The 72,089-nt window shown below is 29.6% G+C and overlaps 6 protein-coding genes across 7 annotated transcripts; 4 read left to right on the top strand and 2 right to left on the bottom strand.

Annotated features, from left to right (window-relative positions):
• Nucleotides 1-11,645: 11,645 nt before the first annotated feature.
• On the top strand, nt 11,646-16,411 carry LOC125809364 (metal transporter Nramp5-like). Its single transcript, XM_049489019.1, has 13 exons — nt 11,646-11,798; nt 11,914-11,992; nt 12,247-12,287; nt 12,383-12,461; nt 12,694-12,798; nt 13,169-13,278; nt 14,471-14,652; nt 14,737-14,806; nt 15,106-15,279; nt 15,378-15,482; nt 15,638-15,769; nt 15,858-15,953; nt 16,053-16,411. The coding sequence occupies exons 1-13, from the start codon at nt 11,694-11,696 to the stop codon at nt 16,365-16,367; spliced, it is 1,593 nt and encodes a 530-aa protein (XP_049344976.1). The 5' UTR covers nt 11,646-11,693; the 3' UTR covers nt 16,368-16,411.
• Nucleotides 16,412-17,311: 900 nt separating this feature from the next.
• On the top strand, nt 17,312-21,741 carry LOC125809299 (N-glycosylase/DNA lyase OGG1). Its single transcript, XM_049488959.1, has 3 exons — nt 17,312-18,050; nt 19,074-19,284; nt 21,238-21,741. Exons 1-3 carry the CDS (start codon nt 17,341-17,343, stop codon nt 21,472-21,474), a joined length of 1,158 nt encoding a protein of 385 aa, XP_049344916.1. The 5' UTR covers nt 17,312-17,340; the 3' UTR covers nt 21,475-21,741.
• Nucleotides 21,742-22,481: 740 nt separating this feature from the next.
• On the bottom strand, nt 22,482-30,985 carry LOC125809298 (beta-galactosidase 16-like). 2 transcript variants are annotated; one of them, XM_049488958.1, is made up of 19 exons: nt 30,792-30,985; nt 29,213-29,308; nt 29,020-29,132; nt 28,825-28,891; nt 28,268-28,360; nt 27,992-28,135; nt 27,815-27,909; nt 27,616-27,724; nt 27,349-27,433; nt 27,160-27,278; nt 26,886-27,050; nt 26,515-26,696; nt 26,239-26,330; nt 25,527-25,636; nt 25,031-25,135; nt 24,662-24,763; nt 24,321-24,466; nt 23,889-24,014; nt 22,482-22,732 (listed from the first exon to the last, which is right to left on the bottom strand). In XM_049488958.1, the coding sequence occupies exons 1-19, from the start codon at nt 30,954-30,956 to the stop codon at nt 22,723-22,725; spliced, it is 2,124 nt and encodes a 707-aa protein (XP_049344915.1). In that variant the 5' UTR covers nt 30,957-30,985; the 3' UTR covers nt 22,482-22,722. The 2 variants fall into 2 exon arrangements, 1 of the variants encoding a protein (XP_049344915.1); XR_007441790.1 differs by lacking the exon at nt 22,482-22,732 and having other exon boundaries at nt 24,321-24,462; nt 30,792-30,956.
• Nucleotides 30,986-32,771: 1,786 nt separating this feature from the next.
• LOC125809297 (beta-galactosidase 16-like) lies at nt 32,772-43,494 on the bottom strand. Its single transcript, XM_049488957.1, has 19 exons — nt 43,321-43,494; nt 38,386-38,481; nt 38,171-38,283; nt 37,727-37,793; nt 36,634-36,726; nt 36,416-36,559; nt 36,120-36,214; nt 35,650-35,758; nt 35,441-35,525; nt 35,177-35,295; nt 34,918-35,088; nt 34,644-34,825; nt 34,399-34,490; nt 34,200-34,309; nt 33,996-34,103; nt 33,703-33,807; nt 33,474-33,619; nt 32,973-33,291; nt 32,772-32,882 (listed from the first exon to the last, which is right to left on the bottom strand). Exons 1-19 carry the CDS (start codon nt 43,492-43,494, stop codon nt 32,772-32,774), a joined length of 2,439 nt encoding a protein of 812 aa, XP_049344914.1.
• Nucleotides 43,495-50,268: 6,774 nt separating this feature from the next.
• Nucleotides 50,269-51,880, top strand: LOC125809469 (uncharacterized). Its single transcript, XM_049489098.1, has 3 exons — nt 50,269-50,391; nt 50,489-50,589; nt 51,381-51,880. The coding sequence occupies exons 1-3, from the start codon at nt 50,294-50,296 to the stop codon at nt 51,878-51,880; spliced, it is 699 nt and encodes a 232-aa protein (XP_049345055.1). The 5' UTR covers nt 50,269-50,293.
• A 17,699-nt stretch (nt 51,881-69,579) lies between these two features.
• Nucleotides 69,580-71,001, top strand: LOC125809482 (NAC domain-containing protein 2-like). Its single transcript, XM_049489110.1, has 3 exons — nt 69,580-69,842; nt 69,921-70,198; nt 70,294-71,001. The coding sequence occupies exons 1-3, from the start codon at nt 69,686-69,688 to the stop codon at nt 70,732-70,734; spliced, it is 876 nt and encodes a 291-aa protein (XP_049345067.1). The 5' UTR covers nt 69,580-69,685; the 3' UTR covers nt 70,735-71,001.
• Nucleotides 71,002-72,089: the final 1,088 nt, after the last annotated feature.

The raw sequence follows: 72,089 nt of genomic DNA, 5'->3' as shown, positions 1-72,089 counted from the left end.
AAGTCACAGTTTTTCATAAAAGGCACAACTCTTCATAAAAGTCGCAACTCTTCATAAAAGTCACAACTTTTCATAAATGTCACAACTTTTCATGAAAGGGAAAGGCTAGTTTTGGAAATAAATAAATTAAAAGTGAATTCTGGTTTGTGGTGAGGCGGACCTAAGGTTCTCTTTTATATATATACTAGATAATGTTGCCCGTGCTATGCACGGGCCCAATAATATAAATGGTATGTTTTGGGGCTAATAACCGAGTTTTTGAAGCGATTGTTTGCGTGGATAAAAGAATAAGTTTTTTTATCACAAACCTGTACTTTCTTTGACGCTATTTAAGGCATAATAAGACTACCCACATACAACATTTTGTAAATATTTTATGTTGTCAATTATCATGATTTATAGTATTTTTATGATAGATTCACTTCAAGAATCAGTGAAATTTTTTGTATTTTTTTCAAAACATATTTTATGTTGTCAATTATCATGATTTATAGTATTTTTACGCAATTTTTAAGTATAAAAAAAATATAAAATAAATAAATTAAAATGGACCCAATATATGTTATTTTTGTTGTCTCAATTTATGTGACACAAATGAAATTTGGAGAGTCATCCAAATTTTCATATTTATTTTTAAAATGTCTTAAGTTATAAATTATTGTGATTTATAATGTTTTTATGTAACTTTGAAATAACATACATTACTGGTCACTTTGTCCTAATTTATGTGATATGGATAAAATTACAAAATTAACCCTTTTAAAATGTCTTTCATATATTTTAAGTTGTTAATTATTATTATTTATAATACTTTTTTGGTAATTTTAAAATGATATGTGTTATTTTTTCTGTCTCAATATATGTGAGCCTGATAGAATTCTGAGAGTCAACCTATTTTATTATATAGCTTTTAAATATTTTAAATTGGTAATTATTGTAATTTTTAATGATTTTTAAGTCATTAGTAAATGATATATGTTGCTTCCTTGATTGGGACTTTTCCAATATATATATATATATATATATATATATATATATATATATATATAATTATTTTAAAAGAGAGTTTATGCCCAAGTTCTACTATACAATAAATATAATTTATAATATTCAACAAAGTTCTAATTTTGAATATTATATATTATACTTGGGCATAAACTCCCTTTTAAAAGTCCCACAAGTATAATATATAATATTCAAGATTAGGAAAAGTCCCAATCTTGAATATTATCTATTATACTTGGGCGTAATAACCGAGTTTTTGAAACGATTGTTTGCGTAAATAAAGGAATAAGTTTTTTTATCAGAAACCTGTACTTTCTTTGACGCTATTTAAGGCATAATAAGACTACCACATACAACATTTTGTATATATTTTATATTGTCAATTATCATGATTTATAGTATTTTTACGATAGATTCACTTCAAAAATCAGTGGAATTTTTTGTATTTTTTTCAAAACATATATTATGTTGTCAATTATCATGATTTATAGTATTTTTACGCAATTTTTAAATATAAAACAAATATAAAACAAATAAATTAAAATTGACCCAATATATGTTATTTTTGTTGTCTCAATTTATGTGACACAAATGAAATTTGGAGAGTCATCCAAATTTTCATATTTTTTAAAAAAATATTTTAAGTTATTAATTATTGTGATTATAATGTTTTTATGTAACTTTGAAATAACGTACATTGCTGGTCACTTTGTCCTAATTTATGTGATATGAATAAAATTACAAAATTAACCCTTTTAAAATGTCTTTTAGATATTTTAAGTTGTTAATTATTATTATTTATAATACTTTTTTGGTAATTTTAAAATGATATGTATTATTTTATGTGTCTCAATATATGTGAGCCTGATAGAATTCTGAGAGTCAACCTATTTTATTATATAACTTTTAAATATTTTAAATTGGTAATTATTGTAATTTTTAATGATTTTTAAGTCATTAGTAAATGATATATGTTGCTTCCTTGATTGGGACTTTTCTATTTGTGACATATATATATATATATATTTCTAATTATTTTAAAAGGGAGTTTATGCCTAAGTTCTACTATATAATAAATATAATATATAATATTCAAGAAAGTCCCAATTTTGAATATTATATATTATACTTGGGCATAAACTCCCTTTAAAAGTCCCACAAGTATAATATTTAATATTCAAGATAAGGAAAAGTCCCAATCTTGAATATTATCTATTATACTTGGGCGTAATAACCAAGTTTTTGAAGCGACTGTTTGCGTGGATAAAGGAATAAGTTTTTTTTATCACAAACATGTACTTTCTTTGACGCTATTTAAGGCATAATAAGACTACCCACATACAACATTTTGTAAATATTTTATGTTGTCAATTATCATGATTTATAGTATTTTTACGATAGATTTACTTCAAGAATCAGTGAAATTTATATTATTTTTTTCAAAACATATTTTATGTTGTCAATTATCATGATTTATAGTATTTTTACGCAATTTTTAAATATATAAAAAAATATAAGACAAATAAATTAAAATGGACCCAATATATGTTATTTTTGTTGTCTCAATTTATGTGACACAAATGAAATTTGGAGAGTCATCCAAATTTTCATATTTTTTTTAAAAATATTTTAAGTTATTAATTATTGTGATTTATAATGTTTTTATGTAACTTTGAAATAACGTATATTACTGGTCACTTTATCCTAATTTATGTGATATGAATAAAATTACAAAATTAACCCTTTTAAAATGTCTTTCAGATATTTTAAGTTGTTAATTATTATTATTTATAATACTTTTTTGGTAATATTAAAATGATATGTGTTATTTTTTCTGTCTCAATATATGTGAACCTGATAGAATTCTGAGAGTGAACCTATTTTATTATATAACTTTTAAATATTTTAAATTGGTAATTATTGTAATTTTTAATGCTTTTTAAGTCATTTGTAAATGATATATGTTGCTTCCTTGATTGAGACTTTTCCATTTGTGACATATGATCGAAATAGATCAAGAATGTGCAGGTATTGCAAGAATAGTTGAAGCAGAAGTTCAACAAGCACATATTCCAGACGAATATGAAATATATATTATTTTAAAAGGGAGTTTATGCCCAAGTTCTACTATAAAATAAATATAATATATAATATTCAAGAAAGTCTCAATCTTGAATATTATATATTATACTTGCACATAAACTCCCTTTTAAAAGTCCCACAAGTATAATATATAATATTGAAGATTGGGAAGAGTCTCAATCTTGAATATTATATATTATACTTGGGCCTAAACTCCCTTTTATAATATATACTAGGTAATGTTGCCCGTGCTATGCACGGGCACGGGCCCAATAATATAAATGATATGTTTTGGGGCTAATAACGGAGATTTTGAAGCGATTGTTTGCGTGGATAAAGGAATAAGTTTTTTTATCACAAACTTGTACTTTATTTGACGCTATTCAAGGCACAATAAGACTATCCACATACAACATTTTTGAAATATTTTATGTTGTCAATTATCATGATTTATAGTTTTTTTACAATAGATTCACTTAAAGAATGAGTGGAATTTTCTGTATTTTTTTTCAAAACATATTTTATGTTGTCAATTATCATGATTTATAATATTTTTACGCATTTTTTAAATATAAAAAACCCAAAAAAAAATAAGACAAATAAATTAAAATGGACCCAATATATGTTATTTTTGTTGTCTCAATTTATGTGACACAAATGAAATTTGGAGAGTCATCCAAATTCTCATATTATTTTTTAAAATGTTTGAAGTTATTAATTATTGTGATTTATAATATTTTTTTGTAACTTTGAAATAATCTACATTACTGATCACTTTGTCCTAATTTATGTGATATGGATAAAATTACAAAATTAACCCTTTTAAAATATCTTTCAGATATTTTAAGTTGTTAATTATTATTATTTATAATACTTTTTTGGTAATATTAAAATGATATGTGTTATTTTTTATGTCCCAATATATGTGAGCCTGATAGAATTTTGAGGGTCAACCTATTTTATTATATAGCTTTTAAATATTTTAAAGCTTTTTAAGTCATTTGTAAATGATATATGTTGTTTCCTTGATTGGGACTTTTCCATTTGTGAGATATATATATATATATATTATTTTAAAAGGGAGTTTATGCCCAAGTTCTACTATATAATAAATATAATATATAATATTCAAGAAAGTCCCAATCTTGAATATTATATATTATACTTGGGTATAAAATCAAATTTTAAAAGTCCCACAAATATAATATATAATATTCAAGATTGGGAAAAGTCCCAATCTTGAATATTATATATTATAGTTGGGTCTAAACTCTCTTTTATATATAGTAGAATAGAATAGAATAGAAAAATAAATAAATAAATATATATATATATTATACTTGGGCATAAACTCCCTTTTAAAAGTCCCACAAGTATAATATATAATATTGAAGATTGGAAAAAGTCTCAATCTTGAATATTATATATTATACTTGGGCCTAAACTCCCTTTTATAATATAGTAGAATAGAATGTGAGATATATATATATATATATATATATATATAATTTTAAAAGGGAGTTTATGCCCAAGTTCTACTATATAATAAATATAATATATAATATTCAAGAAAGTCTCAATCTTGAATATTATATATTATACTTGGGCATAAACTCCTTTTTAAAAGTCCCACAAGTATAATATATAATATTGAAGATTGAGAAAAGTCTCAATCTTGAATATTATATATTATATTTGGGCCTAAACTCCCTTTTATAATATATATATATATACTAGATAATGTTGCCCGTGCTATGCATGGACCCAATAATATAAATTGTATTTTTTGGGGCTAATAACCGAGTTTTTGAAGCGATTGTTTGCGTGGATAAAGGAATAAGTTTTTTTTATCACAAACTTGTACTTTCTTTGACGCTATTTAAGGCATAATAAGACTACCCACATACAACATTTTTGAAATATTTTATGTTGTCAATTATCATTATTTATATTATTTTTACGGTAGATTCACTTCAAGAACCAGTGGAATTTTTTGTATTTTTTTTCAAAACATATTTTATTTTGTCAATTATCATGATTTATAGTATTTTTACGCAATTTTTAAATATAAAAAAAAATATTAGACAAATAAATTAAAATGAACCCAATATATGTTATTTTTGTTGTCTCAATGTATGTGACACAAATGAAATTTGGAGGATCATCCAAATTTTCATATATTTTTTAAAAATGTTTGAAGTTATTAACTATTGTGATTTATAATATTTTTATGTAACTTTGAAATAATCTACATTACTGGTCACTTTGTCCTAATTTATGTGATATGGATAAAATTACAAAATTAACCCTTTTATAATGTCTTTAAGATATTTTAAGTTGTTAATTATTATTATTTATAATACTTTTTTGGTAATATTAAAATTATATATGTTATTTTTTCTGTCCCAATATATGTGAGCCTGATAGAATTCTGAGAGTCAACCTATGTTATTATATAGCTTTTAAATAATTTAAATTGCTAATTATTGTAATTTTTAATGCTTTTTAAGTCATTTGTAAATGATATATGTTGCTTCCTTGATTGGGACTTTTCCATTTGTGAGATATATATATATATATATATACACATATCGTGCTATGCACGGGCCCAATAATATTGTAACATCCAACAATTTGAAATAACTTTGAAAAAAGCTTGAAATTGGAAATAGTCATTTTTGGAAAAAAATGTGAAATTTCAAAATCTGAAAATTTGGCTAAGTATGGAAAATAATGAATTTTTGGCCAACTTTGAACAGTTATAGCTCCTAGCTCAGGATGATCTAGGTGTGGTTCCAGTCATGTTTGCAAAGTCCGTGGAATGATCTTTCCAACGCCATAGAGTTTGCTCGTTTCCGAGTTCGTATGAGCGAGTTATGCCCTTTGAAAGTTGGGCAATTGGCAGGAAATCTGTCCGGAAATTTGTAAGGGTATTATGGTCTTTTCCCTAGCCTTGTCTTTGGATATATATTAAGGTGTAAGACTTAATTGTGATCAGTTTTTCCTTTTTTAAAAAGAGTAAGGTTTAGGGTTCTTGAGAGAAAGGAGAGAAAGGAGAAGAAGAAGCAAGATTTCGTCAAAAGATCGTCGTGGATATCGTCGGGGGTGATCCCTTTTAGGTATGTGAGTTCATAGTGTTAGGTTTGTTCTTTCCCCCACACGCCAAGCTCGTTTAATTTCGAGAAAAGATTGTTTATGTTTGATTGAAGTTGTTGGTTGGAATTATTGAAGTTGTAGTTGTGTTGTGTTGTAGTTCTTGTTAGTTTGGTGTATGTTTCCGGGGGTGTTTTTGAGTTGAAACTAGTGTATGTTAAGGGTTTTGATGATCCTAAGTGCTTGGGGGTTGAAGCTTTGAATATTGGAAGGTTTAGAGTTGGAGAAAAGAAGGAGAAAAGTCAAGTTTTCGGGGAAAAGGGCTGAGGTGTCGCTCCAGCCAGCGCGCCCCAAGAGGGACTCTGAGGTCCAGCCCCTAGGGCGGCGCCCCTACCAAAGCCCCAACCAGACCTCTCTGAAGTTTGAGGTCTGGCGCTCCGCGCCTCTCAGAGCGCCAAGAGTGCCAAGCTTTCTCATTCCTTCCCCACTTTCTCATACATGTTCGTAGGTGTTGTACCTATGTTCCCTAGTTGTTTCCCATACCCCAAGGTACGTTTAAACGTCAAGAACTCGTCCATAACACGTGATCAAATACCTTGAATCCATGATTCCAATTCAAGGAGAGTAAGTTTCCAAGTCAAGGGAAGTTAAGAGTTGAGTCTAGAAGTTCAAGAAGGGAGTCAAAGCAAGTCTTTAAAGCTTTCTATGAGTCTTTGTTGAATGTTTTAACTTCATTTTAAGGCTCAAGTTTCAAGTTAAGTCAAGTTTCAAGTTAAGTCAAGTTGCAAGTTAAGTCAAGAGTTTAAAGTTGAGTTCATTTCTCAAAAGTTATTAGGGAACTATGTATTCCCAAAGAAGTTTCCAAATGTTTTTACATTTGAGTAAGAAAGGAACTATGATTCCAAAAGCGCCTTTGGGCTAGTTTTTAAGAAAAAGGAACATTGTTTCCAAGTGAGCCTTCGGGCAAAATTTTGAGTAATTATCTCAAATAAAGAAAGATGTGTTTAAAATACTTATGAGCTAAGTATTTTTGGGAGTAGTCTTAAGCACCGAATTGGGGACATGAGTTCATATAAACTCAACTCTCCATAAGAACCATGTGCCAACATGGGAGTTAACGGGTCATACTTTTTAGATGAACCCGTAAGATTAAGCTAGTGGATCCACTTAGTAAAGTTAGCTTCCTATATCACGGCAAGGTATAGGATGGTCCTTGGGCAACGTGAGGTAAAACGTTGTATCACCACTAGGGCTCATAGTGGTGATTGTCGGTTGAAAGAGTCTCCCACTAAAGTTATATTACTTTTATATAAGTAAAGTTGAGTTGTTATTGTTTTACCTTTAACAAGCTAAGTTATTTACACTATTTTACAAGCTTTATATATTGCATGTGTCGTATTGCTATATATATTAAGTTTAGTTATTCATGAGTTGAACAGAGCTAAGGTAAGAGTTCCTTTGTACTCTTTTCAAGCTTAAGTTGTGGTTTAGCTTTCCAGCTCGCATACTCGTACATTCAATGTACTGATGCCAGTTGGCCTGCATCTTATTGTGATGCAGACACAGGTACCCAGGGCCAGCATCCGGTTCGCCGTTGATCCAGTTGAGTACTTTCGAGTCAGTGGTGAGCCTCTTTGCATTCCGGAGGACTCGATCATTTTGTTCTCTTAGTTTTGTTTTAATATGATGTTTTAGGGTCTGTCCCAACATCCATCTCAGTATTATAGAGGCTTCATAGACAGTCAGTCAGTTGGTTTGGAGTCTCTCATCTATGTATATATGTAAATATTCTATTTTGAGACTCGAGTTGCCTTTTTGGCCAGATTTTATTTCAGTCAGGTGGTTTTAAAACCTTGCATTGCATTGAGTTATTCCGCTGAGTTAAGAAAGTCAGACCAAGGGTTCGCTTGGGGGCCAGCAATGGTCTTCGAGTGCCAGCCACGTCTAGGGTGTAGGCTCGGGGCATGACAAATATAAATGGTATGTTTTGGGGCTAATAACCGAGTTTTTGAAGCGATTGTTTGCGTGGATAAAAGAATAAGTTTTTTTTTATCACAAACTTGTACTTTCTTTGACGCTATTTAAGGCATAATAAGACTACCCACATGCAACATTTTTGAAATATTTTATGTTATCAATTATCATGATTTATAGTATTTTTACGATAGATTCACTTCAAGAATCAGTGAAATTTTTTGTATTTTTTTTCAAAACATATTTTATGTTGTCAATTATCATGATTTATAGTACGCAATTTTTAAAAATAAAAAAAATAAGACAAATAAATTAAAATGGATCCAATATATGTTATTTTTGTTGTCTCAATTTATGTGACACAAATGAAATTTGGAGAGTCATCCAAATTTTCATATTTTTTTTAAAAAATGTTTGAAGTTATTAATTATTGTGATTTATAATATTTTTATGTAACTTTGAAATAATGTACATTACTGGTCACTTTGTCCTAATTTATGTGATATAGATAAAATTACAAAATTAACCCTTTTAAAATGTCTTTTAGATATTTTAAGTTGTTAATTATTATTATTTATAATACTTTTTTGGTAATATTAAAATGATGTGTGTTATTTTTTTTGTCCCAATATATGTGAGTCTAATAGAATTCTGAGAGTGAACCTATTTTATTATATAGCTTTTAAATATTTTAAAGCTTTTTAAGTCATTTGTAAATGATATATGTTGCTTCCTTGATTGAGACTTTTCCATTTGTGAGATATATATATATATATTATTTTAAAAGAGAGTTTATGCCAAAGGTGTACTATATAATAAATATAATATATAATATTCAAGAAAGTCTCAATCTTGAATATTATATATTATAGTTGGGTATAAACTTCCTTTTAAAAGTCCCACAAGTATAATATATAATATTCAAGATTGGGAAAAGTCCCAATTTTGAATATTATATATTATACTTGGACCTAAACTCTAGTAGAAAAATATAGTAGAAATATACATATTCTATATTATTTTAAAAGGGAGTTTATGCCCAAGTTGTACTATATAATAAATATAATATATAATATTCAAGAAAGTCCCAATTTTGAATATTATATATTATAGTTGGGTATAAACTTCCTTTTAAAAGTCCCAATTTTGAATATTATATTATACTTTGGCCTAAACTCTCTTTTATAATATAGTAGAATATATAATATTCAAGAAAGTGCCAATCTTGAATATTATATATTATAGTTATAAACTTCCTTTTAAAAGTCCAACAAGTATAATATATAATATTCAAGATTGGGAAAAGTCCCAATTTTGAATATTATATATTATACTTTGGCCTAAACTCTCTTTTATAATATAGTAGAATATATAATATTCAAGAAAGTGTCAATCTTGAATATTATATATTATAGTTATAAACTTCCTTTTAAAAGTCCAACAAGTATAATATATAATATTCAAGATTGGGAAAAGTCCTAATTTTGAATATTATATATTATACTTTGGCCTAAACTCTCTTTTATAATATAGTAGAATATATAATATTCAAGAAAGTGCCAATCTTGAATATTATATATTATAGTTATAAACTTCCTTTTAAAAGTCCAACAAGTATAATATATAATATTTAAGATTGGGAAAAGTCCCAATTTTGAATATTATATATTATACTTTGGCCTAAACTCTCTTTTATAATATAGTAGAATATATATATATATATATATTCTACTATATTATAAAAGAGAGTTTAGGCCAAAGTATAATATATAATATTGAAGATTGGAAAAAGTCTCAATCTTGAATATTATATATTATACTTGGGCCTAAACTCCCTTTTATAATATAGTAGAAAAAACATGATATATGATATGATAGTCTCATATGCTCAATGAATTGTTTTAAGAAACAATTGTTCCAAGTTTAAGCAATGTCTACTACTCTCAAGTTTAATCACGTCTGTCGAAAATCGAAATAGGATCATCTTCGTATATTATTTATCATTACATTAAAAAAATTCCAGAATATTGTCGCTAAAGATTTTCACTGATTTTTAGTATTAGAATATACGAATGATTTTGTGTTTTTCTTCATAACATGGATATTGTTTTTGAAAAATCACAAATGATGTCGATAAAGGTTTTATTTTTATGTCATATATAAATGCATAAAATGTACAATAATGTGCATGACAGAGTGATCTTTCCCTCTTATAAAAGTCGGTATCTCACTTTCAAATGAGAGTCATTGTGTAGTAGGAGATTCGAGTTGAGAAGTAATTTTGATGTTTTTTTGTAATAATATTGGATGTTTTTAATATTGATAGTACATGTATATTGATTTTAGAAAATTAGGATGTAATTGAAAATTAATTATCATATTTTTGTTGAAAAAATGGGCTTTAGTGGCGACTTTTAGTTGCCTCTAAGTGAATCCTAGCTAATTGACAACACTTAGGTGGAAGGCTTAGTCCCACTAACATTTTGAGTTTTTAACTCTTGAAAGTACTTGTGTTCTCTTGGGATAACAACAGAGGCACTTTTTATCCTAAATGGAGGATAATAACAATCTATTTCAGCTCTTGCAAAGATAATTTTGACCCTTTTTCGTTAAAATAATTTAAATTAGAATAAATTGATCTGGTTGTTTCATTAGTAACTTTGACATTAATATTTTAGGGAGGAAAGGAAGTTCAATATGTTCCTTCTCAACCAGAGGGCAGCATTTTACATGTTATTACACTTTCCATATCCAAAACTATGATAGCTTACTTGATAAAATACATACTATTGAGTCAAATTTTTTTAAAGAATAAAAGGGAATATAATCATATAAAAATAAAAACAACAAGATGCATTCCCTATTCTATTGGAGATTCAACCAAATACAGTTACAGCAAATTAGTTGATAGCAATTGGCTGGATTGGATTTTTTTATATTAGTAGTAATACCTAATTAGCACTAGAATGACTTTTTTATTTTTTTTAAAAAAATACCTAGTACACTTGATCATTTATCCTAATCAATGTCTAAAAGTTGTTAAGAATTGAAGGTATTATGGCATGTCCCATGACTTACCTTGGTGTTATATGGCTGGCCAGGTATTATATATGTTGTTAATTATTAATCAATATAATTCAAAGGAGTTGCTCGGCACCTGATATTTATATCAAATTAATAAATATCAGAAACACACGTGTACTCTTTCATACATATATTTATCACTTATATATACAATATATATATTTTCACTTTAATTAGTTGATCATAACTACGACTAAAGTTAAAAAACACTAGATGTAGAGTAATTTTTATCGTAATAATATACACCACCTCCCCACTCCCCCCCCCCACCCCCCCACCCCCCAAATAAATATTTTAAAAAAAATTCCACACTTTTCCTTGCCTTCTCAATTACCTGACATCAGAACAAGAATGTGTTCAAACTTGTACACTATAAATAAGGAGAAACATCCAAGTCTTATCTAAGTAAACACAAAGAGTTTAACAGTCAAAGTGAGTAAAAAAGAGAAAAAAGAATGGAGAATCAACAGCAAAACGAAGTGATTGGAGGAAGCAAGAGAATTGTAGCAGTAGCTGAGAGTCCATTACCTTCTAATAATGATCATCATATTGAGCATCAGGTTAGTAAATATCTTTAATCAAACAATCAGAGGTCTCGAGTTCAAACTCATGTATACACAACAAAATCTTGAAAATATTTATCATGAAAAATTAAAGAGTTGTCTAATTATGTAGAAACACGGCTGGAAAAACTTCTTTGCATATGTGGGACCAGGTTTTCTTGTTTCCTTGGCATATCTTGATCCTGGGAACTGTAAGTTACTTATTATATTTTCTTTTTTCGTGCCTGAAATTTTAGGCACGAACTCACATAAATAATTCATATCGACTTTTTGTTTTTAGTCTTTTTTTTTCACCCTTTACTAGAGCTCGCTCCTTCTTTGCTTTATTGATGACTCAATTTACAATTTTAAAATTGAAGGTGAATGGTGTTTACCATCTGAGTAATCCTTCGTGTCAATTTTTTGGTTTTAGTTGTTCTAAATTAACTTTTTATTAATATTACAGTGGAAACTGATTTGCAAGCAGGAGCAAACCATAGATATGAGGTAAGCAAAAATAAGAAACTTTTGTATGCCCAAAAAATTTAATTAGCTAATAGAGATATGTATGTCAAATAATTATTTGTTTCTTAAATTGTCAGCTTCTTTGGGTGATCCTCATTGGATTGATATTTGCTCTTATTATTCAATCACTTGCTGCTAATCTTGGAGTAAGCACTGGTAAGTTATAAATCAAAATATTAAGATCAACCTGTGTTATGGTGCAGTGGTAGGACTGCTTCATTCTTAACCAGAGATCTCGGATTCGAGCCATGGGTATGGAGAAAATATTGTTGGAAGCGCCACCCACGAATGAGCCCTGCAATGCGTTATTCGAATTTAGTTGAAGTTCCAACGTGGATTCTGAACACCAAATTTTAAAAAAAATGATTTTTAAAAATATTTTTTGCAGGGAAACATTTATCAGAATTATGCAGGGCTGAATATCCAGTATTTGTTAAGTACTGTCTATGGTTGCTAGCTGAAGTTGCTGTCATAGCTGCAGATATTCCTGAAGGTAAAACACTTGTTAACCCTTTTTAATTATTTAATTAAACATGTATAATACCTTTTAATTAAATTAAAAATGGTAATGGATACAGATTAATTAATGATATAATTATTTTAACTCACTATAATTTTTGAGTTATTATAGTGAAATTCATCAATAATGTTCTGTAAAATAGAAATGATAAAAGTTCAGTTTACTTATCACAATAATGTTGTATACTAAACTTTTGTCTTATATAATATAGAATTATTTTTTTTTTGAGTTTTTGAATTATTACATGAATATATATACATATTCCTATATTAATAATATATATAAGGTCATTATTTTATCTAACTCTTTTTTTAATAATTAATTTATGTGTTTCTGCCGGCAGTAATTGGGACAGCATTTGCTCTTAATATATTGTTCCATATTCCTGTTTGGGCTGGAGTTCTTTGCACTGGTGCTAGTACTCTTCTATTCATTGGCCTGCAGAGATATGGGGTAAGTTTTGCTATATTTCTTTTAAACCCCTTCGGAGTTGTTTGGTGGGAGGTATAAGCAGGTGTGTATCTAGGACTTCGAGATGATATAGGTGCAGTATTATGAAAAGAAAAATAAAATAAGATAGATATAAGATTTCAATTTCTAACTTTACTCAGAGAGGTGCACTCAATCATCACTGCATTATATGATCCTTCAAATGTTGGTTCATCCATCTATATTTAAATATTTTTTGAAAAATATAACACTATTATAAATGATTTTGGAAGGATATTCCCCTGGGTATAAGGTATAATAATTCAGAGATCCTGCATTTGGTTGGAGATATTAGACAGTCCTGAGATTATTTGTCTCACCTTTTATATCTTAGTGATGAAATTAGTTATCTCATATATATATATAATGGAATAACTTATCGCATGATAACTTATCTTGAGATTAATAATCTCAGAATAATTTGTTCCTAACCAAACGATGTTTTACTTTTTAACATACCCCTTACAAAAATACTACTAACTTCTAGTTTATTATTATTTCAGATATTTTGACCAAACTACTTTAATTAATGATATCATAGAGTGTTGGTGTAATTTAAAAGCCTTATTAGGGATATGTAAATAAGGATAATTTTGAAAAATAAAGCCAACTCTTTTTTTTAATTATGTAAACAAACATTTATTTTAGTATATAAATAAATATTCAAGTCAATTACCTAAACCACTCAATAAGGTATCTAAATAATTGAATATTGTAGTAATTATATATGTTCAAGCAAACTTATTAAATATTTTATTTATAATATTTAAAAATTAAAACAATACAACGTGTACGTAATCCCATTAGCTAGTTATATAATTGTTCTTTATCATTTGCATTATCTCCTTGGTTGTATTCTGATCTAGTCATTTTGTAAATATATTTTTAATAAAATAGTGAAAAATATATCATTAGTAATTAAAAAATGGAGGGGTCAATATATGTTATTGTTCATATCGATTAGAAAGTACTAAAATTAAATACAAAAAGTATGGGAAAAACATTTTGTCTAGTGTTGTTATTTATATAATTGTCTCTAAGAATCTTACTTTTGAAAAAATGAATTTAAACTAGCTGACTTAATAACAAACCATATTCTTATTGTCTTGTTAGACTAAAGTTTTTACTAATTAATTAATCAATTTTGTATATGCAGGTTAGGAAGTTAGAATTGTTAATAGCAATTCTAGTGTTTGTAATGGCAGCTTGTTTCTTTGGAGAAATGAGTTATGTAAAACCTCCTGCTAATGAATTATTTAAAGGAATGTTTATTCCTAAGCTCAACGGTGACGGAGCCACCGCTGATGCTATCGCCTTGTTGGGCGCCCTCGTCATGCCGTACGTTTTCATAACTAATTTTACGTTGTTTGATTGGATATCAAATATCAAATTTAGTTACTCATGTTTATCATTTTTTTGCAGACATAATCTCTTCCTTCACTCTGCGCTTGTACTATCTAGAAAGATACCTAACTCTGTTCGTGGCGTTAATGTAAGTCCGAAATCCCTTTTGATAAATGGGAAAATTGTGTTTTTAGTCCTTGTACTATTACGTAATTCATTTTTTAGTCCGTCTGTTATTAAATATAGCACATGTAACCCTTAAAAATAATATGGATGTGTTTAGGTCCAATTACTAATAGGGCTCAACTAATTCAAGACTTTTGATTACTCTGATATCATATTAAATTTTGTGATCATCTTATCTAAAAGTTAAAATGTTAAAATAAAAATGTAGGTTTATTTATTTAAAACAAAATATGAAAAATTAATTAATGTTGAACTTTGCAGGAGGCATGTAAATTCTTCTTGATAGAGAGCGGTTTCGCGCTGTTTGTGTCCTTCCTAATCAATGTGGCAGTTGTGTCTGTGTCTGGTACTGTTTGTGGAGCTGACAATCTCTCATATCAAAATAAAGAAAGTTGTAGTGACATTACATTGAACTCTGCTTCTTTTCTTCTCAAGGTTTTAACAACAATCCCTTAATTTAATTATTTTTTCTCTCTAAAATAATCATTTAATTAGAACAAACTAATTATTAAAGTTTTAATTTTAATTAACAGAATGTACTTGGAAAATCAAGTTCTACTGTTTATGCCATTGCATTATTAGCCTCAGGACAAAGCTCTACCATTACTGGTACTTATGCTGGCCAATTTATCATGCAAGTAAGTCTCGAAATTTTAATCCATCCTATTTAGCAAAAAGAAATGGAGCGATATAAGTTCTTTTTTTGAGAGTTCAAGTGACTTTTTTCATTGCTGTTTTTAATTAGATTACTGAATAATGTCTAAGTATCATATTTTTTTTGTGAATTATATAGGGATTCTTGGATCTTAAAATGAAGACATGGTTAAGGAACTTATTTACTAGGCTTATCGCCATTACTCCAAGCCTTGTTGTTTCAATTATTGGAGGACCATCAGGGGCCGGAAGGCTAATCATCATTGCTTCTGTATATTTTACGACCCTTAATTTTTTTTTAAAAACTTTTTTTTTACCTTTGTGTATCGAAAAAATTAATTTTTTTGGACATTTTTCAGATGATACTTTCCTTTGAACTTCCATTTGCTCTCATTCCACTACTCAAATTTAGCAGCGGTTCCACTAAGTTGGGACCACACAAGAACTCAATTTATGTAAGTTATACCACATGTTATTTTTCAAAATAAGCAAATTTTGAAAGTTTAGTCAAACTAACTGACATATCTTTTTTTTTTTTTTTTTGGAATATCTAGATTATCGTGATCTCGTGGGTTCTTGGACTAGGCATCATTGGGATCAACATCTACTACCTTAGCACAGCTTTTGTGGGTTGGCTTATAAGCAACAATTTGCCTAAAGTTGGAAATGTGTTGATTGGGATCGTAGTATTTCCATTGATGGCTATATATATTCTAGCTGTGATTTACCTTATGTTTCGAAAAGATACAGTCGTGACCTACGTTGATCCAATCAAGGATGATCATATGGAAAATGGAACAAACAATATGGAATTAGTAGATCGTGTGCCTTATAGAGAGGATCTTGCTGATATTCCATTGCCACAATAAGTTTTTTCATTTGTTGTAATACACTTCAATTTTCACTCTTAATTTTGTGTTTGGTCTAATAATGAAATTATAATGTGGCTTGTGTCATGGTGCAACATGAAATTCCTCAAATTTTGGTTGCGCAAATCTTGAATATGTTAAACCTTCGACTTCGACTAAGCAATCAATCTCTTACATCCAATTTCATTCTGCGTCATAACAATTTTTATTAGAATAACTTGTTTTTATGGTTATTTTTCGTTGTATCGTTACCACCAAGCACACATATTTTTTTCTCTTAAGTTTTTTGCTATTTATGTGCTTAAATATTTTTTTATTTGCCACATCAGTTATTTAGGTAATATTAATAAATTTAGAGGATAAAAAATTAACAAAATAATTTGAGAAATCCCTATATTTTACTCCATCAATTCATTACTTTGCCAATTGAATCAAATGAAGTCAATTACGAAGGTTTGTTATTTTGCTTAAAAAATTACCGTAAAGTTAAAATGTTAAAATAGATTTGAAATTTTATGTATTTATATATAAAAAAAAAAAGGAAAAAAGAAGAAGAGACCAAGGAGCAAATTACCCAATCGTTCCTTAGTACCTCCATTTTGAGGGCATTGCGGTGCGGGGTGGGGTGAGTTTAAGGTTATGCGGGGCGGGTAGATTTAAGATTGCGTCGAGCGGATGGAAGTAAACTTTTTTATTTTTAAAACAAATGTGAATTCCTATTATATTAAATTAATACAACTTAATAAAAATGAATTTATTTTATGAATTCTATTTATATATCAAACTTAACAAAAAAAAATATATTAAAAAAATTATACGAGGCAAGTTAATGCGAGATGAATCTATGCGGAGCAGGATGGAAGCGAAAAATGAAAAAAATTGTCATGCGGAACGGAGTTAAGCTCAACCCACCCCACCCTGTCCAGCCACATTGCCATCCCCAGTGCGAGTCTCGTTCTCTGCGTTTCCATAGATGCTAGCAGTAAGAACTCTCTCAATCATGAAGAGACCAATAACCATGGCTTCAACCCCATCAACTCCACCATCTCCACAATCTCTCCCTTCCAAAACTACATCTTTGAGAACCCTTTCTTCCAAAAAACCAAGAAATATTCTAACAAATCCAATCCCAGAAGAAGATCCCAAATGGGTACCCCTCAACTTATCAAGATCAGAACTTTACTTGCCCCTCACCTTCCCAACAGGCCAAACCTTCAGGTGGAAACAGACAGGACCCATTCAGTATACTGGTGTTGTTGGTAGGTCCCACTTGGTTTCACTGAAGCAGCTTGAAAATGGTGATGTTGGGTACTATTTCCATTACACTACCTCTGACTCTGAATCATCTGCTGCTAAGGTAGCGCTTCTTGATTTTCTCAATGTGGAAATTTCTTTAACTGAGGTTTGGGAGGGTTTTAAGGCTTCTGATAAAAGATTTGCTGAATTGGCTATTCATTTGGGGGGTGCTAGAGTACTGAGGCAAGACCCTATTGAGTGTCTTATTCAGTTTATTTGCTCATCTAATAATAATATCAAGAGAATTACTATGATGGTTGATTTTATTTCATCATTGGGGAATTATTTGGGAGCTGTTGGAGGTTTCAAGTTTTATGAGTTTCCTTCACTGGAAAGGTTGGCAATGGTTTCTGAACAAGAGCTAAGAGCTGCTGGATTTGGTTACAGGTATGCTTTTTCTCAATCATGGTGGTTTCAGAGTTTTGTTTTTTCTTTAAATCATGTGTCCTATGATATCAATAGGCCCTTTATATCTTCTTTCTTTTATATAACTGTGGTGTCCGGGCCAGTCCCATCAGGTACCGCATAACTTTGTCCAACAAGTCTAAGACATAATGAAAAGAGAGAACTTATTGAGCGGTTAGGCATAAAAAATGTGAAATTTGGAAAAAAGTTGAAATTGGTGTTTGGAAACTGAAGTTGTTTTTGAATTTTTGCAAGTGATTTGGAGTGAAAATTGTGAAAAATAGAGCTTTATGGAGTTTTTTGAATTCCGGAAAAATTAACAATTCTATTTCCAAACAGTTTCGGGAAAAAAGCGAAAAATATCCTCGGCCAAATGGGCACTTAGTATTTTTGTCTTTGGTGGGAGTTGAATTTGAAACCTCATGGTTCTTAATCCACTTCATTGACAACTAGCCACACCTGGGGGTACGAATAGGTTCTTATGTCTTTATTGGGAATGTACAAAATTATACATATAGAAGGGGCGTTACTGGTGTATGGAACTGCAGTGAAATTGATGAGCTTTATCTCAAACGAATTGATGTGACAGTCTTTACGAAATCTATCAAATTCCATTAAGTTTCCTTTTCCCTCTATTTTAGTTTCAAACTCTCACTAAAGAAGTGCATGTATTTTCAGATACTAAGATTTCTAGTGGCTTTGAAACACTATTTGGCATTACCTAAATCGGCTTGGTTAACAATATGGTGATGAATGATCTCCAAAGCCTTTTAAAATGGTATCAAATGACAGATGATGTGATACATCTTATATCTTCAACTTTTGGGTTGTTTCATCTTTCCAATTCCATTGCATTTTCACTTCGGGCAATTTTGACAGGAACTTGAGTATTTTGTGTAGATGAGAACACTTTCAACTTTCTAGTTATTGTTGAACTGATGTCAAGTTATAGTTATATTTAATAACTCACTCCATAACGCTCCTGATCTTGTATTGAATGATTAGGGCTAAATATATAGTAGGTACTGTGGAAGAACTGCAATCAAAGCCTGGTGGAGGTATGGAGTGGCTTGCTGCACTTCGCAAAGTAGATCTTCCTGAGGCCATTGTTTTGCTGTGCTCTCTACCTGGTGTTGGTCCTAAGGTCGCAGCATGTATTGCTCTCTTCTCTCTAGATCAGCACCATGCTATTCCAGTTGATACTCATGTGTGGAAGGTTAGCTTTCAAAAGCTTTATATTTTCTTGTTATATAAGAGATCACAAACATCTTCTGACATATGCATTTTCCTTTGATTCCATACAAGTCACAAGATATAAGATATGCTTTCTTATAAATATTTCAAATTAAGATAAACCTAAAGAAGATTATTATTATTATTATTGTAGTAGTAGTTGTTGTTCCTTTCTTGCTTGATATGTTCCCAAGACCTCTATTTTGCTACGAAAAGAGTATATAGATGGGACTAATGAGTTCTTTCTTAACAAATAAAGGGGGGAGGGGAGAGGACTGAAAAAATAATGAGGAGAGTTGAAATCTATTAAATTTTGTAGCAGATTGTTGGTGTGAATGATTATTTATGGATGAAGGTTGTGCAGTTTTTGAACTTATTCACTTCATTGTGGAGATCCTTTTTCCTAGATGTTTTTATGCTCATCTGTTCATTTATATTTATTTCATGCCTACTCTGTGTGCTTCTCTTTACCACTATATTAAGTAATTAAATGTGTGTTTTCTCTACCAACTTAAGTTTTTAGACGAGATGATCAAACGATTTTAACATGGTATCAATGGCACAACCAAGTGACCAATGATCCTCATTTGTTGTGTTCTCAATAGTGGATCCCCCATATTCCATGCTTTAGTTGTCTAGTACTAATGTATTGGGAGAGAGGGGTTAAGTCCCACGTTGGTTGAGCAAATGGGTTGTCTTATGGTCTCTATGATCTTGGAAAATCCTTCCTTTATGAGCTAGCTTTTGAGATTGAACTAGGTCCACTGTCCATCTATTCACATGGTATCAAAGCAGACAGAGATCCTGAGTTCAAATTTCACTGCCACTTGGAAAGCAAAAAATATTTCATGTGTTCGGCCAATGAAGAAGAATTAGGGCCACACATGAGTGGGTGTATTACAATATAATTAAGTAATTAAAACTTGCTCTCTCTAACAATTTAGGCTTTTAGATGAGATGATCACACACTTCAACAATTATCTATTGTTTATGTTTCTCCAGAAGAAACTTTTTCCTATACCAATCAAACAAAGCAAAAATATGCTTCACAGTAATCACAGTTTAGCAGTTGGTTAACTATCCGTAATTTGGTTTTGTAGCTAACATAGTCTTACCGAGTATGAAGTTCCCTTCATGTAAGGAAAATAGGAGCCTGCATATTGACAGTTTCTAGCCTATGTTTTCTTCTTAAATGAGCACCAACTTTTGGTTTATGTCCTTAAAAAAGTTCACTTATTCCGGGAAAAGAGTTAAGATGTAAACAGCTTGGAGCTTTACTGTCTGTCATAGTGCCAGATTCTTGAGGAAGCAAATGGTTTTGGGGATGCTTTTTTCCTGAAAGGAGTAGCTTGTTTGGTTACCAATGAAGTGAAAATATGAGTTTATAAATGATGCAAAATTCGTTTAAATTTTTTTTAAAATGATGCAAAACCCATACTTATAAATGATGTAAGGATTCATCCCAACAGGTTATGCATACTTTCTTTTCTTTTTGGTGTAAGGAGGATTTTATAAATGATGTGAAATCCATACTTAATCTCTTAGAATCCCTATAAGATTGGACTGGGTTTTTTCTTCTGCTTTCTGATCACCTGTAATTACTTCAGCATTCCCTTAGTGCTGCTTTTACGACACAATTACCCTTCTCAAAAAAAAAGAGAGGAAGAAAACACTGGATGCAGGAAAAAGTGATAATTGAACCAATTAGGGTAGCGGGAGTACTATGAGTAGCACATCACAGTTCTCCGTGATGTATGTTGGCCCGGATTCTGCTATTACCTAATTTGATCAACTGTTCCCTGCTACATGTATTGAGATATTGACATGCAAACATGCTTCTCTCTTTGCTCTTTGAAGTTACTTAAATTTCAGAAAATGTACTTCTGTTCATATCTGTTATTATCATTTTCAACATTTCTTCTTGATCTTTGGCTAGATTGCGACCAGGTACCTCCTCCCTGAACTGGCAGGAACCAGTCTTACGCCTAAACTTTGCAATCGTGTGGCTGATGCTTTTGTGAGGACATATGGGAAATATGCTGGTTGGGCTCAAACTCTGCTTTTCATTGCGGAACTACCTTCACAGAAAGCACTGTTGAATTCTACGGAAGAGAAGTCTCCTAATTCTAAAAAGAGAAAACTGGGTGGGATCACAAAGGTCCCCAAAGAATGATATGTCATGCTTGTGTTTTCATGCTCGAAATTAGATTTAATCTACGTGCAGAGCTGATGAAAACTGTTCTTTCTAGTTCTCACCATCCGAGGTATCAAAAACATCTCAGAAGATTTTTCATCTAGAATTGCTAAGATTTTCAGTTATATGGATGTTAAAGTTGAAAAGAATGTATGTTGCTTAGAGAGTGATTCTACATGAAATGTTTGCAATTACCCTTCTGGTTTGCTGCATTTTATCGTATTTTACTTTTTGTTAGTTTATATTAATGATACATATATATTTGGCGATTTCTACTTGAAGAACTGTTAGGTTAACTAGCACTTTTAGATTCTTAAACATCTAATAGAAGATGCTGCTCTTCCTCCTAGGCTGGAAGGAAAAATACATTGGTTATTGGGGATGGAGAAATTCTAATTATCTGCATTCCTGGCACCTGTTGCTTCTTGAGATTTTTTGGCAATTGATAGTGTCCATACTAATTAATTGATATTCCTTTGCAGGCATGGGAAAACTCATCTAGCTGGTGAGCATTTTGCATGAAGTCACTGTTCCATAATTATTTAATCGGTGGCGACTTACAGCCTAATTTTGTAAGTAGGGTATTTGTTATTCTGTTTTGGTAGTTCCAATTTGAACGTTCAGGCTGCTAAAGTTTCACATAATGAAATGTGTAGGACTTCCTTCTGTAAGAATGTATTAATTTGCATTAACTATATGTTGTGTGTTAAATTGGTTAAAGGCTTCAATTTGCATTTGCTATCTGTCTGACTACGTCCATTTTCCCCCACCTTCGTCGTAATTGTTCTCTTGGAAATTAATAGGACATTAGGACATAAAGATCGTCAATAAAATGCCTGATTGATTTCGAAACCATTTCCTTCACTTGTTCTGTTTTTGTTCATTAAAAAAATTCAGGAACATAGACAGTGAAAGACATGAAAATAAGAAGCTGAACATTTCAATTGGGACCTTTTCATCTATGCAATTGAACTTCAAATAGATGATAATATCAATGTGCCTGCATTTGATTGAATCAATAACCTGTGTAAAGATATAGTTCTGTATTTCTACATTCCTATGATTTGAACATTTATATGGAAATCACGTCTGAGCTTCACCCAAACAAAGAATGGTCAACATTGTTCTTTTATCCTCACGGAGCATCAATTGCCAGTCTTATGGACACCTTATTATGTGGATCTCCCAAAGTTTTTTATGAGTGAGGGATGGTAAATCTCTTCATCCCTAGACACGCCTGGAAAAGTCATATTAGAAAAATGTAAATAAAGCGAAATGATAGGACAACGGCTAACTTGAAATGACACTTAATACAATGATAGTCTTGACTTTTGATTGACATGCTTTTGTTTGGTTGGCATATAGTTGAATTTGGAACAAGTACACATATTGGGTCGTAGTTCTTGACCTATCACAGTGAAAAGTGCTTGTAAATTTGTGGGGAGGAAATGCAAATCCTACTAGACATGCATTTAGTGCCCGTTTGGGTTGACTTATTTTAGATGCTTTTAAGCCAAAATAGCTTTTAAGCAGTTATGAAGTGTTTGAGTAAAGTTAAAAAGTGCTTATAAGCACTTATTTTAAAGCCAAAATAACAAAAATAAGCCAAAAGCCATAAGTTAGAAATCCTAACTTATGGCTTTTGGCTTATAAGTCTTAAGCCAAAAGCCAATCCAAACAGGCCCTTAATTTAGTCTTTCAGTTATTTAATGTGTATACTTTCAATAATTAACTTTCTTTCTAAGGGTATTTCAGTCTGAAGATGTTAAGCAAATGTTGATTAAGCTAAAACTAGTACTAGTCAATCTGTATATGTATTAACAGTTGATAGACACACACTACAACATCGACATCAAATATTAGTTCTTTTAAGAGAACCTCTGAGAAGAAAAAAGCAAATCTGGAAAAGATTAGTTTTTGTTTAATAAAAGTGGTGCAAACAGTGTTGATAGATTCTTGTGTTTTAGTTAGCAGAAGTATGTAAAAGACATAATGTCCATCTTCCTGTGGTATTAGTTTCGGCCAATTTATAATCTTGAAATTGTGGCTCTGTACCACAATCTTCTTGATAGAATCCAGTCTAGGAAGAGTGATTAAAATTATAAGAAGGGAATATTGGTCAACAATGAGAAATGAATGCCTCATGTAGAAATCACACTTCCTAAGTGTTAAATATTGATATATTGGATTATTGATCTGTGACTAATCATGGAATTTGTTTTTTGAAGAAATTCTACATATGGTGTTCGTTGACTTCTTTCATCAATTATCATAATTTGGATTGTCTGTTTTTGGTCAGCATGTTATTCCTTCATATCTTGAAAATGTCTTTGTTAAGAAGATATAGTTCGTAGAGGTAATAACTTGGTAACAAAAAAGGAATAGAAGTTTACTTTCTCAACGATGGCTTTGTGACTGAAATAGTATCTACGGTGATGTCAAGAGGATTGCCAGTTTCCTCTTCGAATAAGACTAATAAATTGTCCCCTGGTTGGAGAAATGATCTTGGAACATTGTACCTGGAAATGAACAATTTTAGTTGCTGGGGGTTTAGTCATTAATTACTAATGTATAAACTTTCGTGGATAAACAAGAGTGCATGAGATCTTTAAGTGAAGAGGTTTATTAAGTAGATAAGAGATAAGATCGACTGGTTTTGAGATGACCTGCTAATACTACAAATAACATATGGTGAAAATAGATGGATTCTAATGTGGCCTTATTATTCTATGAATAACGTATACTGAAGATCTATATTAATCATAGTTATTCAGTACAAAAAAGTTTGTACAAGTATCAATCTGAATTAGTGTCACCTTACATACCAAGTTTGTGATGGAATGCCTGCAAGCGTTCGAAATGAGACCCAATATCGGCCGATGCTTTGTCCATTAACCCAAGCCTCACCTTTTCCCATGGAGCCAAGGTTTAATGCAACAGGATCATCACCCTTGGGTGCATCAAAAACTGACTGACGAATTGCAATCAATCAATATATCATAGCTTGAGTAAAATAACAAATATATTGGAATATGTAAGAGCTGTTTGTAGCATTGCAAACCGAAACATAAGCACATATATAATTGCTAAGGATCTCTTGGTCTCTTAAACAAGTAGCACTACATGATATAGAAAAAAGTTATCCGGAAAGGATCCATAGACTTACCTTGTACCATGTGAGCGGTTGAGAAGAGCCTAAGCTGCTCCAATTAACACTCTTTGATTCTTCTAATGAGTAAATCTGTAACTTCTCCCCCAATAATCCAACCTTCAGAAAATGTTTTATACTGATGTAAGCTTAATTAGAAATTGCACTCACTTGTCAAAGAATTATGGTTGTTAGGTTTGTTGTTCTCAGCCTTAAAAGTGCTCTACTAAAGAATGATCTTGATAGATTAATGTGGCAGAAAACGTTAAATGCCTTGCAAAGTTTTTGGTTAAGTTATCATTAGCGGTGTATACATTTTATGGCATGAGCAGAGTATTAATGACTAAACAAACAACAAATTTGGGTTATCTTTTACCTGACAATTACCTGATAACCCCATGATAAACTGGTGATATTATTGGCCTCTTTGCTGTCTTCAATAATTACTGACTTTACACCAAGAGCCCTGCGTTCAAGAAATGATCCTGAATCCTGCACGATGAGGATAAAAATCATTTTATCTTTATAATCTCTTGCTGCTAAATACTTCTTTCTTAAAACTAGAAATCACAAATCTAAAGAAGGTGGTGCTTAAGCAAGTCATGTGAATACATGAACTTGGCAAGTGCAATGAAATGCTGTCCCTTGACGCTTCTATGATTGAGAGGGAAAGAGAGCTCATATATGCAATTCATAATGTACTGTTCTACCTTATGAGTAGTAATTCTCTTTTCACCAAAAAGAAAAAAATGCAACTTCCAAATATGAATATGCACTTCCTCTATTGCTAATATCATGATGAAATTGACAATGTATTCAATAATGGGTGATGTATTATTAGTTGCAACCCAGGAAAACCAACAGAGGAAATGAAAGTACGTACTGGTAAGCCAACAGTTGCACTTAGTAATGAGATGTTATTTGTCCCTTCATTCAGAGAAACAGCGCCCTCTAATGTAAATGCTGTATTTCTGAACCGTCCATGTAAAGAACCTACAAAACTCAACAGTTAGAAGTTTAAGAGGTTTTGTAAATTGATGGTTTGAGCTGCATAAAGTGTTGATTTGTGCTTCACATAGAAGCATCACTGGTATGCAACCTTCTTTCTGGAGACCTTTCTTTCGGTCTGTAGCTTGGGATTAGGAACTCTAAGAAACAAAAATTATGAGTTCTTATTGGAAATGGAAGCATTTTTTTCTTCACTGGTCAAGCCAGTTCCTACACTCAGAAGTTCCATTTCCATAAACAAAGTGTAGAATCTGGAAATCTTATCACTCTTGTAACAATGGTACAGCTGAAATATCCAGAAGTTCCAAATTTGCATTAGGAAATATGGTGTTTGTGTCTGTCTGCATGTGTATCTCTTTTTCTCATTATCGTTTAATAAAGAGTAGTTCGTAACAGTTAATTGTTCACTGCCGTTCTTTTTTCGCTTTTGTTTCCTGATTTTCTATGAGAGGAGTGTGTATCGGGGCCAGGGTGCATAATGAAATCTTTGCTCATGTGTAGGACAAATATTTGCCCCTTGTTTCATTATTTTTGAAACTGCACGACACAATTTTCATTTGTATATTGTATTCACGTGAAATGCTTACCTACATGTTCTCCATTCACAAAAGCATGTAAAACATGGCCTAAGGACTTCACACTTAGTGTAGACTGCTGTTCCATCGAATCCTGCTGGATACTGTCATGTGGATTTCACACATTAGTATAAGGCAGTTCCTAGAATGCATTACTATTTTAATTATATTATACTGTGCGAGTAAATATAGCTGAAAGATGTCCTTCAATCCTGGTTTAATTTATCTGAATATATTATTACTTTATTTCTCTGAGTTGAGTGGTGTATGGAGGATTTTTAAGTTTACCTGGAAGTATACCAAAGATAATCAGATACATCCTTTGTAGTATTCATATGCTCCAGTAATACGTCTGATCTCAGTGTAGTAGCATCAAATTGTGGAATAACCTCTTCAAATTGTTCCCATTTCTCAGCCGTGTCAAACTTAATGGCTGGTATTGTTATTCTTGTATTGAATTGTGTGCTTACCTATTACAGATGAACATGCGGCCAGTTAGTGTCTTCTATGGTTATAAACCAAATCTTAGCTCTTCTCTAAATTAGGAATAAGGAGATGATTTGGCATCTCTACATATCCTTAGGATTGCAGTGAGTAGATCTGGAAAGGTTAACTATTCGTAGAATTGAAAGAAACTTTTTAAGTATGTCAGTATTTACCTTTGCCGTATTGAAGGCTACAGTCTTGCAGTCAGGTAAGATGCTTATAGATTTCCGAGGTAATTCATATGACGAATTCTGAAATTGCACTACTACACTTTTTGTGTTATCCATGTTGACTAGAAATGCTGCACAAGCTCCAGAATCTCCACTGAATACATAAGCCTGGTTTGTATAGTGCTTGTAAGCTTTGAGATTGAGATTATCTTTGTAAGAAAGAGAGAAAAGTCGGGCCTTGAAATGAGGGTTACTCGTGAACTCGGTGGATATTTACCTCTTGTTGTTCACCTAAGGACTGCATGGAAGGGAATACAGAAAGTATGGTCTCTGAACATAACTTCACCGCTTCATGTAACTCTTTCAGATGTCCCCATTTTGGTTGTCTAATTAAACCTGTCGTAGAATTCTCAATCAAAGCTAGTGAAACCACTGGAAGCACGAGTAAAACTTGTGTATTCCTTACCATACTCATCTAATGGAGCTTGGTCATAGTAACTTGTTATCATATATTCCGCAGCAGTCCTTCCAAAATTGGTTCCTCCATGATACTGATAATGCAGCCATCCAGAGAACCTTGTTAGATGATGGATGATAAAGCAGCTAAAATTTGATACACTGGACTTGGTAGTGAAGTATGTTGACTCTATTCGGTATGAGGTAAGTTTTTTTCCTTCTTCTTATATTTGACGATACTTTCTTCTTTTTTCGAGTTAGTAGGTGTGAAATTTACCATATAATAGTTGATGAAGGTTCCATTCTTCCTTGCAATGAATAAAGCAACATGATATGCCATGTCTTCTGCTGATCTTAGTGTTGCATTCTGACCATACACTTGATAGCTTTTAACACAAAAAAAATGAAAATTCTATTGAGTCTGACTCTGGTTATCAAACGATTGAACAACGTAGAATATATATATAATAGCTTACAAGCTTGTCCAGTTCTCAGTCCAGATAGATGGCTTGTTTGGTGAATTAGGCCCTGTAAATGTTTCTCCACATTTCAACCCATTGCATGCATTGATCTGTAGCATGTCTAGGAAAATGCCTTTTAGAAAATGACATAGTTTAATTAGTCTTCAGAGTGAAGAAAGTTAAGTAACTTACAACAGGATCTGGAGCATCATCTTGCTTGCACATACACCATGGAACACCAGTTTGAAGTCCAACAGCCATCTCCGCCGCCCACGAGACGTAAGGAGGACCATCTTCTCCAAATGCTTTTTCTACATTTTGATATTCATTCTCTATCTGCATGTATACAAAAAAATAAACTTCTATACACTGACAATATATGTTTTTTTTTTTTTACATTAATCATATCATCTAAACGATAACTAGACAGGAAATCAGAAATAATGTATGTTACATGTTAAATTTCACCTGCGATAGTATAATTGGACCTCCTTGTGAAGCATATAGTCCTTCTGATTTCATTAGGTTCACTATTTTTGTAGTGAAATTTTGCATGTAAAACTGTTAACAAACAATTTACACTTAGTCATTATTGATGAACTATTTATCATTTTTGAAAGGGAAAAGGGGCAAATATACCTCGGAACTATAGTAAATGATATGCAGATATCCCCCATCGTACTTTTGGGACATTGGTGCCCCTACCGTCCAAAAACTAGAGTATATTTACCCTTTATACCAATGGGCATACATGTGTCATAATCTTATTCATCGATTCGACATTTATTAAATATCGGATTGATCGATAAAATTGTGCCACATATCCCTATTTAATCTTTTGTTAGAGTGAAGGGCATATATGTTCTAGTTTTTTTATGGCAGAAGCACCAATGTCCCAAAAGTATGACGGAAGGTATATGCATACCATTTACGATAGTTCGAAAGTATGTTTGTCCTTTTTCCCTTTTTGAAATCGTAAAATGATTTGATACGATATGATACATGGAATGGGAGGAAGATATTACCTTAAAGGGTTCATTATTTGAGCGGAAAACAACGCCAGGGACATCATGTAACCAAAAAGGAAAACCTCTATAAACATCAAAAATCACAATATAGTTTAGTTAATTTGCCCAAAATAGAGGGGTCAAAAGTTAAATATAGATAATATTTTGGACCAAGGATGCAAAATATCTTAAAGTTGAAGCATGTAAAATTACCCATAAGTCCATTCACCCTCAATATAGGGCCCAATTCGAAGGCAAGCATAGAGACCTTGTGCTTGAATTTGCTTCATAAATGCTACTATGTCACGTCTTCCACTAAAATCATACTGATTCGATGCGTAAAGTATTTAGCGTTCACATAAAATTCGGAAAAAAAAAATATTGATGACAACATTTTATCCAATACCTGTCCAGGTTGGGGTTCATGAAGGTTCCAAAATACATAAGTTTCAATCACATCTATTCCACCTTCTTTAGCTTTTGATATTAGAGATGGCCACATCTATAAGAAATAAAATAATGGTTGGAAAAGAGAGCCAAAAAAAAAAGTGAGGAAAAAAACTCTTTTTTCAAGCCAAAAACAATATAGTAATGCAAGTTGTCAAATATACATTATTCAAACAAATGTAAGGATGGTCTTTTGAAAACAATATTTCTACCTTTTCGAGGTAGAGATAAAATTTGCGTACACTTTACTCTTTCCATATCTCATTTGTGGGTTTACGATGGCATGTTGTTATTGTTAACAAATGAATAATAATGTAAGGGAAGCAAAAGTAGTGTTAGTGAAGGTGAAATTCAGTTTAGTACTGTTTATAATTTGAATTAACACTCACATTTTAAGGGAGAGGTGATGAACATTACATAGATCAACAAGGGTTGTGGTGGAGTGGTAAATCTTTCATCCTTAATCAGAGTACGGAGTCATCTTTGTTAGAGAGCACTTTACCCAGTGTGGGACTTCATGGCGCGAATCTAAATTTAGTCGGACTCTATTGTGATTTTATTTTTTTGATGACAAGGGAAAGTCGGACTCTATTGTGGTTACTGGACAGCGTGTGGAATTTTTTTTTTTGATTTAGATGCAATTTCCAATCAAAGTCTAAATCCTAACAAACCTTATCGACTAGTTAATTTGCTCACCTATATTTTCATATATTAATCCCTACGCACATGGCTACAAATTACAAATTGTCAACTACTAATTAATATCTTGTTAAAAAAAAGAATGATCTGTCAATTCATTTTTGGTTTTTATCCTCTTAGATTTAAAAAAAATATTTTTTAGATTCCCGTGAAAATGCATCTGCTATTTTTTGGGTGTGCACTAGATAAACTCACATCAATGTAATATTTTACAAATCACCTAGAAAATATAAATTACACCAAGCAAGTTTGCTACGACGAGTTCAATTAAGAAACTTTGACAAGAGAGAATCGATCCCTAAACTCTCTCGTAAAATATCATATGTTATACCAACTCAATCATCCTTAATTCTCAGTAACTAATTAAGTGTTAATTTAACTTAAGAGACCTTCCTTAGATGCTGTCAGAAAATCCACCTATATATGTCAAATTAAGTACACCTATATATGTTACTATATTATAGGTAGAGTTTAAATATTATACAGAGGTAAAATATTTTATATTATTAGATCATTTTTATTTTTTTTGTAATAGATATTATATTTTATTTTAGAATTTCAAATCTCACATTTTAGGAAGATTTATCTATAATTATTCTTCGAATGATTTAATAATATATAGAACGTAAATTATTTAAAATAACTATGCATTTAAACATGCGATTTAAGTAACTACTAAAAGACGTGAAACTCCAACTGGCTAAAGTGACGAAAACTTGGAATTTCATATCCTTTAATAGTAATACTTTTTACATTTAGATCATATTTTTTGATAAATAAGTTGATCGAACTATATAACTCGATAGAGTAACAAAGAAAGAGGGGGAAAAAATACATACATCAGGAGTGCTTCTAGGATAATGAATAGATCCAGAAAATAGCATCTTCCTTTCTCCATCTATCATCAATGATCTTCCATCATAACTCACATTTGCTCCGCCGGTAGACACCACCATCACCATCACCATCAATAATGCCACGGCTACTGACCACGATATGTCCATCGTCTCGTAGCCGTGTACGTAACACGACACTAGCTGATTTTTATTGTATGGACAATGTATATATACATATAATTGAAGCTTAGAACCAAAATGAGGAGTGAAATTAAAGTTTAGAAAAACAAATATGAGTATGAAGAGAGAGCGGAAGAGGCAAGTTAGAAGTGGGGGCTATTACATGTGAAGTACACTCAATGAAATTATTGTGTCCCTTTCTCATCTTTTATACTTCATATTAAAAATTCCTCTCTTAAAACTTACTTTTAATTTAAAAAAAGAAAGAGAGGTTGTACAAATAAAACCATAATGATATTTCCGTGGAACATGTGTGGGCAAATTTCATGACCCAACTACTAGTCCTAGAGTCAACAAATTGATGATTAAGTGTTTTTATCACTTTAACTTATAATACGGAGACTTTGGACAAATCTCTCCTAATGAGCTAGTTTTTAGGGTATGGTATTAAAGTCAGTGTCATTCCAATTGTTGTTCATCATTGGACCCTCATATATAAGTGTTGACGTACGAACCGTTGGACCGTCATTTATAAGTATTCACGTTCGAGTTGAAGTCTGAATATGCGGAGGAGGATTAAAAAGTCCTACATCATGGGGATGAGAAATTGGTATAGAGATTAGTAAGAAAAAAAATTGTTTTTAAAATTTGAATCCAATTTCTTTTATTATATATGAGAAAAAATCTCAGTAGTCACTGTCCCCCACCTCCCCTTGACAGTGTGAGTCCACTAACATACATGTAGACAGAAGATAAAGTGACAAAACTTGTCACATGAAGACATTACATTTTTATTTTTGTGGTAAAGCCTGACATTTGAAAAGTAACCTTAGTAGTTATATAGTAGTATTTTTGATGGAATATTTTTTTAAAATGTTCTCGAGTCCATATTGAAACTCCGATTAAATTTGAATAACACACTGCATGATTTATTTGGAGGTGACACTGTCAATAAGATTTTTTCCATTTCTAGATTCAAGCTCGAGACTTCTGATTAAGGATTTCTGATTAAGGATGAAGTAATCTCATCACTACACAATAACTCATGTGCTTCCAACAAAAAAAAAATTCATCTCTAGATTCAAACTCGAGACTTCTGATTAAGGGTGAAGCAATCTTATTACTACACAACAACTCATGTGCTATCAACAAAATTTTCTCCATCTCCAGATTCGAACTCGAAATTTCTTATTAAGGGTGAAATAATCTCATCACTATACAACAACTTATGTTGATGTTTTTGATGGATCTTTTGGTCAACCAATTAACAGTATAAAGGACTCTCATCACTACCGCCAACACAATTTCAAATTTTTTTTGTCTGGACTCAATTTTCTTCTTTTTAGTTGTAAATTGTTTGAATTTTTTATTGTTAAGTATTTGTCATATAAAAGACATTCAAAAAGTTTATCACATAATTTACTTTTGTCACATAAAAGTCATTAAACTTTAAATTTTATCAAATAAAAATCACTTTTTATACTAATTTTTATCACATAAAAGTAGTTATTCAAAGTTCCTAGAGAGTAAATCTTACTTGAATTTTTATATTCTGTACTAAAAACATTACACAACACTTCACAATAGCTAGTTAATTACTTAATATAATAACATATTGAAATATAATGAATTAATTTCAAAAATCATTCTCCAAATTTGACATTTTCTTCTAGAGAACAAATTCAATTTGTAATTATATAAAATGTACACATACATAACAATGAATGTACTCTATACCTTACTTTAATTCATTTTTTTAAATATTCCATTGTTAATGAACAAAGCATATATATCATGATGGTTTCATTTACATTGAACATCAACCAACAAAGACTTAGAAATTCCAGGACATGGATCACCACCAAACTTCTTACTTGAATGAGCAATGGTACATTTGCTCTTCCCTAAACAAGCCTACACAATTCAAATTAAAACGAGTTAACCAGTCATATTTTCATGAGCTAATTTTACAACCCTTAAAAACGGGTAAAGAATATAATGTACCTTTTCCACAATGGCTTTAGAGTTAGAGGAGTGACATAGTCCAATATCATAATCATCACAATCACCAATTGGATTTCCAAAGCTTGCAAACAAAATCTTGGAAATTTTTCTTCTTGGTGGACAACCAAGTTGCAATTTAGGTCTTCTACCATGTTTCCTCCAAGAGTTTACTAGTGGTGGATTCGAATTTGTGACATGCGCGCATACTTTGGTGATTGAAATTGTGTCAATGGTGATGCCAAGAGGATTGCCTATTTCCTCCTCAAATAACACCAATACATTGTCTTTAGGTTTGAGAAATGACCTTGGAACATTGTACCTATAAATACATACACATTTGGAACATTATTGACACTTCTTTAATTGAGTTTTAAGTTCGATGTACTAATAATTAATATGTATAATATTGTACATAGTAAGTGTTACATAGTAACAATAGATTGATAACATGTTATAACCAGTTAAATTGTACTGATGACGTGTATATATATTAGTACATACCAAGTTTGTGAAGGAACGCCTTGAGGTGTGTGAAAGGAGAGCCAAAATCTTCCAATACTTTGGCCATTAACCCAAGCTTCACCTTTCCCCATGGATCCAAGATTTAGGGTAACCGGATCATCGCCTTTTGGTGCATCGAAAATGGACTGAATAATTTCAATGTCGAGTTAAACAACAAATATAAAGTTTATAGAAATACATAATTATATGTATATGTACATTTACTTACCTTGTACCATGTAAGTTGTTGTTTAGAAGAGCCTAATTTGCTCCAATTAACACTCTTTGTACGTTCTGATGAGTAAATTTGTAACTTTTCCCCCAACAATCCAACCTTAAAACATCATGTAATTAAAATAAAATCTTAACTCTCTCAATATAGGTTAAGAAATTAGTTACTAATTAGGATTCACTTGAAAATTAAAATCAGAGATCCTCTGTTTTAAGTCACAAGTCATGGATGTTTATTTATATTTACACTATAAGTTAGTGTATATAAGTTAAATTCAGCGTGGTTATTACCTGATAACCCCATGAAAAATCAGTGAAGTTTTTGAGGCCTCGATTGTCGTTTTGAATCATAACTGAATGTACACCTAGAGACCTACGCTCAAGAAATGCCCCTGAATTCTGCATATATAGTAAAAGAAGAGTAAATTTGTTATCTATTTTTTGCTTGGTGAATATTTTCTTGAGAAAAATAAAATTAAAGATTAAAGTACAAACCGGTAAACCAACTGTTGCACTAAGAAATGAGATTTCGTTTTTCCCTTTATTTAGAGAAACCGTGCTTTCTACTAAAAATGATGTTTTTCTAAATTGTCCATGACCATAACCTAAAAAAAAAACATGACAATTAACAAGTCGATAACCATAACAACAACATACCCAGTGAAATTAATATTTATTATCGAAAAGTGCTCACCCACAAGATGTCCATTGACAAAAGCATGTAAAACATGTCCTAATGACTTCACACTTAGTTTAACTTGCTGCTCCTCTGATTCCTGCTCCAAACTATATATCACATCAATTTTGGCTTAAATTAGAAGAATTTATTGACATTTTAAATAATATATGAAGAGATTTTCGTTAATTTGATACGAAAAATCAATCATATTGAAGCAAGTTAACTAACATATATACTATAGTTATTTGAATTTTGATTACCTAGCAGTGTACCAAAGATAATCAGAGACATCTTTTGTAGTATTTGTTTGCTCCAACAATGTTTGTGATCTAACTGTTGTTGCATCAAATCGCGGAATTATCTCATGGAATTGTTCCCATTTCTCAGCTCTATCAAACTTGAATACTGTAGTCGGAGTTCTCGTGTTGAATTGTGTACTCACCTAACATTATCACACATGAAAACCATTCTGTTACTTTACTGTTATAGTAGATAAAGTTCATACGTGAAAGTTGATTTTCAAAATGAATCTACCTTAGCTGTATTGAAGACTACAGTTTTGCAGTCAGGCAATATGCTTATAGATTTTGGAGGTAATTGATATGTCAAATTCCGGAATTGTACTGTTACATTTCTATTACTATGATCTGTGTTCACCAGCAATGCTGAGCATTTAGTTCCTGAATCTTCGCCGTATACATAAGCCTAATGTATAATTTATGTATACGATTAGGAAAAAAAAAGTAAACAGTAAATCTGACCAACTCATAACAGGGCTTGTGTAATGTATTACCTCTTGTAGTGGACCTAACGAATGCATTGTGGGAAAAGTAGAAAGTATGTTCTCAGAGCATAGCTTTACTGCTGCATGTAATTCCTTAAAATGACCCCATTTTGGTTGACTGATTAGACCTGCATAACAAATGAGTTTACGTTCTATGCACGGACAATTCACACAATATTAGTAATATGTAATACGATACATGAAATGGTAAGTAATTTGATATCACAAGGTAAAATTCACCTAGCGTGAAGAGTGTTGGTGTATGTAGCTTACCGTACTCGTCAAGTGGGGCCTGATCATAATAACCTGTAATCATAAATTCTGCAGCACTTCTGCCAAAATTTGTGCCTCCATGATACTGCTCATGAAAAAACGCACCACGAAAACAATGCCTCAATCTTAAATAAGTTGATATTGATTTTTTAGGACTAACAAGTAATGTAAAATTAATAAGATCAAAATATTTTATCATGAAAATTTACCATGTAATAGTTTATGTAGGTCCCATTCTTCCTGGCAATAAATAGAGCAACCTGATAGGCCATTTCTTCTGCTGATCTGTTTATTGCATTTTCCCCATACACTTGATAGCTAAAAAAAAAAAAAAAAAAAACTTTCAGCAAAGTTTTAGTTATGAATAATAAGTGTATTTAGTCAAAACTTTTGAAATCCGCTTATTTTGAAAAAAATGTTTTTTTGAAAAAATACTTGTGAAGAGTAGTTGTTTGTGTCTGACTAATTAATTTGAAAAATAGTTTTTACAATATTGGATTAGGTATTCGTGCTTGACCAAGGCTTCAAAAGTGAAATTTTTTAAAGCTTTTTTAGACGTCTATTACTATTCAAAACTACTTATTCTCCCTCAAAAAGTACGTCAAACACCTCAACTCGATAAAATACTTGTGTAATTTTGGCTTGAAGTGGTTAAATTATAGAGTTTAAAAATACTTACAAGCTAGTCCAATTTTCTGTCCAAATTGAAGGCTTATTTGGTGAATTAGGCCCTTTAAATGTTTCTCCACAAGTCCTTCCATTGCATGTGTTAATCTACACAAACATATTTTAAATTAGTGGTGCATACACTTGACATCATGAATAAATAACGAGTTTAATTTCCATACACTAAGATCTCAATCATGTAACTATTTTACCTTATGAGGTCACTAAAACGTTACGTGAGACTAGGATCTTAAAAAATAAAACAGTTTACTTGTTACGATAAAAATAAGAATCGAAAATGGAACATACAATAGGATCAGGAGCATCATCTTGTTTACACATGATCCAAGGTACACCAGTCTCAAGTTCCACAGCCATTTTTGCTGCCCAAAGAACATAAGGGGGTCCTTTTTCTCCGAATGATTTCTCTTTATTTTGATATTCGTTCTCTATCTGTATAAGTTAAAGATTATTCAAATTAGCTCTCGTGAAGCAAGACGTGCTAAGTAATTAACATGTTATTTAACCTGTGAGAGTATAATTGGACCTCCTTGTGACGCATATAACCCTTCTGACTTCATCAAGTTCACTATCTTTGTTGTGAAGTTTTGCATATAAAACTATCGCAAAAAAAAGAGAGAAAAAAAGTTAATCCTACAAATTCAAACCAACAAAACCAGAGGCGTATCCAGGATTTCGGCTAGATGGGTGCACGATTACAAAAAAATATATTTTAAATATAAATCTGATCAATTTGACTTTTCGTTCGTCTTTGAACCATTAAATTTTAAAAATTATAGGTTCAAAATGTATAATACTACTAGTTTTAAATTTTAATATACACATTTGATTTAATTATACAAAAAAATTACAATGTTAAATTTTTAGGAATTTTCAATGTAACACACTTGAAAATTTTGAAAGATTAAAGGAAAAAAACAAAAGCAAAATTAGCTGAAACGTCTAAAGTGTAACCGATAACCACTTGGAAAGGTGTTACTCACAGAGACAAGATAGATATAAGATTTAAATTTATATCCTCACTTAGAGAGGTGCACCCAATCATCATCGCAGTATTATATGATATACTTTCAACATAGGTTCACATATCTATATTTAAATATTTTAAAAAAAATATAACACTACTATACATGATCTATAGAGGAGAGCATGGGTTCACGTGAACCCACGGCACCCCCTCTAGATACGCCTTTGAACAAAACTAAAAATAAAAAAGTGGTCGAATCGCAAATTTAACAGTAAGGCTATTAGGATCAAGAGCTTACCATCACGTCAAAACTTTATTTCTTAATTAAATTCATGAAACAAACAATCCCGCTCCCTACACCTGCCTCATGCAGAATGTTGCTCTTGCAACAAGAACCCACAACCTTAGCTTTGATACCACTTGTTAAGATCAAACACTTAGCATCGTGCCAAAAGTTATAACTCATAGCAAAGACGCAACTTTATTTCTTAACTAAATCCAAGCAAACATCATGTTTGATCATGACTCCAATCCGAGATACGCAACCCCTCATGGAATTTGCTATAGGCAGAATATTGACATTACCCAACAAAAAAACTCAAAGATAAAGGTATTATTACGTATTTACGTACCTTAAATGGTTCGTTATCAGATCGATAAACAATGCCAGGGACATCATGTAACCAAAATGGGAAGCCCCTAAAAATTCAACAAAAAATTAGCCAAATACAAAGAAAATATATCAAAATATAATACTGAATTGTTTTTTTGGATTAAAACAAAAATAGGAAAAAGGTCTGAAATATATCCGGACTTTGATCGAAATTTGCTGTAACAATCTCAAACTTTGGGCAGGACCTATTACCGGCACTATTTAATATTGTATTTTAAATATATATACAAGTTACTATTTATAGTTATGCAATATTTTTTATGTCCACGTGACCACCTATATATCTCTAAAATACACTAATATTAAATAGTGCAGGAGTAATAGGTCCTCCCTAAAGTTCGAATATATTTCGAATCCTTTTCCCGAAAAAAATTAATACTTGTAGTGTTTTTTTTTTAATTACCCATAAGTCCATTCAGCCTCAATATAGGGTCCAATACGAAGACAAGCATAGAGACCTTGTGCTTGAATTTGCTTTATAAATGCTACTATGTCACGTCTTCCACTAAAATCATACTTGACATCACATGAAAATAATAATAATAATTCAGTGCACAAAGTATTTAGCGTAAACGTATAATTCGAAATTTTTTTTGATAATAACATATCATCTAATACCTGTCCAGGTTGGGGTTCATGAAGGTTCCAAAATACATAAGTCTCAATCACATCTATTCCACCTTGTTTAGCTTTCGATATTAAAGATGGCCACATCTTTAATAAATAAGAAAAAACAAATTCGAAAAGAAAAGGTTAGTTATCACATTACACGTCTTGTTACATATGATATTTTGTCTTTATGGAATGTCACAAAAATTGAAAATGATAGGCAAACAATGTGAAATTAAAAATAAGAGAGAAGTATAAAAAATATCCTTAAACTTGGCGGAAATTATTAGTTCATTTCTAAATTATTGACAACCTTAAAAACACACGAGTACTTGATAACTAAACTTAGATACACCCCCGATATACTTTCAATATGCAACATGACATAGCAAGTGGTCTCAAACTCTTGTAGGAGTATGGAGTTCTTAATAAAAAATGAGAGAAGTGTTGAAAACACCCCTAAACTTGACGAGAATTTAGGGGTGTATTTAACTTATGTTGCACGATCTGGGGTGGATTTAGCTTCAATTAGTCAAGTAAAGGGGTGTTTTTAAGGCTGTCAATAGTTTGAGGATGAAACTAATAATTTGCGCCAAATTTAGAAGTATTTTTGATACTTCTCTCTAAAAATAATGATAGTTGAAGTTTAATATAAATATTACACCTAAGTACCTACTTAATTTTTTTTGTTTATACCTGCATAGTCAATTATTTCATCCAACTATTTATACATTGAGTATACAATGATTCTATACAATATTATATATATACTTGCAAGACATAAAGATTTCGTTTTTTACGAATTTAAAATATTCATCAAATAACTTCAAAGTATTAACCACAACTTCAAATATGAAGTACCAAAAAGGTCTGAAATATATTTAAATTTTGACCGAAATTGCTGTAACAATCTCAAACTTTGGGCAGGACCTATTACCCTCTGCACTATTTAATAGTGTATTTTAAAGATATATAAGTGTCGAGCTAGACAAATTACTATTTATAATGATGAAATATTTATGATGTCCACGTGAGCACCTATATATCTTTAAATACACTATTAAATGGTGTAGGGGTTATAGGTCCTGCCCAAAGTTTGAAATTGTTACAACAATTTCGGTCAAAGTTCGAAAATAGGGTAAGATAAATATGATTCATTTTAATTAGTATAAACTTGAGAGAAATGATTATAGGTGGTTAAAGAAATAATCATTCAATAACTAAACATAAAAAAAGAAAATATCTCGTGCAAAATATTTTGTTAAAATGTATGTTCTTTTATGTCAAGTGTATATTTTTAATAAGTTCGCTTTCAATATTGCATGACTTAATAAGAAAAATAATCCAAAAATGATTCAAACAAGTTAAATACGGACTAAATTAAAGGATTTAAAATGTTTGATCAATCGGTCAAAATAATTATAATTGTTAATTAAATATATAAAAAATTATATGTTAATTATATATATTAAATATATAACATAAATATTATTTTTTCTAGTTCTTATAATTAAGTTGGAAAGACGTACAAGTTTTCTAAGCAATCAAACAAAAGAAAAAAAAAAGTAACTATAATAGCGGCGATCATGACGAAATGAAAATCTTGTTGGAAAATTTTTGTTTTGTTATTCTTGTTAATTGGGAGAATCAAGGAATGATCTCAATTTTAACTTTTTGCATTCACATATTTATTTTTTATAATGAAAATGTTCAGAATAAATTGCGGACATTTTTGTTGAATTAATATGATTAAAGTATGTGAATTTATCGAATTTGTTGTATGTGGTGAAGGTGTCTTAGTAAAATTAGGTTCGATGATAAAGATGTTGTTTCTAGATCTGAACACTAAATGATAAGATGATTTGTTTTAATATTTGAACAAATATAATATAAACATACAAAATTTCAATAGACTCTTCTCTTATTTCTGGGATTGTTTCAAAGATAACTCAAAGCATATTTAAATTATAACTCAAACCATTTAAAATCTCGTAAAAAGAAACTGCAAAACCAAATTCAACAAACCCATTTCGGAACGTTTGTTTAAATCCGTAAAGGAACTAATTCAGACCGCAAATTGAATTCTCCGTTTCTATAATTTTGCAACTCAAAGATAACTCTTGATGCTAGAATATCTACCACCAAACTTTTCTCTCTTATCTTTTTTCTACAAAAATCTTAATGCTTTATTTTCTTTTTGTTTGACTTGAGTTATAAAATACTGTTGGTGTCTCTAAATTTTAGTTTCATAACTGAAAATAGGTATTAAAAATACAGAATAAAGATGGATAATTGACTTCGAAAATATCTCAACAAGATTTAATAATTTTCTGATTTAAGAAAAAAAATATAAAATATTGGATTGAATAATTAATAAATACTAGTTGCTTTCAGAAAGAAAAAGAAGATACGGGTTTGAGAGAGAGAAAAAATAAAAACATGAATTTTAAAGTCTCAACGGTGTTAAGTTTTTTTCACTAATCTAACATATATTTCTTTTTAAAAAAAAACAAATGTACTTAATGTGATTAGGTTGGAATTATCTCATTGTGCAAATAAATGAGACCAAATAAGGCTTTAATAACCTGATAAAATTAAAATTTTAATAAAAAGTATTAAGTATATTTATACACACAGTTGTCTTAACAAGAAGATAGTTTCCAATTTTTATTTTTTTTACATGTTATTTTTAATGTTGAGGATCAATTATTATTAATGAGATGTTATTTCTCGGATGATATTATAAAATTTTTATTAATTAATATAGAGATTTGAATAATTTAATTTAAAGTTCTAAAATACATTTTGTAAAAGATAGATTAAAGTTCTAAAATACATTTTATAAAAGGTAGATAATATCTTTTTAAATGAATTTGGAACTTTTTAATTTGTTGACGCCTCAATATTTTGAGACCTAAACTAAACACTTTACTAGCTTCATTATTAAGTCACCCTAAACAAATAAAAGAAATTACCTACATATATTTTACACATATTGGGACTGAGGTAGTTCACCTTTTATATAATTAGTTTTTAAAGTTGTTTGCATTAAAACAATGGTACTTTTAAATTTTATACTCAATTAAATAATATCACACAAAATTTAAAAATGATGAGGATATTTATTTTGTAATTCTACAATAATGAAAAATGAAGAAATTGGAAAAATATGGTGATGAAAGTTTGTGTTTTGTGATTGATTAGAAACTTTAAAAAAAAAACTCAATTTTTTAGATGTTAAATATAAGATAACTAGTATTGTCTTTGTTGTTTTCCTTGTAATTATCATTAGAGACTTTGAATATCAAACGGCAATATATTAGATATAAATTCCTTAATTATTTGAGACTCTTTCAAAAAACTATTAAATTATTTTGTTTGTTTGTTACATTTACAAATGGACTCTTCCAAGTTCCAACAATGTAACTTTAAGATAGTTGTTCAAATATATTCAATACTATTTTCATCCACTTTTAATTATCATAGTTTTCTTTTTTAGAGTCAAACAATAATAATTTTAACAAACATTTTATGATGTGTTTTTTCATCATATTGATATGCAAAAAAAATTGAAATTTATAATACTTTTCGAATAGGTTTTGAATATCTAATTTTTTTATTTAAAATATCGAATTAATGTAATCTAATTTAACTTTGAAAATTAATCAAATGGACTTTTGAAAGATGACAATTAAAAATGAACGGAGGGATAATTCAGAAAAACAAGAAATTATTTTGATGTTAAATAAGATAACTAGTAGAATCTTTATTTTTTCTTTGTAATTATCACCAGAGACTTTGAATATCAAACGGCAGAACCAAATATAAATTCCTTATTATTAAGTCTCTTTAAAAAAAAACTACTATTAGTTAATTTTGTTTGTTTGTTACATTTACAAATGAATTCTTCCAACGATGTAACTAAAATATACTTATTCAAATATATTCAATAATTTAGAAAAGCAAGAAATTGTTTATTATAATATTTCTACTAGTTATTTTTTAAAATTAAATGTTGATACACAAAATACCAAATAAGCGACCGAGTCAATTATATTAATTGACTCAGTCCAATAATAGTTATCCATTATACTAAAAATAATTATCCAACAATACCTATCTAATTTTTAAAAAATCAAGAGATAATTTACCTTTTGTGTCGTCTATTATTCTTGATATTAAATATTATTTATCATCTAACATATTTCTCAAAACATTAAATTTAATAAAATCAAAGGATAATATAGTAATATTACTCATATTATTTATTATTTCTTAAAGATTGTGTCAAGTCAATACTCAATAGTAGACAATTATTGTAGGACAAACGGAGTACTACACTAAGTATAATTTCAACAAACTTAAATGCAGTAGATGAGAGTTACAGTTTTTGTCATTAAGAGTCAATTAAATTAGATAACTAATTACCGTTTTTGTTTCATATTAACTGAATTACTGAAATTTTTTTCATAGTTCTAAATTATTTTAAGTTCAAAAAAATTGTTGGGATTTGTTTTAATTTATGTCCTTAATTTTTTTCTTAAATGGTGGGTTCAATTAATACGGATTAGAGGGAGTATATTACATGTAATTTTTTATATGGTAAATTACCTATTACTATAAACATATTTAAAAAAATTGATAAAGATCTCATATAAACAGAATTATTCGAAGGAACAGATCCACCCTAGTACTAATTTTGTGTTTGGCAGAACTCACTAATTTTAGTTGAAAAGAACTCAATTTTGAATCGAATAAAAATTCTGAACTCATTTCTGAGTAAATATAAAGTCTTAAATAACGAATACTACTTCTATATAGCTAAAAACAAAACTCATTATTCATTTTAGCAATGAATTATCAAAATATTTTAATAAATAAAAAGTAATTTAACGACGAAATTCATAGCGTATAGCAAGTAAAAGATAGAGAGAAAATACATACATCAGGAGTGCTTCTTGGATAATGAATAGAACCAGAAAATAACATTTTCCTTTGGCCATCTATTATCAACGACCTTCCATCATACGTAACGTTTTCCGCGATCACCACCACCATCACCATCATCATCACCACCACTAATACCGCCGTGTTCCGCCACATCAACTGTATTTTCATTTTCCTTAATAATTATTTCTCTTAAATCCAAAGAAACAAAAAAAATTATAATTTATTTAGCAAAGAGTAATGAGAGATTTTATTTTTTTTATAAGGCAAAGTTTATATAGGAGGAAGTTTACGTGTATTTATTCAGTGTTATAAAAGGAAATTACTTTTGTGACCTAAACTCATGACATCATATGTTTGTTAGGTTTATATGTAATTTTCTTAAATCATATTTGAAATTTTGATATTCAAATAAGTTTATCTTGATCATAATTTTTTCATATATCTTTTAAATATTTTGAATTGTAAACTATCATGTTTTACAGTATTAAAACATAAAAGAATTATTTTTAAAAACTTAAATATTTCATGTTTAAATTTACTATCAAATTTAAACTGTTTGAATTTCGAAATTTGAACTGTATCACGTAAAAGAGGAAAATGACAATTAGGAGACATACACTCATATTTTGCTTTTATATTGAATAATGAAAGTTTTTCCCTCTAAAATTACTTTTACTAATTTATAGTATTAAGTTGTCTATACTTTTAATGTTCTCTAATCTCAAATTTATATATTGAAAATATTTTGAAAAACTTATGGTATTCATTAAAAAAAATTGCCGGCTTATGAATCCCCCGTTACTTGCCGTAGTTGACTATTTTCTCGATTTTTAATGATCAAGTTATATTTTATTTTTTTTACAAATTTCAAAACTTGTGACCTAAGAAAATTTAGATAATTTCACTTTTAATTTGCTCATCTATATATCGTACACGTTAATTTTGTTAAGAAATCTGTAAAGTTTTCCATTGTATAGGAAAAAATTATATAATATAAATATCTCCTCTTTTTTTTTGTGATTCTTATAATTAGGTTGGAAAGGCATACAAATTTTCTTGAAATCAAAACAAAAGAAAATAAAATAAAATAACTATAGTAGCGGTGATCATGACTATGTGAAAATCTTGTTGGAGAAATTTTGTTTTGTTACTCTTGTTAGTTGGGAGGAATCGAGGAACGATCTTAATTAGTTTTAACATTTTGCACTCACATATTTGTTTTCTATAATGAAAATATTGTTTAGAATAATTTGCGGACATTTATGTTGAATTAATACGATTTAAAGTTTGTTAAGACGGTCGAATTTGTAGGTAATCAAGGGCGTCTTGATAAAATTAATGACTTAATAAAATCAAAAATTTTAAAAAAAATCATAGTAACTGCATTTTCACTCCACCTTAATAATTATTTCTTAATTCCAAGAAACAAAAAAATATAATTTATTTAGCAAAAAATAATGAGAGACATTTTTCTTTTATAAGGCAGGTTTATATAGGAATAACTAAACATAGCATGCATCGCATAAAAAGTTATATTTAAGGGGTAATTGGATCTTTAACCATAGTAAATTCGTAAGCATGCATTAAAAGTTAAAACCATTTATTAGTAATACACACCTTAATACACAATAAAGCGTATAACTAAGAGAAAATTAATGATAAAAAATACCCCTCAACTTTTATTTATTAGTTGACATTACCCGTACCGTTAACACCTTATAGTTTCTTAACGGTAGGAGTATGAATAACTTGATACTAAAGGTAAGGGTACGATCAACTAAAAAATGAAAGTTAGAGGGTATTTTTAATTCTTTTTCCTATAATTAATTATTTGCATTAGTTATATATAGGATGGAAAAAGTACCAAATAAGGTATTAGTATTTAAGGCATGCATTAATTTTTCTAACACACTACCAAACAACCCCTAACTGTTAAACCCATTTCTTTTAATTAAACCAAAACAAGTCTTTCTTTGAGTTAGTAAAGTAAAGTAATGATATGAGTAATAAAAATTTAAAAAATATAAAGAAGGAAAGAAGTAAAAGACTATAAACAACCATAACAAGAGCAGAATATAATATTGAGTCGTGCTATTTATAGAAGGAAAGTTAAAAATTTAACTTTCGTACTTATAAGTAAGTTTGAGTGTTTGACCAAAAACATCCTCAAATTATATTTCAAATTTAAATTACATCGTTAAAATATCTTTTTTGGCAAAAAACATCCTATAAGTATTTGAAAGTTAACAATATCCATCTTCTGTAAGATATCGTCAAAGCTAAGGGATCCTACAAAAATATGACCAGTTCACGTGACTATCAACAAAAGTTTTCTTGCGTAATTTCATTACCGAAGTTCCTTAAAAAAATATTAGAAATCTTAGACACCATTTCTTACTGAAACAAAAAATGTTTGGAAGGTGTGAGGATACACGATATGCTCTTTTTCTCATTTAGTAACGGAAAGAAGCTGGAGCTTAATTATCGTTACCTTTTTCAAAGTCATACAGTATTTAGATCAATAAATTTTTGGACAATCTGATATTGAAGTGATCAAAATATTGATTATGTCTCGCATTTGAGTGTCATTCTACATTATTAGAAGTGGAAGTCTCCAACAAACGCCTATTCTAGCATATTCAATTGAGAAGAAACATATTTCAACTAATAATATTTTTAATATCAAATTACATGAAAAATAAATGAAAAAAAGTCAAATTAAAAGATTTTGCATAATGCTAAACTCAATTACCAAAAAAGTTCATGATAGTATTTTTGGCATATCTAAGAATAATAATTACGAAGGGATCAGTTGATTTCTGTGGGATCTATTAGTTTTCTGATAAATTCAAGTAGAAGGATGAAAATTGTTCACTTTTAAATCGTTGAAGGATGTTTTCTACTAAGAATGATACTTTAAGGATGTAGCTTAAGTTTGGGGTATAGTTTAAGAATAATTTTGGCCAAAAACTCAATTAAGTTACATGACTCATTGGTTTAGATTAGTTTTTATCTAGAAGAGGTTTGAGTTCAAAAATTTCTTCATGTGAAAGAAGAAAGAAGGCAAAACAAAAATTGTTTAAATCCTTACCGTAACAATTGTTAACATATACCAACAAGTATTGTGGTGAAATGGTAAGTACCAGACACCGATAGAAAACTTAAAAAAGAAAAGCACTTGTCAACACAGGATTCATCGATGTCAGCCCATAAATGTATGCACAACGGACATATATTACGATCACAAACTAATATACCTAAATGTCTTGCAAATTAGGCATGATGCTTCTTAACAATTCGATTATCTCAAACTGTTTCAAGTAGTTATATTAATTCCATTGGTTAATATTTATATTAACGATTTACTGTCTTTAGTTGACAAAAATGAAAAAGATATAAACGTAAGACCCTACTATCTAGACTATTAACTTATGTAGACTTAGTTTGAAAAATTAAAATTCATAATAGTGAATAGAGGTTTGGATAATAAAAAATAAGGGTAATGCTAAATGGCGAGAATTTGGTCAGAATTTGGGCAGAAATTTAAAAAAATTATAATATCTTTTTTATTTTAAAATAAACTGATCTTTTTTTCAATTTTTAGTTAAAAAGTATTAAAGTTAAAAGGGTAAAAATGTTTTAAAAGGTAAAATAGCATAGGTAAAATACTATTATGGCCAAATTTTCTGGCCAAAAGTTTAGAGATGTTTGATTTTTCACATGTTTCATGTTTAATTAGGACTTGTTTCGAAAGTCACTCTGTTATGGTGTAATTACGTGTAATTACATTGTCTGACATGTTTGATAGACCATGTAATTAATTAGTTAGCAGATAATTGAGTTTAACTGTTAGAATGTAATTACATTTTGTTGTGTGTATTCCAACAACAACAATAACTACGAAACTCAAGTCAAGATCGGTTATATGAATTCTCAATTCTTTATTTAATTATTTTCGCATCACTGCCATATTCATCCAATACAACTAATTTATCCATATCTATATTAATACTAATATTAAGACCGATAATTTAATCGTAAGTTGGTTTTGTTCACACAAAAACTTGAGCAAACAAAAAACACTTCATTATGTATTTATAACCTCCTCATCGGATTCCTCTCTAAAAACACTTGAGAAACAAAGATTTATAATTAATATACTAGAGATTCGATCTTCTTATTTTTTGGATAATTATATACTAAAATTTATAATTTGAATGTGCTCCCACAAACCTTTCGGCCCTGAATCCCGATACTAATTTACCAGAAGAAACTCGAATTCCGATACTAAAGATGTCGTAGTTTCCTCATCGATCCATTTCTCAAACCCAATCCCTGTCAACATCATGGAGGATTCTTGCTCCATTTCAGAGGAAAATAGCCTCTCCAAAAAGGTCAAAATGTAAATTTAATGGAAAAAACTACGGCATAAATCTTTTTTTCTATTTAGGGTTAATTAATTTATTACAATTGAATATTATTATTTTTAATGACTGAATTTTAACTCTTTCTTAACGGTGAATTAAAAAATAAATCATGACGATCGATAGAACAATTAATCATTATAAATATGCATATAATGAACGAATTCATATTTTGACCTAAAAAAATGAAGTTTAAAATTCACTTTTCTTATAGTGTGATAAATTCACTTGATTTCTTATGATAAAATTAGCAGATAATTTATATATAGAGTAAATATCTTGAAAGGTTGCTCAACTATCGAAAATTACATATCAAAATCGAACTTTGTTGTGTATTAAAAAAATCACTCAACTTAGGATTTTTCTCTTATAAAATCACTCAATTAAATTTATCATAAAAAAATTACTTTACGCCCTTTACATTTTAGATTTGAAAAATAATACACTTTTTGCATTTTAAACTAGATAATATATACTTTTAATGTTAAATCAATGGCTAGAAATAAGCCATATATTTTAAAGATATGTCAATAACAATCCTCAACAATACAAATTTTCTATTTCTCAAAATTTTTAGGATTACTATTAAACTTACTCACACATATATAATATTGTAGAATATTTATATTCAAAGAAAGTATTAAAGCCTATCATATATTAAAAGATTATTTTTTGAATCTATTAGACAATTATACAGGTGTAATGGAATCACTATAAAAAGTGACTAACTTATAAGTTATAGTAGGGAAAAGGGTTTGAAAAATATTTTAATTTTGGTCGAAATTGTTGTTACGGTATCAAATTTTATGGAGGACCTTTTACCCCCTGCACTATTTAATAGTGTATTTTAAAGGTATATATGTGCCCACGTGGACACGTTACTATTTATAATAATGCAATATTTATGATGTTCACGTGGGCATATATATACCTTTAAAATACACTATTAAATAGTGCATGCGGGTAAAACGTCCTTTCCAAAGTTCGGTATCGTAACAACAATTTCAGTCAAAGTTCGAATATATTTCAGATCTTTTCCCCAACTGTTAAACCCATTTCTTTTGATTAAATCACAACAAAGTTTTTTCTTTCGGTTAATCTTTTGTTGCTATTTTTCTCGATTCTATGAAATAAATTTTCCAATATTAGTAGATACAACATGGATCAAGTTAATTTGAAACTCTAGAAAATGAAAATTCATGCAAAAAAAGAAAAGAGAGCTTAAATGTCAAAAGAAAGAAATTAAAGGGAAAAAAGTATGAAATTTAATACTTTTATGGTTTTATTACTTTTTTTATATTATTACTACTATACGTGTTAGTTGATAAATATAATTGTGAGTACTAATTTATTGACAATTTTAAAATTTAACTTATTATTAAATAATATTATTCATTAAATAAATGCTATACATTAAATATGTGTAGATAATAACTTTAATAATATACTAAAATCAAAAATCAAAATAAAGATTCAAATCCATCGAATTAAACACCAATCGTCCTGCAAAGAAAACGAAAAACTTAAAATCATTAAAAATTATAAACAAAGAAGGAAAAAAAATCAACAAAAACTAACGGTTTACAATTATTGATAAGAGATTTTAATGCTTAAAAAGTTAATATATATCTATATAATGCATACACAAATCTCACTGATAGTGTTAATTCTAAATATGAAGTTGATTATAGTGACTTTTGTCTCAACAACTACAAAATCACATCCAAAGAAAAAGGAAAAAAGTTATTTCGTCAAAAAAAATTATGCATAGTTATAAAAAATAAATGTTTTACACTTTTCTTATTGTTTTTTGAAGTTACACAAATAAAATTTGCCGAAGTGTTTGATGAATATTTGATTTATGCATGTATTCATATTATACATTTTTAATTCATATTAATTAAACACCAATTTTTACATTATAAAAATATATAATAAATCAACTTATTTCTAATAATTGATTTAACATCAAGGTCTATTATTACATTTAATTTAAAATGTGAGAGGTATAGTTTCTCAAATTCAAAACGTTAAGGGTGTAAATTAAAGTGGGGTTTTTTAATGACAAGTTTGATTGAGTAATTTTATAAGAGAAAAACTTAATGACTTTACTATATAATTTCTCGTTTATAAGATAAGAATTGAAAGAAATTTCCCACTATTGAAAGCAGTTATTTACTGTTTTTTTTTCTTTTGGCAGAAGAATGACTATTTAATTATATTTTCTTGTCATTATTTATTCAGTGGAGAATATATGGGAATCTGACGGGTAGGTATGTAAAATTTTAGGGTAAAAAGTATGAAATTTAATTTTTTTATGAAATTGCTTAATTTTTTTAAAAATTATTTATATTACACACTTTTAACTCATTAATTTTCGATGCCTAATCAAATTCCTGTAAGTTTTCCTTTTTCCTTTTCAGTTTTAATTAATTAGTATAGTAAGATTATCCTTTGTTGAAATTTATTAATAATTTGTTATTTAGTGAATGAGAATTGTATTTAATTGCAGGAAATTATGAGTTTGTTATAATTAGTGAAGAATGGGGAATGTGATGGGTGCATTATTATCAGGTTTTGGTGATATTGTTGGCAAATTGTTTGGTCATCCACTTGATTTTTTGTCTGGAAAAGCTTGTAGGTATGTTAAGTTTTTTATCTTAATTTTTAGGGTAAAATTTCTCCATTTGATTTTTTTTAAATTATGTTTTGATATAGTTAATTGATTAACATTTCAGTACAGCATGTGCCCCAACATGGGATTTTCTTTGTTACATAGAAAATTTTTGCATCCCTCAACTCTTGAAATCAGCCATGGTTTCAATCCTATTATACTTTGGTTAGTTTCTTAATTCCTTACAATATTCTATATATATGCAATATAGACTGATTGTTAGTTCTGATTTTTGATATCTATCTTCATTTGGTTCTTGTGTTTCGCGTTATTATATTATCCTGTTGTTGTTTATTTTCTTTTCTAGTAGCCTTTGTACTTTTTCTCTTTTTAGTTGTTATGTTTTTTTTTTCCACCTAAAATTGCTGCAATTGAGTCGAGGATCTTTCTCAAGGTGATAGCAAGGCCTGCGTATACTCTATCCTGTTCAGATCCTATTTGTGAAATTTCATTGTGTTTGTTATTGGAAAATAGACTGATTGAATGTGACTTCTTATGTAGAAGATTTTTAATGTTTAATAAATGATATCAAGGAATTTGTGCAAAATACACCAGATATCAAGGTTTTCCACAAATTGTTATTCAACTATAATTTGATTGTCTTGTTTTAGGAAAAATGGTAATTCTACTCCTCTATCTACTGTAGAAAAATATCTTAATTTCGTTCTCCGTTAGAGTTTTGAGTCATTTTATATCGTTGTTGTTAACAAGTTGTCTCGTATTTGCCCTTCATATTTGACTGTAACATAGTTCTAACATGATTATATCATTGTACTCTCTCTGTTTTAATTTGTTTGTCTTAGTTACATTTTGGATAGCCAAAGAATATTTACATTTTATTTCAAAAAGTTGAAGATTCTATGTTTGTATTTAGTTTGACTCTCGTACTCTGAATCAAGTCAAACAAATTGAAACAGAAGTAGTAACTAACTTGATTTTCCTATGTTTATTTGCAGTTTTCTTGTTCCTTTACTTGCTTTACAAGTTGGGAATTTGTCAGTGCATTTGTCACATACTTTGTAGAACTACTTGGGCTTGTTTCTCCACTTGCTTTTCAGCCTTAGATTGTTGTTGCACTTGCATTTGTTTCAACATTCAGAAACTTCTTCTTACACCTAGGCATAATAGAAGAAGAAGAAGACATCAAAAAGATATTGAAGAAGCACTTGTTGATATTTCTAGTAATTCTAGTGAATCACAAGACTCTATTAAATTTGATGACATAAAAAGAAGAAAATCAATGAGGGAACATAGAAAAGAACATATGAGGAAGTCTTTGAGGCCAAAGAGTCATCATATGCAAGTCCAAATTGTTAATGATTCAATCCACCACCACAAGAAGAAGAAGTTCAAAAATGGTCCTATCGATGATCACATCCGAGTGAGTAGAAGAACAAAATTTACACAAAAGGGAATGTTCATTAAGGGTTCAACACGTTCACGAAGGAGAGCATGAAAAGCGGGGGTTCTCAGACTCTTCAAAAATCTCACGGGTGTGTGTTTGATCACAATATATACTTTTGGAGAGTCGGAAAAACATAGGTTCTCAATTCTATGGTCTTCTAAATCTTGTAAATTCTGAAGTTTTCGCCTAATATATTGTATAACTTGTATACTCTGATAGTATAAAGAATTGTAGTAATACATTTTATCTTGTTTTAACAAAGAATTTGGCTTGTATTTTATGATAAAAGTCCACTTATTTTGTTGATAGTTATCTGTGCTAAACTCTCCTCTGTTTCCTTTTACATGTTATTTATGCCTTAAAATACATGTTAGAATTAAGAGTCTTATCATTTTTTATTTCTTAAGCTTTGATCACCACTTCTTGGTTAGCTTGCTCAACGCGGAGGGTAAACACACATGTTGTGCCTTCCTTAGGCGTTCAACGAGTAAGTCTTCGAGTTGTTCCTTTGTTCTAACATGAAGAGTCTTTTTAATCAGCCCTTGTTGCAATTTCTATGACACCAATGAATAACCAAACTTAATAATGTTTCTGGTCATCGATATCCTGGTTTGTGGATATGAAAAATAACATAAAATCTGGTGATCCTATTGTGTGATGACATGAGCAGGCCTAAACAAGTACACTTTTGATGAATTTGAGAGGAATATTACTCATGTGAGACACTTTTAAGTTCCACCCTAGGGGTGCCTATAGCTCCACCCATGGTGGGAAGTGTGTTGGATGTGAATTAAGGTCATGAAGAACCTCTAGCTCAAAGTCAAGTTGCTAGCTTATCTACCGATTAAGTTTTAATGTGAACTCATATACAAGACAAGGTCAACTTTAAACGAGCATGCCACTGTACAAGGTTAACTTCAAACGACCATATCTCCTACAATTTCTTCATGTTCATTTTCATAACTGTCTTCATCACTCTAGTTGCTTAGAGCTTATCTACAATTTTTTCTTTGTTACATAGAAAATTTTTGCATCCCTCAACTCTTGAAATCAGCCATGGTGTCAATCCTATTATAATTTGTCAGTTTCTTAATTCCTTACATTATTTTATATATATATAAACTGATGGTTAGTTATGGTTTTTGATATCTATCTTCATTTGGTTCTAGTGTTTCGCGCTATTGTATTATTCTGTTGTTGTTTATTTTCTTTTCCGGTATGATTTGCATCGTTTCTCTTATTAGTTGTTATGTTTTCTTTTTTTTGTTAATATCTAAAATTGTTGCAATTGAGTCGAGATAGAAAGGCCTGTGTATACTATCATGTCCTCTCCAGACCCCGTTTGTAAAATTTCACTCCGTTTTGTTGTTGGAGAATAGACTGATTAAAATGGCGAAAATATGAATGAGCCCAAACTATAACAGAGAATGAAATTAAGATATTTTGCATTATTTACCCTTTTGATTGTCTCAGTTGAATTGTAATATTTTCCAAACGAACTCATATATACTCTCTCTATTTCAATTTATGTCTTGCTTTAGTTACCTTTGTTCTAACATGACGAGTCTTAATCGGCCCTTGTTGCACTTTCTTCCTACTGTTTGAGGTTTGAACCGAAACTTTTGAGTTTGAATGGACACCATGGTGTGTGGTTGCTTGAGGTTTAAACCGGAACTTTCGAGTTTGAATATTACACTAATTACCACTGAACCAAAGGTAAATCTTTTGTCAAAATTATCCAAATTTAAATATATATTCTTTAAATACATAATTTAACACACACACATATATATACTAGATAATGTTGCCCGTGCATAGCACGGGCCCAATAATATAAATGGTATATTCTGGGGCTAATAACCGAGTTTTTGAAGCGATTGTTTGCGTGGATAAAGGAATAAGTTTTTTTATCACAAACCTGTACTTTCTTTGACGCTATTTAAGGCATAATAAGACTACCCACATACAACATTTTTGAAATATTTTATGTTGTCAATTATCATGATTTATAGTATTTTTACGATAGATTCATCAGTGGAATTTTTTGTATTTTTTTTCAAAACATATTTTATGTTGTCAATTATTATGATTTATAGTATTTTTACGCAATTTTTAAATATAAAAAAAAAAAAGACAAATAAATTAAAATGGACCCAATATATGTTATTTTTGTTATTTCAATTTATGTGACACAAATGAAATTTGGAGAGTCATCCAAATTTTCATATTTTTTAAAAAATGTTTGAAGTTATTAATTATTGTGATTTATAATATTTTTATGTAACTTTGAAATAATGTACATTACTGGTCACGTTGTCCTAATTTATGTGATATGGATAAAATTACAAAATTAACCATTTTAAGATGTCTTTCAGATATTTTAAGTTGTTAATTATTATTATTTATAATACTTTTTTGGTAATAATAAAATGATATGTGTTATTTTTTTTGTCCCAATATATGTGAGCCTGATAGAATTCTGAGAGTCAACCTATGTTATTATATAACTTTTAAATATTTTAAAATGATAATTATTGTAAATTTTAATGCTTTTTAAGTCATTTGTAAATGATATATGTTGCTTCCTTGATTGGGACTTTTCCATTTGTGAGATATATATATATACATATCGTGCTATACACGGGCCCAATAATATAAATGGTATGTTTTGGGGCTAATAATCGAGTTTTTGAAGCGATTGTTTGCGTGGATAAAGGAATAAGTTTTTTTATCACAAACATGTACTTTCTTTGACGCTATTTAAGGCACAATAAGACTACCCACATGCAACATTTTTGAAATATTTTATGTTGTCAATTATCATGATTTATAGTATTTTTACGATAGATTCACTTGAAGAATCAGTGGAATTTTTTGTATTCTTTTTCAAAACATATTTTATGTTGTCAATTATCATGATTTATAGTATTTTTACGCAATTTTTAAATATAAAAAATAAGACAAATAAATTAAAATGGACCCAATATATGTTATTTTTGTTATCTCAATTTATGTGACACAAATGAAATTTGGAGAGTCATCCAAATTTTCATATTATTTTTTTAAATGTTTAAAGTTATTAATTATTGTGATTTATAATATTTTTATGTAACTTTGAAATAATGTACATTACTGGTCACTTTGTCCTAATTTATGTGATATGGATAAAATTACAAAATTAACCCTTTTAAAATGTCTTTCAGATATTTTAAGTTGTTAATTATTATTATTTATAATACTTTTTTGGTAATATTAAAATGATATGTGTTATTTTTTTTGTTCCAATATATGTGAGCCTGATAGAATTCTGAGAGTCAACCTATTTTATTATATAGCTTTTAAATATTTTAAAGCTTTTAAGTCATTTGTAAATGATATATGTTACTTCCTTGATTGAGACTTTTCCATTTGTGAGATATATACATATTCTATATTATTTTAAAAGGGAGTTTATGCCCAAGTTCTACTATATAATAAATATAATATATAATATTCAAGAAAGTTTCAATCTTGAATATTATATATTATACTTGGGTATAAAATAGAATTTTAAAAGTCTCACAAGTATAATATATAATATTCAAGATTGGGAAAAGTCCCAATCTTGAATATTATATATTATACTTGGGCCTAAACTCTCTTTTATTTGTACTAAATAAATAAAAATAAAAATAAAAAGGGAGTTTATGCCCATATATAATATTCAATAAAGTTTCAATCTTGAATATTATATATTATACTTGGGTATAAAATAGAATGTTAAAAGTCCCACAAGTATAATATATAATATTCAAGATTGGGAAAAGTCTCAATCTTGAATATTATATATTATACTTGGGTCTAAACTCTCTTTTATAATATAGTAGAAATATAACCAGTTATCTGTATAGCAACAATTAATTAAGAAAAATATTTATGGCAACACTCTTTATTTGACTCATTATTTTCCCTACTTATAATTAAGGCTTTTATACTTCTGTATTCCATTTATCTTTCTCTTCTTCTTCATTTAACCACCAGCGAAGTTATTAAAATTTATGGTGAGAAAAAAGAAATGAAGTTATATAAATGGAGAAGAAGATTATAATTAGTAATGGGTAAATGGCAACGGAAAAAAAGAGAAGATCCAGGGTAAAGGACACTAATTCGACTTCATGTAGCCACACGTTGGGTCGACGAGAAAATGATGGGGAACTGCCGCCCCGACTAATTCCCATGTTACCATTAATGTCACTTTCCGACTCCCTAGTATAAAAATAAGATAATTAATTTTAATTTTTCATGTGTCATGTCATATTACAATTAAAGTATTTGTTATATTTTAAATTTCATAATCAAATTAAAATTATATAATGCAATTGTTTTGTTGGAATTTTTTTTTTGATCAGTTGTACAATTATTTAAGAGGCCCTTTTTTATCCTCATTTTTGCGCTTCCAAACCCAAAACAATCATATTTGTATATATATATGTCAAATTGTGTATTAATAGGTATACATTTTAAACTAGACAATAAATCCTCTTAATATTAAATTAATGGCTAGAAATAAACCATATGATTTTAATATATGCCAATAACGTACAATCCTTAGATTAAATAATGCAAGAGATAAACAGAGACGTTTTCTAATCTCAGAACTTTTAGGATTGCTATAAAATTTACACACTTATATATAATGTTGTAGAATATTTTTATTTTTTTGATAGTTTTCCATTTTTGATTCAGAGAAAGTATAAAAGTCTATCACAAATTAAAAGAAATTTTTGTTATATTTTTTTAAAAAAAAACTATTAGACAATTATAGATGGTAATAGAACAGGCCGGATTTAATCTTACGCGAAGATTATCGATACTTAGGCCAAGGCCTTTGGTTAATACATTATCAAGTTGCTCAGGAGTGGCCAAATGCTGAATGAATACAAGACCTCTTTGAATCTTCTCCCTAATGAAATGATAATCACTGTCAATATGTTTGGTTCTTTCATGAAAGACAGGATTAGATGCAACATGGATGGCAGCCAGAGGCGGAGTTAGGTGGGGGTTCATGGGTTCGGACGAACACACTAACTTTTTCGTAGACCCTATATTTGTATTAGAAAATTAATTAAATATATGTTTATCAACATGTGAACCTCTAAAGAAAATTGATTTAGAACCCTCAAACTCCTAATCTTGGCTGCGCCTCTGACGGCAGCAGTGCTAACACTATGTATAACAACATGTAAGACAAGAGGCATATCCAGTTCATGAAAAAGACCAATTATCTATGTAACTTCAGCAACAGTAGAAGCCATGCTTCTTCAGAACTCTTTGAGACAGTGGATTGCTTTTTTGACTTCCAAGAAATAAAGAGTCCCCAAATTTTATCATATACCAAGTGATGGACCTCCTAGTATCAAGGAAAGATCCCCAATCAGTATCACAATAGGCTTGTAAAGAACCAAAAGATTGTGTAGCCAAAAGAATGCATGAGCTTGGATCCTGTTTGAAGTATCAAGGCTTGCGTATAGTACACTCTATCCTTCCCAGACCACATTTGTGAAATTTCACGGAGTGTGCTGTTGTTGTTGTAAAATAGACTTATTGAATGTGACTTCTTATATACTGATACACGGAATTTGGAAGTAAATGGTTATTATCATTATACTCTTCCTGTTTCAATTTACAATTTATACAATTGAAGATTCTATATTTGTATTTACATCGAACATTAGTTAGTTTGACCCTCATTTTCCGAATCAAAGTCAAAGAATTAACTTCATTTTCCTCTGTTTCTTGGCAGTTTTCTTGCTCCTCTACTTGCTACAATTTGGGAATTTGTCAGTGCATTTGTCACATACTTTGTAAAACTACTTGGGCTTGTTTCTCCACTTGCTTTTCAGCCTTAGATTGTTGTTGCACTTGCATTTGTTTCAACATTCAGAAACTTCTTCTTACACCTAGGCATAATAGAAGAAGAAGAAGACATCAAAAAGATATTGAAGAAGCACTCGTTGTTAGTATAAAGGGCATATATGCTCTAGTTTTTTAACGATAGAGACATTAATGTCTCAAAAATATGACGGAGAATATCTGCATATCATTTACGATAGTTCAGAGTATATTTTATTTTTCCCTTATTATTTTGGTGCAAGTAATATGAATTGCGTTAATGACTTAACGTGTGAGGCTGACGTGGTGAGTATATCCTAATATTGTTATTGGTAGAGTTGAATTAAGTAATCTATTAATTATATCACGTGACTAAATGAAATTCCAGCTGTCTTTTCTTTTAGGATCTTTTTCACAAAATATATTTTTCAAATCTTGGAATATAAATGTCAAAAGATATTGCGGCTTCATGATAAGATAATAATCAAATCTTTTTGTTCAGACAGAATAAAAAAGACAATGCTTGTGATTGGCAGGGAGGAAAATATTTTTTTGAAATAATTTTACAAATCTTTCTTGAAGTTTGGATTTTCATGAAGTACCTTTTAATTTTATCTTAACAAAATTGCTTTTTCCATTCCATATTAATTGAATTTTTAAGGCATTTTTTATTTTTTAAATTAATTTAATTGTTCAGTTTTTAAGACTATTTTTAGAGTGTTCTTCCAATTTTACCCTTCATTTGAATTTTCAATGTGATGACTTCAATAAATTTGGCAATAATTAATAAGGGTAAAAATGAAAAATTATATTCAATTTATGTCTTAATCTAGTTTTCTTAAAGGGTGTGAAACACCTCAAAAATTCAATTAATATGAAATGGAGGAAGTAGTATGTATGTAACTTAAAATTGACATATTTGCTTCTTATATGTCAATTTTATGTCTTCGTTTATTTTGTATTTTCTTACGCATCATTCACATAAGGTGAATTCAGAATTAGATGTATAGTATGGTTAAACAATTGCTATTGTCAATGTAGAACAAAATCATAATTAGATATGATTTGTAAGATAAAAATAAATATTTCGAGCTCATACTTTTTATTTCTATATTTAATAGAATTTGAAGGATAAAAATTAAACACCACTCGAGCGAAGGATGAGAGGTAGTAATTAGCATGCACCAAATAGGGACAATTTGATCAGTGAAACTTATCCATAAATCTAAAGATAGAAAGGACAACTACTGTTCTTTTGGATGAGATATTGCCATAAATTTTGGTCACGCCTGTTGGAGCATAATCTTATCAGTGGTTTCAAGCACTATTCTAGATACCTAGGGTACCTATTGTTGACTCCGGTATTCAGATTAGTAAACAGGTCAGAAACAATAAAAGATAAAAAGAAATAGTAAAGAATTATTCGAGTTCATAGAATTTACTGTGTGTTCTTAAGAAATTTAATACCCTCAAGTATCTGAGGTTGTAGATTAATTCCTTTCAAGATAAAACAGATTAACTATTAAAGAAATAGCGGTACCTCAAACTTAAATAATTTCAACGAACTCAAAAAGACAGCAATGGGACCACACACAGAGACAAGATCGATTTCGTTTGTAAGAAATGTATGTAGAAGAAGGGAAAAAGTCGATGCAGAAAAATGAGAGAAAATCTCTCTATTTATAGCCAACAAATAGTAGTATGAAAAGGTATTAATTATGCCTTATTGGAAAGATCACAACTCCTTGGAAAAGAAACGACCTTTCAGAAAGGTCTCAACCCTTTGAAAAAGAAACGACCTTTTAAAAAGGTCTCAACCCTTTAGAAAAGGTACAAACTTGCAAATGGTCATAACCCTTTAAAAAAGACACAATATTTCGTAAAAGTCACAATCTTTCATTTTCTTTTAACACCTTTAAACCCAACGCTCATTACAACATACAATGTGTGATGCAAAAACACACAATTCAACTTGTACATGGCATGCGTGATTGTGGGCTCTTAATTATTGTTGTCATTTTGTCCCAAAGAATTTAAAAACAAAATCTTCAAGTAGGCTGAGAATATGTATCGACGATAACATTGATCAACCATCAAAAAAAGTGTAGTGACATAAATGATTTTTCTTTTTATCTTCAACTAAAAGTATCAATTTCGCATATAGTATGAATACACTGCTCAAAACTGCCTAAAAAGGTAGGGTTAAAAGCAACGCAATCACTTTCGTCTTAAATATTTTTGTTACTTTTTCATTTAGGATGAACGACATCGCTTTGAAAGGACGGACATAGTCTTTTTTTTCATTTGAAAATATTTTCTATAAAAGTGAAGAACAACATCGTAATATTTGAACTTTTTTAACCTCATCCATCACTTTGTTTTTTCATATCCGATAAGCGTGACAGTGAGTTAAAAAAGTAGAATCAGTAAATTTTAGATATTATAAAAAGGGAAAAAATACATAAAGAAAACTTTCAAATTTTGTGATCTAAAATTAAAAATATATTAAATTATAAAAAAAAAAAATTCAAACACTATAAAAACAAATACTTACAAACAAATTGAAACGAAAAAAATATCTTTTTAACTTATTCACATTTTGTTGAATAGTGGGGAAGGGAATTCTGTGGCTGTCAAAATGGCGGCGAATTCTGGTAGGGTTTAAGTTTTTGGCATAATTTTGTTGTGTGAAAATGATTGATTCATTTCACGTAGACCCATCTTTTTCTTTTTCTTTTTTTGCAAAAAACTTTGGAAAATAAAATTCTTAGTTTTAAAAGACTCTTGCCAACCCCCAACCTTTTGTTTGATTTACCAACTTTTCCAAGTGAGGTGTTTTTTAAAAATATTCGTATTGACATTTAATTAAATTTTGATTCGCGTATTGAAAGATCTATTTTTGAGGTGACGTTTCAGAAATCGAATCAAAACCTCTTTGATTAAGAGTGAAGGAATTTGAACAATCCTATTATCATTCATATTTGATTATTTTTCGTTTATTAACTAGTGATAGAAGGTTTTTCGATATTTTAGCTTTTTTTTTCACGAGGAAAAATGATTAAATTTATCCATAAATTTTGCAAAATGATCTAAAAATTGCCCCCACTTAAAGAAATGGTCCAAAATTTCAATTTTCATCCCTTGTTTTTCTAGATCATTACCACTATAATAATTAATTTTGTCCAATTACGAAAAAAAAAAAATCCGTACAAAATCATTTTCATCTGTACTATTTTTTTCAAATATTATTTAATTAATTACCTCCGCTAAAAGACTATCACCCATCAAGTACTATATAACCTTTATCTTAATTGCCACAATTATATTAATGCAACTGATTTAATTAGGAGTTGAGTAGTGTATATCTAAGTTTGTTTTGGTATTAGGTGGTTGATATAGAGCTCTTTCTTAATAGATAATTTTAAAAGGATTAGTGATGGAGTTATGTCAATAGAATTCTAATAAATGTGGGAATCCAACTTATTAGTGCAATATTATTCATTCCTTAGCTTATTTGAGGTTTGAAGGTGGTTAATTTGAGCTTCGAGATAGAGATCTAATAATTGGAGATTTTGAATATTGAAGAATAACGTGATATTGTTATCGTCGATATAAATCCTTGCTCCTTTAAGTTCAAGATAAATTTGAACCTTAATTAACCTTTGTAAAAAAGGATCACTTTTTTCGAAAGCTTTTGTCATAAGTCAAAGAGGGCAAATTTAGTCTATATTTATAACGAAAAGGGTAGATCCAACCCCAACTATTAACAAGGGGTATATCTAGACCATTTCGTGAAGTTAATAAAGGGCAAATTTGGACCCTTTGACTTCTTTATAACATGTGTAACAAAAAATGTTTGACTTTATATTTTGAATTTTTATTTGATTCATTAGTTGTGTACTCTCAATCTCTCAATGACGTGTCATTATTGAAATGATATAACATATGCAATACCAAAAGATCACTTAAAAGGTATTTTTATTTTGTTTTGCACATATTAGTTTATCATAATTATAAGAATCAAAACCTTTTTTTGATATTCTTAAATTTTGTATCCATTAGTTGTGCACTCTTAATGACGTGTCCATTATTCTTCCTTCCTTTCTTTCTAAAGCAACGTAACATTGAAATCAAGAATAGTTCTCAGGTTGGAGATGCATCTTTCTTAATCAAAGGTCTCAGATTCGAACTTTGAATATAAAAAAATTTGTAATAAGAAGTTCATTCCCTCGAATAAAGCTTTTCACGACTTAAATTTAGAATAATCGAGCTACAATATAAAGTATCGAACATCAAATTGCAAAAAGAAATAGAAGTAATCAAGAATAGTTGCATCGAATCAAAACATGGTATCCTTATCTTGATAGCCTCTATTTCTTCATGTAGAATTGTCAACTAAGGTGGAATAATCGCCTAATCAACGAATATATATATCACTTCCATTTCCCTCTAGCTATTTGTAGCTAAGTGACAAAGAGTGATAAATAAGAAGTGGGTAGAAGCAGGCAGTTGTCCGTCGACATGTCTACTTCTTTAGTTGAGGGTATTTTTAAAATTTCTTTACTTTGTTTGTTTTATTTTTTCTTTTAATCTATTATATATTTAAAAATACATTAAAAAAAATATAAATTATAATAATTAGCAACTTAAAGATACTTAAAAGTCATATACAAAATTTGGTTGACTCTCAAAATATTATCAATATCACTTAATTAAACTAGATAAAGGAGATAATATATATTATTTGAATTGATGTAAAAAATACTATAAATCACAATAATTAATAAATTCAAAATTTAAATAACAGATAAAAAATTTAATCGACTTTTGAAATTCTATCAATATCACATAAATTAGGACAAAAAAAATAACATATATTGAATTCGTGTTAATGGGTAACACCAAAATTATTCATGTTTTACTTTTTTGCCTTTTTCTCTTGGTGGATAGTAAAGAATGAATATACATAGTTTTCCCGTGTAACATTGAACTTTCTCTCCTTTGTGTCCAAGTGTAGTGTGGTGATATATAGTCTTACAAAAAGATTGGAAAATTGTGGAGAAAAATTTGAAAATTTTCTATTAAAAGGAGAGATTTGAATTCTTGATGGTTTTTTCAATTGGATTGTATATTATCTCCCATCAATGAAGTAGAATAATGTTAGGCTAAAGTATTCATTACCCCTGAACTTTTGAAGCTTTTTATTTGGTGTACACTTAAATTATATTCCGTTTTAATTATCCTCCGAACTTGTTTATTCCTCCATCGCGTACACCTTTATTGTCCACCTGCTCCTATTGTGACTACACACGTGCGACAACTGGCAAAAATGGTGATGTGGATTTCCACCTGGATAAATAATAGCCACCTAGATAAATTAATATGGCAAAAAATAAATATCAAATCATTGGATAGTTTTTCTTAAATTTAAAATTCATTGTTTAAAAGTTATTTTTGAATACGCGGAACTCCTTCTGGATTTGGGTTTTTCTAGACGTAGGTTGGTCGATTAAATTTCAAATTTGTCTGAAATTCTTACCAAGTAAGTGTTAATCTTTGTTTCCTTTACTTTTCATTTATATTTTGCCCTATTTTTCGTTTAAAATATGCCAAATATTAAAGAAAAATGGAGATTTTACGTTTGTTTACCGTTGTAGCTTTATGATATGGCAAAAAATCACTTCCTCACGCACCTAGTAGAGTGTGTTGTCAATTTCTATGCCAGGTGGACAATAAAGGTGTACGCGATGGAGGAATAAACAAGTTTAGGGGGTAATTAAAATGGAATATAGTTTAGGTGTACACCGAATAAAAAGCTTCAAGTTCAGGGGGGTAATGAATACTTTAGTCAATAATGTTATGAAAGCTGTATCAAAATCAAATTTTTTGTTAAAGAATGTTCAAAAATTAATAAAAACAAACAAAAACTAATTTATAACTAAATTTTTATGTACTTAATTTTTCAATGAATAATGTTTAACTGAACACCCAAATACGAACATGACTACACCACTGATTGAAAAGGGGTGATTTAATTTATCAATCAATATTATTCACATTAGACATTTGTTCTTACTAGATGTTGATGAAACTCTTATGAGAGTAATTGGGATCACTTTATGTTTTCAAAAGGGATGATAAAAAAAAAAATACAACTATATATAGCCATGCAACTAATTATAAATTTATATCAATTTATTCAAGTATATTTGGTCCTTGTTATACTTTTTGTATCAATTATATTTGTTTGTATCTGCTACTACTGATTATACATTTATATTAGTACATCAAGGGTACTTGTTCCTCGTTATTCCTTATGTATCACTTAAGTGTATCTGCAACTTATTATACATTTGTATTAATGTATTCAACTGTATTAGTTTCTTGTTATACATTTGTATCATGTATTTGAGTGTATATGTTCACTAGTATACATTTGTATTAATGTATTTGAGTATTTTTCTAGTGTATACATCACCAGAATGTATTTATATCAATGTTGTAGCAATGTATTCTAAGTGAGAAAAAAATTGTAAATCAAAAAAACAATTATGTATTAATATTGTATAAGTAATAGTTAGTGATATAGTGAAATTAATGAAGAAGAAAAAAATCTTGTGGCACAATTCTTTTTTATTATTAAAAAGACCTTAAGAGTTTTCAGTGACATTGATTATCAAAAATTGAGATACTAGTGAGAGTGACTTATGCTAATTTACATTTTTTTTTTAAAATGTTGCACAATTAATACATGTGAAAATTTTATAAATGACATATATAAGACTAATAATTTCAAGTTATGACAGTATAATAAAACTTTCAAGTTGTAACAATAAAAAATTTCAGGTTATAACAATTTATTAAAAAAAAGTTTTAAAATAATAATAAAAAACATTTTAAAAAAATAATAAAAAGTAAAAAACGAAATTGGTTGTAGTAATTAATTTGAATACATTAATGATAATTCATAATTGCCATAAATTTAGGAGATTCAAAGTATTTCAAAAATCAGATTTCTTTTTTTATTCAATTTTTTCTCTCTCCTTGATTTTTTTTAATTTCAAAAACCAGATTTTCTTCTTTTGTTTTACATTGTCAGATTCGTTTCTTCGAATATTCATACAGGTTGGATACCAACTTCATACATTTTTTTATTTTTTTAGTTTTTGCCTTAGATTATGAAGTAAAAAAACAATCCTATATGAATTGGATACCAATTTTATACAAATTGAATACTAATTCTATGACACTTGTATTTCATGTAATCTAAATTGTTGTTCATTTGGTTTTCAATTAATATCCAAAACTAAAATTGTTTAATGTTAACAATCTGTAATTCATATGTTAAGTTTAACCATGAATATGAATTATTTGGTACTATGTTTATGAATTTTTTTTCAAATTAAAGTCCAATAAAAATGTTGATATCCAAATTGTGTATTGTTAGTATCCAACTTGAGAAAACAATGCATATTATATATAGTTGGAAGAAAATAGTGAATATTATATATCATCCAAAACTTAAAACAGTAGGAAAAAAACAAATATATATCATCCAAAACTTAAAAAAACTTTTAATACTTAAGAGTCTAAGCTCCGATCAACTATCTCAAATTAAATTTTCGTGGTCTTGGTGTAGGACAATTGCTGATATCCGGGGTCCACCAAATTTGCTAACAACAGTTCCAGTTACTTCACTTTCACTAATCGCACCATCATTGTTCTTTGTTTTTTCGTACTGCCAAATGATTGTGGCGTACCTTTGACGATGATACTTTGCATCAATATCAATGGAACCCATATTAGAAACTCCATTGCAAATGTATTCAGCAAATAAACATGTGTACATACCACAATCAATGAAACAAAAATGAAAGAAAAATAATTTTAAAAAATAAAGTGAATTAATTTTTATGATGAAATCACTAAAAGATAAAAATACATACTTTGAACTTGACTCTTGTTGAGGCACATTTGTCAGATGCATGACTTCAAGAGTTCAAGTATTAATACAGTTTCATACCAATATTATTCATGTTTCATACCACATTCATATACAAATATTAGATAGATGACAAACTTCATACAAATATTAAGACAGTTTCATACCAATATTATTCTTGTTTCATACCACATTCATATACAGATATGAGAGATTTTGAAAAATAACTTCCCTGCTAAAAGGTGTATCAACTTCATATTAAGACATTTTCATAATAATATTATTCATGTTTCATTCTACATTCATAGACATAATGAGGGATTTTGAATGATAAATTTCCTGCTAAAAGCTATATCAAGTTCATACCAAAATTAAATAAGTTTCATACAAATGTAAACATATTGCATACCACATTCATAAACCAATATTAAGTCAGATTCATACCAATCTTAAACATGCTTCATACCTTTTTTGATAAAAATAATAATCAAATTAATATCAATTCCATGATAGTAACTATATGTACAAATGTATGCTTATGTCACAACAATTTCATGTCAAACATTAAAACAAAATTCATGCCACAAATAATATGCATAAATAAACTGTTATAACAAAAATTGTACTAAATTTAATAATTGGAAAATAAATTAAATAAAATATTTACCCTAATCACTTTTTTGCCCTTTTTTTATATTGGAATTTTCGAAGTCTCCTTCATAAATAAACTGAGTTTTCTTCTTCTTTCTTGTAATCTGCTTCTTATTTTGAGAAGTACCAACCTTTTTCGCTGGAGTTGCATTCTTGTTATGCGATGGTGTTTGAGTGAATATGTTAAACGTCGGCGGCTCAATTCCAACCGTAGAACTCGCTTCTACTAATATGGGACTCTTTCTAGAAGTATGCTTTGGTTTCTTCGACATGTTTTAACGAAAATCTTGAAAACTTGATTCTTAGTATTGTGAAATCGCCCTTTCTTTCTGATGGTAGATTGAATATTTTATGATTTAGGAGGTGATATTGAGATGTAGAAACAGTTTGAATGGAAGATGATTGATGAGGTGAAAGAGGAATGGGTAATTGTTACAACGGAAAATTTTACTTTTTGAACGTAGGGGTTGTGGGTTTGACGTGTAAAAGTAAAAAAGGAACAAGAATCAAGGTAAATTTCCTATAAATGTGTAAAAGATAATTATGGTAGATTATTTATTCATATCATTTAATAATAAATATAAAATAATAAAATACTATTTATTTAATAAAATAAAAATTTTAATTGATTTTGAAATAAAATGTGATATGTTATAACTCGTAATTAAACTGTTATAAGTAAAAATATTTTAAAAGTAGCTTTAAAACCCGTAATATTGTCTCTTAAATATATATGTGGGGTGATTTTTTCTTAATACATTTACATTAAATATTGTATTTATATTTGAAGTCACCTAGTGATTAGTAAATTGAATTAAAAATTATAAGACTCCAAATTCAAATTTCAATAAATATAATAATTAAATACTAGGTAATACCTTTTTATTTTCCTATTCTTAGTGGATATAATTAGTTATTATCTAATACCTATCGCTAAAAGGAGGACGCAAAGTGATCCTAACACTATGGTTAACATACATATATATACTATAAATAATTTAAAAAAACGTTGCTTTTGACACATACAATGAAACACCAGAAGATATTAAAGCTTTTTTAGCTCAATGGTGGAATTAAAATATTTGAATGTCCAATAGAATTGAGTCTTGTTAAAGTCAAAAATATCAACGTGGCTTGAATATGCTTTAAAGCATAATAATAATTGATTTAAATGTGACCTAAGATACACCGAAAACCGTGACCTAATCCAATGCGTAAACCATCCCCCCCCCCCCCCCCCTCCCCCCACGCTCCCCCAAACCAACCTGAGCTTATTTTGGGAGAGTAATAATTTATTTTTTTATTAATATTATAAAGCAGTATTTTATACTCTTAAGGTCAATGTCCAAAATTACTTGTGAAAAAAAGCTATTTTTTTAATTTCTGGCTTTAAAAAAAGTGAGTATCATATTATTTTTTTGGTCATCCTAAAATGCTCATCCAACTAGGTATGTCGTCTAATACTTATCTGTCTCAATTGATATGATTCACTTTTTTAATCGATCTAAAAAGAATGATATATTCATTTAAGTTGAAACAAAAAAAAACTATAAGGAGCATTAGATCCCTAGAGTGGTACTATATTATAGTCTATTACTAGGTTTGAAGTCCAATTAATTTGGTCGAGGTGGTACAAAAGCAAGCTACCATATTATTATTATTATTAAAAGTAATTCGGAGTTATTTTTTGTCGTTAAACAAAATTAAAAAGAAAATATTAATCGAAACCGTTGTTTATATGCTCTGTCAATGAATTAGCTAACTAATCCTAATCTGTGTTTAATATTCCCTCTTATATTTGAATTGAATAGATACTTTCTCTGTCTCAATTTATGTGGCACTTTTTATTTTTTGAGAGTTAAATAGTTTAAATTTGACCCCGAATTTGCGTATGAAATCTTCAATTTGCGTATGAAATCTTCAATTTTTTTGAAATGAAATTTATATATTTGTAAACTACGTAAAAAGTACTATAAGTCACAACATTTGATAATTCAAAATGTTTAAAAGATCTATGAAAAATTTACTATCAAAGTTAGACTTTTTTGAATCTCGAAATTCGAAAAGTGCCACATAAAATGAGACGGAGGAAGTATTAAAAGGCAGTGTTCACATTATTGAGAGTGACAGTCTAATAACTTAATGCGTGCAAGCCATATTAAGGAGATTATGGAGAACTCAAATTAAGATACGACATTATTAGATGGTTTAATACTGTTTCTCTTTATTTTTTTTATGTTGTTTCAACTTTTTATAATTTTTTATCCTTAGAGTTTGGTTGATATATATGATTTGCTTATACTTCTATTATTGTTTATCTTATTATGACTATTGTTTATGATGATTTGACAGATTGCTTATTAGTAAGTTTTTGCCAAGATTTTCTCCTTTTTTGTTATTTCCCTCTATCTTGCTTTGACTTGTTTTTTTCTTAAATCGAAAGCCTATTAAAAATAACGATAAAATTTGCACGCACCACTAAAAAATAAGTTGATTTTTATTTGGTGTCCAATTTATTAGAATTTGATTAAATTTAAATTTATATCGAAAAGTCACACACATTAAGAGTAAACACTTTCTAATACAAATAATTTTATATTTAAAAACTCAAATTTAATTTTTTTAATTAATCATAAGATAATATATTCATCACTCTATCACCATCCTCGTTATGCCTATCATAAGATAATATATTCACCACTCTATCACCATCCTCGTTGTGCCTACACCAATAAACTTAAAAGGGAACCCCAAATGTTTTGTCAACCCAAAAAAGTGATGACTTAGTCAAGTCAATCACCAAATATACCTCCACCTCCACTAACTTTTTTTAACTCTCACTCCAAAAATCAAGGCTATTTCCGCCTACTTTCTCATTTTACCACTCCCATACAAAATGAAATGCGTAAGCAGTGACAAAATCTCACTTATCTTATTTTGTTTCTCACTCGGTGTCTAGAATTCACATTAAAAGCTTCGATTAAATTTAGATCATGCAGTGCAAGATCGATTTGGAGCTGACGCTTCAAATAAGATTTTTTTCATATTCAAAACTTAAACTTGAGATTTCTGGTTAAAGGTGAAGTACTCCCATAAATGCATCACAAAACCCCGTTGGTCCTACTCATCTTACTTATCCACATACCCACTTAATGTGTTGACACGTGTCCATCTACTTTATTTTTACATTTTTGTATTACTTCTCTTTTTTTCCATCTCTCTCACGTTTATTCTAGGCCCTGCCTCCTTCTCTAGCCACGTGTCCCTTTCACCTCCTATATATTTGCTTCTCCTCCCCTGTGTTCTACGTTTCAACTTTCAAAGCACCTCTTTCTCTGTAACTACACACATAAATCATATCAATTCAAATCATTTTTTTGAAGAAAAAAGTAATGGTGGAATTGCAATTTCCTGCTGGATTTCGATTCCATCCAACTGATGAAGAGCTTGTGATGCACTATTTATGTCGAAAATGCGCCTCACAGCCGATTGCTGTTCCTATTATAGCTGAAATTGATCTCTACAAGTATAATCCATGGGATCTACCTGGTAATTTTTCATCATTTTATTTACTTAGCTGTTGTTTTTATACACAACTTTGATGAGGATTTTTTTATTTTTTTTCAGATTTGGCTTTGTATGGTGAGAAAGAGTGGTATTTCTTTTCGCCGCGAGATCGGAAGTATCCGAACGGTTCACGGCCGAATCGAGCTGCGGGAAATGGATATTGGAAGGCGACGGGTGCGGATAAGCCGATTGGTCGTCCAAAATCGATGGGAATTAAGAAAGCTTTGGTGTTTTACGCAGGCAAAGCTCCGAAAGGAGAAAAAACAAATTGGATTATGCACGAATATCGACTTGCTCATGTTGATCGATCTGCTCGTAACAAGAACAATAGCTTAAGAGTGAGTAAATCAACTGAATTATACACTTGTAAATGTAATTCAGTGATTTGAGATTTGATCTTTTTGACTAATCGAATGTTTGCTTCTTTTTTTAGCTTGACGATTGGGTTTTATGTCGAATCTACAATAAGAAGGGTACAGTTGAGAAGAATCAACTGAATATTCGAAAAATGAATGTTGAAATGTCGCCGGCGGTGAGTGAAGGTGATGTAAAGCCGGAGATTATGCCGTTTTCAGTTTCAACAAAGCCGTCTTCGACATCGTACCACGTTTACAATGACTTGACATACTTCGATTCATCGGATTCTCTTCTGAAACTTCACACCGATTCCAGCTGCTCGGAGCACGTACCTTCGCCGGAGTTCACATGCGAGAAGGAAGTTCAGAGCGAACCGAAGGTGAAACTGAGTGAGTGGGAAAAAACTGCCCTTGATTTTCCATTTAATTACACAGATGCCACTACTTCTGAGTTGCAGAATTGTTATGAGATGTCACCGCTACAAGATATATTCATGTATCTGCAAAAGCCGTTTTAAGTGGGGCCCGCCGGTTTTCCATTTTGGATCGCACGTGCGAATGAGACTGAAGTCGATGACTTGGCACGTGCCGATGATTTGTAGGAATTGGAAAAAAAGAGTAGTATCTTTGGGTTTTCCATTTGCTTTCACATTGGCTATATTTTTTTGTTTTGGAGACAAGACAAAAAACAAAACAATTGGTCGTATATAGTTTTTAGTAGAAGGAAGAAAAATTAGTAGAAAACTAAGTTGTGAAATGATATATTTATTGGATTTATTAGCATACTTGTGGAAGTATTTGATTGATACTCACAAATTGTAAGGAATATTTAGACTCCGCGTATATGTATATGATTTAGAGGTGTTAAAAATGAGTTCAATTATAGGTAATTCGACAAATTTGTTTGGAATTTTAAGGGTTCAACTCAAGATAATTTGTCATTCAAGTCTTAACGAATCCTCAATTGAGCTCAATTTAATCTCTAGTTTCAATCCGTTCTTAAATTTTTTTATTTGCATTAATGTAATGTACATTCCTATATTGAAGGTATAAATTACTTATCGATTTTATATCTTTTAGGATTTATCTATTTATTTTGTATTTTCTTCTTTTTAAATTTTCTTGAGTTGAAATTCAAATTGTGGTTATAAAATTTAGAAAACAATGTATTAAAATTATTGAGATTAAGTGGATCAAGACTCGGTAGGTTTTAAAATCCATTTGAGCCCAAAGTAAACTTGAACAGGTCAAGACCCAATCTAATATCAATTTCAACCAACTTTAGTATCTCCAATTTTAACTCAATCCGTTCATTTAACATAAGGAGCACGTAGAAATGCTAAACTCGTACATAAGCCATTAATGATTGAGAGAAAGTGAGCAACATCTTGTATAAGGTTGGGGCATGAAAGAAAAAGGCTAGCGAACGTCTATTTGCAGATATCGACCCTTTACTCAATTGGGCAAATCAACTGGAAAGCTCACTACTACTAAAATACAATGATTGGAAAATGTTGTAATCTTTCAATATCCAACTAATAATCATTACTTTCTCTATTTCAATTTATTTGCTTTATTTTTTTTCAAATTTTGTCAATAACTCCAAGATTCCACCTAACATATTTAAGACCCAAGATTAGGAGATATTTTGGTACGTTATACATATCTTTAAGAGTACATTACAGTTCGATACCTTTGGACCATTTAATTTTCAATAATATGTATATCTTATACATATACCTCAAGCATTTTTGATATACTAAATGGCTGAATGGTATATATTGGTACTATTGCCATTTTTTAATTTAAGACTGACAAAATTCGAAAGTCTATCTTACTTTCTAATCAAACTTCATGCTCAATAACAAAGACA

This window comes from Solanum verrucosum, unplaced genomic scaffold (genome assembly GCF_900185275.1).
Source record: "Solanum verrucosum unplaced genomic scaffold, falcon-dt-bn FXZP01000062.1, whole genome shotgun sequence".
NCBI classification, from domain to species: Eukaryota; Viridiplantae; Streptophyta; class Magnoliopsida; order Solanales; family Solanaceae; genus Solanum; species Solanum verrucosum.
The sequence above is the reverse complement of the archived record's forward strand: the minus strand, read 5'-3'. Positions and strand labels throughout refer to the sequence as shown.

Bases quoted from the DNA above. Each gene is read 5' to 3' on its own strand.
- LOC125809364 (XM_049489019.1), top strand. From the start codon at position 11,694: ATGGAGAATCAACAGCAAAACGAAGTGATTGGAGGAAGCAAGAGAATT. The intron at 12,799-13,168 runs GTAAAACACTTG...TTCTGCCGGCAG, and splicing joins AGCTGCAGATATTCCTGAAG to TAATTGGGACAGCATTTGCT. The intron at 15,770-15,857 runs GTATATTTTACG...GACATTTTTCAG, and splicing joins GGCTAATCATCATTGCTTCT to ATGATACTTTCCTTTGAACT.
- LOC125809299 (XM_049488959.1), top strand. From the start codon at position 17,341: ATGCTAGCAGTAAGAACTCTCTCAATCATGAAGAGACCAATAACCATG. The intron at 18,051-19,073 runs GTATGCTTTTTC...TTGAATGATTAG, and splicing joins GCTGCTGGATTTGGTTACAG to GGCTAAATATATAGTAGGTA. The intron at 19,285-21,237 runs GTTAGCTTTCAA...ATCTTTGGCTAG, and splicing joins TTGATACTCATGTGTGGAAG to ATTGCGACCAGGTACCTCCT.
- LOC125809298 (XM_049488958.1), bottom strand. From the start codon at position 30,956: ATGGACATATCGTGGTCAGTAGCCGTGGCATTATTGATGGTGATGGTG. The intron at 27,910-27,991 runs GTAAGTTACTTA...GACATGCTACAG, and splicing joins ATGATGCTCCAGATCCTGTT to ATCAATGCATGCAATGGGTT. The intron at 26,331-26,514 runs GTAAACTTAAAA...TCCACATGACAG, and splicing joins TATCTTTGGTATACTTCCAG to TATCCAGCAGGATTCGATGG.
- LOC125809297 (XM_049488957.1), bottom strand. From the start codon at position 43,494: ATGAAAATACAGTTGATGTGGCGGAACACGGCGGTATTAGTGGTGGTG. The intron at 34,491-34,643 runs GTAATCAAAATT...TGTGATATATAG, and splicing joins TATCTTTGGTACACTGCTAG to TTTGGAGCAGGAATCAGAGG. The intron at 33,292-33,473 runs GTATGTACTAAT...ATGTATTTATAG, and splicing joins GGCGTTCCTTCACAAACTTG to GTACAATGTTCCAAGGTCAT.
- LOC125809469 (XM_049489098.1), top strand. From the start codon at position 50,294: ATGGGGAATGTGATGGGTGCATTATTATCAGGTTTTGGTGATATTGTT. The intron at 50,392-50,488 runs GTATGTTAAGTT...TTAACATTTCAG, and splicing joins TTGTCTGGAAAAGCTTGTAG to TACAGCATGTGCCCCAACAT. The intron at 50,590-51,380 runs GTTAGTTTCTTA...GTTTATTTGCAG, and splicing joins TTCAATCCTATTATACTTTG to TTTTCTTGTTCCTTTACTTG.
- LOC125809482 (XM_049489110.1), top strand. From the start codon at position 69,686: ATGGTGGAATTGCAATTTCCTGCTGGATTTCGATTCCATCCAACTGAT. The intron at 69,843-69,920 runs GTAATTTTTCAT...ATTTTTTTTCAG, and splicing joins TAATCCATGGGATCTACCTG to ATTTGGCTTTGTATGGTGAG. The intron at 70,199-70,293 runs GTGAGTAAATCA...TTCTTTTTTTAG, and splicing joins ACAAGAACAATAGCTTAAGA to CTTGACGATTGGGTTTTATG.